The following is a 64,723-nucleotide window of genomic DNA, read 5'->3' as shown; positions in this document are numbered from 1 at the left end:
TTTACCTGATTCATCTTGGTCTAATTTGCATGATGAGCTCATGGGGGTGCTGATTGACTTGTTTCCCTCCATATCAAACTTTTTAAGCATCTCCTTGATATATTTGGCTTGATTGATGAAGATGCCTCCTTCAGACTGTTTGATTTGAAGCCCGAGGAAGTAGTTCAGCTCTCCCATCATGCTCATCTCAAATTCACTCTGCATCAAATCAGCAAATTCTTCGCAGAGGCGATTGTTAGTAGCACCGAAAATAATATCATCAACGTAAATCTGCACTAATAACATATCTTTGTTTTGCTTTTTCAGAAATAGTGTTGTATCTACATTACCCCTAGAGAACTCATGTTCTAATAGAAATTTGCTAAGCCTCTCATACCATGCTCTAGGTGCTTGTTTCAAACCATAAAGTGCTTTGTTCAATTTATATACATGATTAGGGTATTGATGATTTTCAAAACCAGAAGGTTGTTCTACATATACCTCCTCATTAATATACCCATTTAAAAATGCACTTTTTACATCCATTTGAAATAGTTTGAAGTCCTTAGAGCATGCATATGCTAATAATAATCTAATAGCCTCAGGTCTAGCTACAGGAGCAAAGGTTTCATCAAAATCTATACCTTTTTCTTGATTATAGCCCTTTGCTACTAGTCTAGCCTTATTCCTTATGACAATTCCATTTTCATCAAGTTTATTTTTATAAATCCATTTGGTACCTATAATTGGATATTCAGAAGGTCTTTCAACTAGATTCCATACTTTGTTTCTAGTAAATTGGTTTAATTCTTCTTGCCTTGCATTTATCCAATTTACATCTTTTTCAGCTTCTTCTATGCGTTTAGGCTCAAAATGTGAAACGAAAGCTAGATGATTGTTTAAGTTCCTAAGGGATGCTCTAGTCCTAATAGGTTGAGACGGATCATCTAGAATTAATTTCTTAGGATGCCCGTGAGCATACCTCCAAGCTTTAGTTAGCCCATGATCTACTATAGTCTCTTGGCTTGATGATGCATCTTCAATTAATTTTTGACTGTTATCTTGTAATGTCATCTCGTCAATCTTTTCTTCAAGAATTTCCGTATCATCATCAAAATTAACTCTCTTACTAGAAGAGATATCACTAGAATCATCGAAGACAACATGTATGGATTCTTCTATAACTAGGGTTCTTTTATTAAAGACTCTATATGCTTTTCTAGTTGTAGAGTACCCTAAGAATATGCCCTCATCAGATTTAGAATCAAATTTTTCTAGATTATCTTTCCCATTATTATGAACAAAACACCTACATCCAAAGATATGAAAATAGTTTACCTTTGGTTTTCTATTTTTCCAAAGTTCATAAGGTGTTTTCTTTATAATAGATCTCAATAAAACTCTATTTAATATATGACAAGAAGTATTAATGGCTTCTCCCCAAAAGTACTTAGGGAGGTTACTTTCACATAACATAGTTCTAGCCATTTCCTCTAGAGTTCTGTTTTTCCTCTCCACAACTCCATTTTGTTGTGGTGTCCTAGGTGCAGAAAAATTGTGTGTTATCCCCTTTTTACTACAAAACTCATCAAATAAATGATTTTCGAATTCGGTACCATGGTCACTTCTAATAGCTATTACTGAAGTATCTCTAGCATTGGTTACTTCTTTATGAAATTTCTTGAAAACTGAAAAAGCTTGATCCTTATGAGCTAAGAACATGACCCAAGTGTATCTAGAATAATCATCTACAATAACTAGACCATATTTATTTCCACCTAGGCTTGTGGTTCTAGTTGGTCCGAATAGGTCCATGTGTAGTAGTTCTAGAGGTCTAGAGGTTGAGACACAATTTATAGATTTAAAGGAGTTCTTTGATTGTTTGCCAAATTGACATGCTTCACATATTTTATTCTTTTCAAACTTTAATTTTGGCAAACCTATCACCGAATCTCTTTTAACTAGTTTAGATATTGTGTCCATGCTTGCATGACCTAACTTACGGTGCCATAACCAACTAGCATCATTGTCCTTAGTTTCATTAACAACTAAGCGTGGGTTGTGTTTGGCAAGATCCTCAAGGTCTACAACATACACATTTCCACGTCTTATTCCTTTAAAAACTAAACTATTGTCATTTGGATTTGTTACGATGCATAGTGATGGTTTAAACATAACATCATAACCTTTATCACATAATTGACTAATGCTTAATAAATTATACTTAAGACCGTCAACATATCTAACATTATCAATAAAAGTAGAAGGGGTAATTTGTACTTTACCTATACCAATGATGTGACCTTGGTTGTTGTCTCCAAAAGTCACAGCACCTCCCTTCTTAGCTTCAAGGGTGAAGAATTGATCCTTGTAACCCGTCATGCGTCTTGAACAGCCACTATCCATGTACCAGCAATTTTTGTTGACCTTGGCTGCAAGACACTCCTACACAAGCAGATCATATAATTTTAGGTACCCAAGTTTTCTTGGGTCCTTCATGGTTAGTCATGTTGGTTCCTTTTGGAACCCATATCCTTTTGATTTTTCTTTTAGTTTTCCCTTTCCTATAGTTACATACATTTGCTTTATGTCCTACAGTTCCACAACAAAAACAGGTTATTTTCTTAATTTTACTTTCTCCTGCTTTAACAAAGAAGTTACTAAGAAGTTTTTGCTTGTTTTTAGGTTTGTATCCTAGACCTGCTCTATTGAATACAGCTCGTTGACTATTAAGTATCATATTTAATTTTTCAGAACTATATGTAAATTTTTCAACCAAGGGTTTGTATTTCTCAAGTTCTTTAGTTAGTGTCTATTTTTCTGCTTTTAGATCATTTAGTTCTTTTGTGATACTCTCATTTATATGTTTATAGTTTTTGGGTTCTAATGTTTCTTTGTTCAGCCTTTCATTTTCTTTAGTTAAGGTATTATTCTTTTGTATCAAGATTTGGTTGCTTGTTTTAAGTTCTGCATTTTCTTTGGTGATACAATCCTTATCCTTAACTAACTTATCGTATTTATGTAGGTAAGATTGATTAGCTATTTTTAGTTCTTTATTCTTAAGATTTATAGCCTTATATTCAATCATTAATTCATTAAATGCATCATACAATTCATCAAAGGTAAAATCGAGATGCGTGTTGGATGTTACCTCATTTTCATTGGCCATGAAACAGAAATTGGCCTTTTCTTCTTGTTCCTCATCCGATGATGAAGATGATGCGTCGGAGTCCGATAAGGTGGTGACAAGGGCTTTCTTCTTCTTGTACTTGCTGCCCTTCTTTATTAAGGGACACTCAGCTCTGATGTGCCCCGGCTTCTTGCACTCATAACACCCAATCCCCTCATTTTCCCTTTCCTTACCTTTATCCTTGCGATAGGAATTTGAGGGGCCTCTCCTTTGATGATAGGACTTCTTGTGGTTGATGAATTTTCTGAACTTGCGCACAAGAAGAGCCTCATCATCATCTCCCTCATGATCTTCTTCTTCACTGCTGCTACTGCAAGACAAATCTTTGTTAGATGATGTAGATTGGAGAGCTATTACCTTTTTCTTATAGGAGGACTCTTCTTCGCTGTGCTGCTTCATTGTTAGCTCGTGAGTCATTAGGGATCCAAGGAGCTCTTCAAGTGGAAGCTTGTTCAAGTCCTTAGCTTCTTGGATTGCCGTCACCTTGGCTTTTCATGACCTTGGTAGACAGCGAAGAATTTTCCTGACAAGATCACTATTAGTATAGTTTTTGCCAAGGCTTTTTAGGCCATTGACAATGTCAGTAAACCTAGTGAACATGCTAGTGATTGTCTCATTAGAATCCATCTTAAATAGTTCATACTTATGAACTAATATATTTATTTTAGATTCTTTGACTTGATTCGTGCCCTCATGGGTCACTTCAAGTCTGTCCCAAATCTCTTTTGCAGAATTGCAAGTAGAGACTCTATTGAATTCATTCCTATCTAATGCACAGTAAAGCACATTCATTGCTTTAGAATTGAGTTGTGCCTTTCTCATGTCATGTTCATCCCAATCCTTTTCTAGTTTAGGTACAGTGACACCCTCTACATAGATGGATGGGATGTATGGTCCATTTACTACAATGGTCCACATCTCATAGTCTTGGGCTTGGATGAATATTCTCATCCTAGCCTTCCAATATGAGTAGTCGGATCCATTAAAGAATGGGGGTCTTTTGGTGGACTGACCCTCAATGTGGGAAGATCCAAATGGGGTTGTCATTTTGATCTTTTACTCTTAGGGTAGAAGAGTTTAGGCTCTGATACCACTTGTTGCCCAGATAGACAACCCAAGAGGGGGGGGGTGAATTGGGTTTTAAAATAATTTTGCAATTAAAACGTTGTGGATGACTAATTAATGCTTTACCAAGATGATTAATTAATTGCTATGTGCTGTGAATGAAATGAGAGTAAAAGAAAGAGACACACAATCACAAACACAAGGCTTTTATAGTGGTTCGGAGCTAACCCTTGCTCCTACGTCCACTCCCCAAGTCTCACTTGGGAATTCACTATAACCCCTCGGATTACAGCCGGTTGTTTTACAAGCTCACAACCAAACTTGTTGTTTTACGAGCTCACAACGAACTTGGTCGGTTTTCCCTGGCTCACCGACTAGAACCACCCCGATTGTTTTTCCGGGATCACAATCGAACCCTTACACGTTGGTTTTACACTCGGCTCACCAACCAACCTCTACACCCTTGATTCAATCCCCCGATTGAACCAAGCAAAGACAATATGAAAAGAATAAGAAACAAACAGAAAAACTGAGCTTCTTAAAAAGCAGATTTGCTACAATATAAACTAGAGAGAAGTTAAGAGCCCTCAAACACTTTTGAGTTGGAGTAGAGTAGGGCTTCTTGAACTTTGAGTCTCCTCTGGAATGTCTGGTCGACTTGAATGCAGGAGGAGGCTTCCTTAAAATGCTAGGAAGAGGAAGTTGGATGGAGTTAATGGCGCTCTTCCTTCTTTTCGTTGAAGACAAGTATGCAGAGAATGAATGCTTGATTTCTCTGAATGGAATGGTGCTTCCCTGCCTTGCTACAGTCCTCTGTGGCTATTTAAGCCATCCCCCACGGAAACTAGCCGTTAGACACCTTTTTCTGCCCGTTCTGCACACTCTGCACAACCTGACAATATGTCCGTTGGGGGTCGGAGTCGACTCGCGCGATCAGGAGTCGACTCGGCTGTAGCGGGAGTCGACTCATGCTTTTCTGGAGTCGACTCGGCAACTGTTCCGGATTTGAATTAAAGTGGCCTCTTCGACTGGGAGTCGACTCGACTTGACCCGGAGTCGACTCGCCAACTTCTGGAGCTGACTTGGCATTTTCGGAGTCGGCTCATCCCATGAAGTCCACGGAGCCAATTTTCAACCTGGCCCACTCGAGTCGACTCGACAATCCTGGGAGTCGACTCGGCGCTCAGAGCCCGAACTTCCGATCTTCTGTCTTTTGGCTCGTCCAGTCTTGGAGTCGACTCGGACTGTTCTGGAGTCGACTCGGCTCTCAGTTTCCGAAACGTGGCCTTCTGCCTTTTTGGTGTAGCGCTGCCTTGGGGTCGACTCGAGCTGTCTGGGAGTCGACTCGGCTCTCAGAGACAATAATTCGGTCTTCTGTCTTTTTTTGGGATCGCGCTGTCTCGGAGTCGACTCGCGCATTGCGGGAGTCGACTCGAATCTCAGAGTCCGAAAACTGCTCTCTGACTTTTGCCTTGTGAACCATTGAGAGTCGACTCTCGCTTTCTTTGGAGTCGACCTACCAACCATCGGAGTCGACTCGCGTTCCACAAGAGTCGACTCGAATCTCAGGGTCGAATTCGCTCTCTGACTTTTCTGTCTGTAACTCCTTGGAGTCGACTCATACTACTCCGGAGTCGACTCGGTAAACATCGGAGTCGACTCGCGCACTTCAGGAGTCGACTCGCTGACAGGTTTTGAGTTGATGCTTTCTGCTCGTCTGTCTGTTCTCAGTCGGAGTCGACTCGTAATGATCCGGAGTCGATTCGAGCCCGTGCCAGTGATTCTGATACGCTTGGAGTCGACTCGTAATACTCTGGAGTCGACTCGAGTCTCAGACTTTAGTTCAAACTGACTTCTTAACTTATCCAAAATATTATGAACCAAGTCTAGAAACACTTTAGACAAGATTTTCACTGAAACACTCAATTGAATTCATTAGTAAACAAGACATATACTCAGATGCTTTGAGCTCATCAAAATCAATTAGGGTTATGATCAATCACTCCACAATATTGATCCATACTCATGCACTTATTCAAGATGTAGTATGACTGAGGGATTGAATTGCACGGTAACTTGCCACTGAAGGATATGTTTGGATTTGTCCAATATATTCCTCATCTTTTGGGAAGACATGATATGTTGCTAGACGTCAATCTTGTCTTGTTGGTTGATCGGATCAAAGAGTTTGATTAGATCAAAACATCAGAAAGGTTCTGATTGCTAAGTCAGATTTAGCACTAAATTGAACCTAAATTGGATTAGAGGTATTCTAATCAGGTTAGGTCAACTTGCACCTGCACCTACTGCTGGCTAAGATAAGGAACCCAATGGATCACATACAAGGGAATTGATCAAGGGTCTAATTGGATTAGATCATGTTTGCAAGATGAACATGCTAACACGTGTTGCAAACCCTAGCTCCTGATTCAAATTAAATTCGAATCTGATTCTTAGATTAGGTTGATCTAATATGATTAGATCATGACCTAATATGGGTTAGCCAAGAGTTGGAACCCATTTGGCTTTAATTAGACATGATTTGATTAGGTTTAATATTTCCTTTAAGTTGGTTAAACCCAATTGGATTGGGTTTGATAGGGCCTTCACTTCTGGACCATTGGATCGCTCCCTGGATGAAGGATCTGGTCCAGTGGTTGGCGCCTTCATCTGGACCATTGGATGGCTTCCTAGATGAAGGATCTGGTCCACTGGTTGGCGCCTTATTCTGGACCACTGGATGGCTCCCTAGATGAAAGATCTGGACCATTGGTCAGCGCCTGAATTTAGACCACTGAACGGCTTTCTAGATGAAAGATCTGGACCATTGGTCAGCACCTGAATTTGGACCATTAGATGGCTCTCTGGATACAAGATCTGGACCGTTGCTCAGCGCCTGAATCTGGACCATCAGTGATGGCATCTTGCTTCTGGACCATTGGATGGCACCCTGGATGATGATGCCTTGATCTGAACCATTAGATGGTGCCTAGATCTGGACCATTGGCTTTGGTTCACTGCATTTGGGCCCTTGGATCATCAGGATTTAAGAGGGAGACGTGAGAAAGAAGTTGATACACCCTTCTCCTTAGCACCCCATCATGATGGGATGCCCCTCTTGGCACATGCCTCATCATGATGAGGTGTGTGGATGGGATGCATCCCTTTATGATGCATCCCTCCATCTCTTATAAATAAGGAGGTGCCCTGGGGTTCTAAAGATCATCCAAGAAAAAACCTCTCCTTCTCTCCCTTATCCCTTCTTTCTTACAAGCCTCTCTCTTTTGTCCTAACCCAAGACAAGGGGGTCTTCTTTAGGACAAAAAGGCTAGTGAATGTTTTAGAGGTAGAAAGGAAGAAGAAAGTGAAGGAAAATCAGCCAATTAAATCCTTTGGAAGGCTTGAATAACTAGAATCAAGTTTTGGTGGAGCTAGAGTCTTGAATCCATTCCTTTGTGAATCAACATTGGAGGGTGAACATTTGGGCACCTTAGGACATCTTCAGACATATTGGATATAGCGTGATAGGTATTCTTCTATACCAAAATTATATTTTCTACATTATTTGGTTATACTATTAAGGTGATTTTGGCTTATTAGGGTTCCATATAATGGATTTTATAAGAAAATTTTATAATCCCGTATCTTCCGCTGCGCCCTAGGGCACTGGAAAACCCAACAGTGGTATCAGAGCCACCCTTAATCAGTTTAACCAAATGATAATACATACTACTATCCTGATGCTATGAGATAACTAGATTGTTTGTATGCATGATTAGTTTATGCTATGAGATAGTATTATATTCATGTTGTAGCATAGTATAATTGCTAGTGCTAAATTATAGAATGTGCAATGAGACCAATATAGTGGTATGAAAACTTTGGGCTGATCCATTCTGGAACAATCGACTCAGTTGGTGTCTAGGAAGGAAGCCACAGGTGGTTACTTAATTAGGACCTCACTCTTTGAGTGAGGGGTGCCTCCCACCTGCTTTTCTGGCCAATTATTTGATTGTCCTTTATGGTTGAGCTTAATGTTAGTAAGATACTACTATTTGAAAGCCCTCACTAAATTCATAATTAAGTCGTAGTGTTAAATGCTTTAAGCTGAGCCATTCTGAATCAATTGACTGAGTTGGTGTCTAGAAAAGAGGCTACAGGTGGTTATTTAATTAGGACCTTACTAAGTAAGGAGAGCCTCCCATCTGCTTACCTGGCCAACTATTTGATTGACCTCCATGGAAAAGCTAATTGCTGATGTAACACTATAAAGGTCCTTCCTTCATGCTTAGATATTATTATGTCAATATTTACGCTAGCTTTTGTGATTCCCACAATGCTAGTATTAGGGATTGATATTGTAATATCTTGGTGCATATGATGCATATGGCATGTTTTAATATGTTGCCTTGTTGTGATTCCCACAAGGGCAGCATTATTCAAATATGACTGTATAAAAATGAAGGGTTTGACTTAACTAGACACAATAGTTTGTTGTGATTCCTACAAGACTATATGTTTGCTAGAGGACAGGATAAAGTTGGGAATTGCATGAGATGCAATTGGAAAGAGTTTCCTACCTTTGAACTTATAAGGGCTTGTTATGATTCCCACAAGGTCTTTTTTAAGAAATTTGGATCTCAACCCCACTAAGAAAATTAGTATTTTCTCGTTCATCATACTTGAGGGTTATGATATTCGATAAAAATAGTGGGAGTAACAATTAGATAAAAGTCCTTGTCTGATTGAATACATGTCATCATGATTGGTCTGCTTATATTAGTGTTCTTTGTAATTATAGATTAATTCTGCATAAATGGCATCTTCACTCTCACTTAGAGGTATCTTAGATACAAACAAATTGACTGGTCCCAACTATGTGGACTAGTTGAGGAATTTAAAGATTGTTCTCACACAAGAAAAACTTTCCTACATTCTTGAAACTCCTGACCTAGGATCAACAGGGGAAGATGCAACTGAGGAGGAATTAGCCACATATCGTATGTGGAAAAATGACAGTTTGACTGTCAAATGTATCATGCTTGCTTCTATGAATAATGAATTGCAGAGGCAGCATGATAGCATGGATGCTCACTCCATACTCCTTAACTTGAAGGAGTTATATGGTGAGCAGAGCAGAACTGCTAGATATGAGATATCTAAGCAGTTGTTCCGTGCTAGAATGATCGAGGGATCGTCTGTGCAAGACCACTATTTAAAGGTTATAGACTTGATCACTCGATTAAGTCAACTTGGCTTTGCTATGGACAGTGAGCTCAGTCAGGATTTGATCTTGCAATCACTACCCGACTCATTCTCGTAGTTTGTCGTGAATTATCACATGAACAAACTGAATTCCTCCCTGCTTGAGCTTCTAAATATGCTAAAAACAGCAGAGTCTCACATCAAGAAGGACAAGGGTCCGATCCTTCTTGTTGGTGAGAGCTCAAAGAAGAAGTCGGGCAACAAGGGTTCAAAGAAAAAACTAAACCCTAAGAGTCGCATCAAAAAGAAGAAGGGAAAGAAAATCTCTGGACCCGGTACTTGTTTCCACTGCGGCAAGATGGGGCATTGGAAAAGGAACTGCAAGAGCTTTCTTGCAAGTGTGAAGTCTGATGCAAGTGTTGCATCAAAAGGTATGTTTTTATTACATGCCAATATGACATTAAGTTCTTCTGATTCTAATTTATGGGTATTGGATACCGGTTGTGGTTCTCATATATGCAAATCTTTGCATGGACTGCAGAAAATTAGAAGTCTGAAAAAAGGTGACTTCGAGCTATATGGCGCTGGAGGAGAATCCATCCAGGCTGAAGCTGTTGGCACCTACATACTGGAGCTACTCTCCGGAAAGTTCTTGAAGCTAGAAGACTGTTACTTTATGCCAAAAATTATTAGAAATATAATTTCAATTCCTTTGTTGCTTAAGAAAGGATTCGAAATAAATGGAAAGAGCAATGGTTGCTCTATTTCTTTATCTAATGAGTATTATTGTCATGGCACTATGGAAAATGGTCTTTTAGTATTATGTCTTAATAATGTAATGTTTCATATTGGCAAAGATAATAAAAGAAAAGGAGAGAATATTAATAATACCCTCCTCTGGCATTACCTATTAGGTCATATTAGTGAGACAAGGTTACACAAGTTGTATAAAGATAAATTCTTTGACCCTTATGATTTTGAATTATTAGGAACTTGTGAATCTTGTCTTATGGGATATCAGATAAATGTATTTTTGTAGGTTATCCTAAAGATAGTATAGGATACATCTTCTATCATCCTACCGAACAAAAGATCTTTGTAGGTAGGCATGCCACTTTCTTAGAGAAAGAGTTTATCTTAGAAAAAAGCAAGGGTAGAAGAATTGAACTTGATGAAGTTCAAGACCTGCAAGGTGAGACACATAATAATCCTCAACCAGATGTACCCATGGAAGAGGTACAACCACAACACACATCTCCATTCCGAAGGTCAGATAGAGTGCGAAATGCACCTGAGAGGAATGGGTTTATCATTGAGAATGATGAAGCCCACATCATTGATAATGATGACCCTCTGACCTATTCGGAAGCTGTCAAGAGTAGGGACTCTGACAAATGGCTAGAGGCCATGAAATCCGAAATAGACTCTATTTATACCAACCAAGTATGGACTTTGGTTGATGCACCAGAGGGTGTAAACCCTATAGGTTGCAAATGGGTCTATAAGAAAAAGATTGGAGTAGATGGCCAAGTAGAAACTTACAAGGCTAGAATGATGGCAAAAGGTTTCAGGCAAAAGCAAGAAATTGATTATGATGAAATTTTTTCACTAGTTGCCATGCTTAAATCTATTCGGATTTTGCTTGCAATAGCTGCATACTATGATTATGAAATCTGGCAGATGGATGTCAAAACCGCCTTCCTTAATAGTCATCTTGAGGAAGAATTTTACATGACACAGCCAGAACGATTTGTCTTAAGTAAGAGAGCAAATCAAATATGCAAGCTTAAGAGATCTATTTATGGATTAAAGCAAGCATCGAGGAGTTGGAACATCCGTTTTGATACAATAGTCAAAGAATTTGGTTTTATCAAAAATGTGGATGAACCATGTGTGTACAAGAGACTAGTGGGAGTGCCATTGTCTTCTTAATATTGTATGTAGATGACATACTAATCATTGGAAATGATATTCCAATGTTACAATCGGTCAAGACTTGGCTATCAAAAAGTTTTTCCATGAAAGACTTGGGAGAAGCATCCTATATACTTGGTATAAAGATCTATAGGGATAGATCTAAAAGGATGCTAGGCTTGTCCCAGTCTAGGTACATAGATCATGTGCTGAAAAGATTCAGCATGGAAGGAAATAAAAGAGGTTACTTGCCTATGAGTCATGGCATACGTCTATCTAAGAAGATGTCTCCTAAGACATCTGAAGAAAGGAATAGAATGAATTCTATTCCCTATGCTTCGACAGTAGGATCGATTATGTATGCTATGCTATGTACCAGGCCTGATGTTGCTTATGCCTTAGGCATAACAAGCAGATTCCAGGCTGATCCAGGAGAGGATCATTGGATAGCTGTGAAAAATATTCTTAAGTACTTGAGAAGGACTAAAGATATTTTTCTAGTTTATGGAGGATCTGAATTGAAACTAGAAGAATTTTCTGATTCTAGTTTTCAGTCAGATCCAGATGATAGCAAGTCCACTTCAGGGTATGTCTTTATCCTAAATGGTGGTGCTGTGAGTTGGAGGAGTTCCAAACAGCAAACTGTAGCTGACTCAACTACTGAGGCAGAATACATAGCTGTTAGTGAAGCTGCTAAAGAAGCAGTCTGGATGAAGAAGTTCATCACAGAGCTGGGTGTAGTTCCTGAGATTGCCGGACCAATCCCAGTTTATTGCGATAACACTGGAGCTGCTGCACAGGCTATGGAACCAAGGTCTCATCATAGATCCAAGCACATTTTGAGATGCTTTCACCTTGTTCGAGAGATAATCGAAAGACAAGGCATCAAGATTGAACGAGTAGACACAAAGAACAATATAGCAGACCCATTTACTAAAGCTCTACCATAGCAGCAATTCAATCGTCACCTCAATTGTATGGGGTTAAAATATAAGGGCGATTGGCTTTAGTGCAAGTGGAAGATTGAAAGAGTAGATGCCCTATAAGCCAATCATTTGATAGGTTTCTCTTTGTAATCCTCCAAATGATGTACTTTGACACTTGATATATATCAATAAAGGCATTGTGTTTCATCATTTGCTGCTTATCTGTTTTACTATTGGATGATGAACCTCATAAATAAGGACATTGGTTTTAGGATTATGATGAGATCATACTAGTGAGACTTAAAATCCTAAAATCCTAATTTAGAATATTCTCAGTCAAATTGGTATATTGAGTCGGGGATCAATATTACTGGAAAGACTGGCACATCTTATGTATGCTCGATGTAGAGGATGATTGATCTCACAAGCACTTGTGTGAGACACTAATATAAAGATGTGGGTGCTCATTAGATGAATGAATTCACTGAAATGACCAGCCATGAGAACATCTTATGGATTCTTACTTAATTGTCAAAAGATGGTTCTCATAATGGGAGTTGTGTGTTCGTCCGATTTCTGTCTACCTAAAAATATGCTAGACAGATCGTTGTTAGAACCGATGAATAAAAGTTAAACTTAAATTTTACTCTTACCTTCTCTACTCGAAGAATAGTGGTTGTAAGAGGTCGAGCCACAGGGAGGCGATTGAAGTTGCATAAAAAATTAGAACATTTACTCGGATTCAAAATCAACTTTTGAATGATGGAAGAAAAAACATTATTTTGAGGATGTGGAATGATTCTCTAGTCTTTTAGAGAATTATTTTTAATTGAAATTAACAAAAAGACAGGTATTTAAATTCGAAATGTATTTATATATTGAACTAATCAAAGAAAAGCTTTGGCATAAAATGGATAAAAAAAAATGCTAGAAAAATTGGAGACTGGAATATAGTTTGCATGAAAGAAGATTTAATTTGCAGAACAGAAATTAAAATTGCAGAATAAATATAACTTTCTACCTAAATAAACTCTCAAAAATTAAAACTCAAAGAAAAACCTAAATTAAAACTAAAAATAAGAACAACATGCTCTGAAACTCAAAACATAACTTCTTAATTAAAACTTTCAATTAGACTAAAAAAAATACATTGCTCTCATAAACTCAAACTAAAGAAAAACATTGCTCTTAATTAAAATAAAACTAAAAATAAAACATTGCTCTTAATTAAAATAAAACTAAATAGAAAAAGAAGAACTAAAAAAAACAAAACAACGTGCTCTGTTTTTTTTCAAAAACAGAGCTTCTTCATCTTCTTCCCCGGACCAGCCGACCACCCTCTTCTCCCCTGTTCTTTGGCCCAACCGAGCACCACCCCAGAGCTTCCCTCCTCCTCTCGTTCTCCCCTTCTTATAGATTGCCACGGCATGGAATGGAAGGCAGCGATAGATCCCGGGAGAGGAGGAGGGCGCGGTCTGCGGCCGTGTGCGGGATCACCTCACAGACGCGGGATCTCGGCTGCATCACGGCGGAAGCAGAGGCGGAGGAGGCTGCATCGGCTCCAGAAGAGATGCGGACGGTTGGAAGGAGCCGACTTGGGAGGCTTGGATCACGGGAGACGGGCTGGCCACGGAACGGTTGCTGGAGGAGGAGGCGATCATCCGGGATCGCACATGGAATGGAAGGCGATCCGGGATCGATGGGAGGACGTCGTGGACGCTGGGATTTGGGCGTTGAATGCCGATGGCTGGAATGGAGGAGATGGTGCTGCATCACGGGCGCTGATGTGGGATGCTTCGATCACGGAGAAGGGGGTCGTCCGGGATGCGGAAGGAGGGAGGAGCTTTCTTTGGAGGCTAGATCACGGGAACGTTGGAGGCCACCGCGGGATTGACGGGTGGAAGCTGGAAATCGCTTGGAGGCCGCCACGGGACCACTGGAGATGCGGATGGTGTGGGCGGACGCTGGGAGGTTGATCCGGAAGAGCTGGCACGGGAGCTCTCTATGCGGAGGAGACCAGACGGGGTGATGGCGTGATCTTTGGCCCTCCTGATATGGGAGCTGGGAGACACCAAGTTCAGTCATATAGATGAAAAAAAACAGATAGTGTGATGTGAAATTTGGTTTGTAAACGGACGGACTCAGTTTGCCACGGATCATTTGTTCTGACTGGAGGTCTATTGCAAGTCTTTCAAGTCATGGGTTACCCAGCACCTCATAGTTATGATATGGCCAAATGAAATTTGCCCAAAATTCTTTCTCAATAAGCCTAAAAAAATTGGACCCGACTTGGACCCAAACCCGACTCGGACCCGACTCGATCTTCAACCGGGTCGGATCTGGGAAGGGATCCTTCTTTAGTCAAATTTGTACTCAATGTGCATTTTATCTCTAATTTATGAAAATCTGTGTCAAACCCAAATATAATATTAATCCAGTGAATTTATCATTATCGGTTAGCAATAATACTAATTTAGGTGACATGTAGGTCGCACTTTTGTGCTCTCATCACACCCCCTAACTAGCTTATTGCTAGTCTCTAGCAATTAACAAGCAAACGATAAAATGAGGGCACAAAAAGATGTAGTCTAACTTATGATTTTTTTTTTCTTTTTTTTTTTATTGAAGCTAAATACACAAACTAAGATATGTATCCATTTTCGTAGGGAGTCACGATTGCACTTAGCACGTGCAACAAGCCTTTAAACCCCTAGGTTATCCTAGTGGACGAGTGTTGTCTCGTGAGGGTTTGCAGTGAAGTTACCTACAAACTTCATTAGTCAGGAATTTCTAATATTTAACTCAAAATTTGAGCAAGTATTATTGTATGAACTTAGAATTGCAAGGACAATAAAGACTTATTGCTATCATATTTAAGCAGACTCTAACTCAAGTTCCATTACTCCCCATCTATCTGCTAACAAGTCAAGAATGTAGTGAGGTGCAAGATAGTATCATATAAATGAGTGGCTTTTACTTACATCCAACATGATTACTCCATTTTTCAAGACTTTCTAGAGTTAAATGGTAATGAACACCCCGAATTTATTTATTCTCTTTTTTTTTCAGACTAAATGCTAAGAAGAATGACTTGTGCAATATCTAGCCTTATTAAGCTTTCTAGCTAACCCATATAGCGAGTGTTAGGCCAATGACTCCCAATCCAGATGGCTCAGGGCACTAGGTGTAGAGACACCCTAACAGGCTTAATAACTCAAGTTAACTAGGCTTCAAGGCCAAATTAGTCACTCAGAGTTTAATCTCAATCATCCTCACCTTTTTACGTGAACACTCGCTGCTTGCCAGGCAAGAGGCCCGGTTACTCAGTGAGAAGACTTAAAATAAACTCATTATTTTATTTTATTTTATTTCTCTTTTTTTTTTGATTAGGGTGTTCATCACACATGTAACTTTAAATTATCCCGAAGATTAAAAGTATTCATATTAGTTGCAAGTATACATACCCCACTATTCATGTGCTTACGTGTTGGTGCTAAATCATCTTGTATCATGTTAGCAGAAAATAGGTGGGACGAAAACTCAAGCTAGACCTGCTATCATATTCCTTAACTCAAAGCTATTGTTAAAGCAATTCCTAGTTTGTACAGCCAAAAAGATTAGATCTTGAGTTAAAAATTTGAAATCCCTTCTCTTTTTTTTTAAAAAAAATCTTTTTTTAAAAAAAAAATCAAAAATATTCTCAATTTTAAATCTTTTTTTTATTTTTATTTTAGGTAGAAAAATCAAAAATATTCTCATCACCCCCCAACCTAAATCTAACATTGTCCTCAATGTTAAAAAAAAAAAAAATTTAAAGCAATAATAGGACAGAGGAGAAGTTACCTGATATAGGTGGGTAAAGTGACAATTGGGGCCAAAAAAAACTCCAAACCTGCATGTTAGTTATTTTTTTATTTATTTAATTATTTTATTTTGTTTATTTTTATTTATTTTTTTATAATATTTACATGTTGGGTTGCCTTCCAAGAGCGCTAAGTTTTATGTCTTCAGTCGGACAAAATGTAAATCCTCCTTTTTTTTCAACCATTATCTAAGAATAGTTTTGGAAGAGTCCGATGAAGAACAGTCGGCTGATGACGATCTATGCTCATAAGGGGAACAGAACTAAGGGGCGTATGCTTGACCCCTTCCTCGGAATGGGCAAGGTAAGCTTCTAAAGGGTCCTTATTATAAGTTTGTAAGAAGTCTCCTGAACCAGACTTTCAATCATGTCAACTTCATTGATTTCTTTGTCGTCTGGTGGTTGTTTACTTATGTTGAAGACATTAAGCTCGACTTTCATGTTGCCAAAAGATAACTTCAGCATCCCATTTCGACAGTTGATCACAGCATTTGCTGTGGCTAAGAAAGGTCTACCTAAAATTATAAGTGTGTGACTGTCTGGATGTATTGCAGGTTCAGTCTCAAGGATAACAAAGTCCACAGGATAGTAAAACTCATTTACTTTCACTATTACATCCTCTACAATCCCCTTGGGGTACTTCACTGTCCTATCTGCTAAGGAAAGGGTAATATTTGTAGGCTTTAATTCCCCCAAACCTAATTTTTGGTACACATGTAGGGAAGTAGGTTTACACTGGCTCCTAAATCTAATAGAGCTCTTTGGATGATCGTCTCCCCTATTTTTATTTCAATAGTTGGGCAACCAGGGTCTTTGAATTTCGGGGCAATCTGTTGTTGAATGAGAGATGAGGCTTGTGCAGCCATAACAGCTTGCCTAGGAATACTTGTTTTTCTTTTGACCGTGGTGAGGTCTTTCAAGAATTTTGTATAGGAGAAAATTTGTCTTATGGCATCGAGAAAAGGTATATTTATTTGAACAGTTTTAAAGACTTCCATGATTTCATCAAAGTTAGATTGTTTCTTGGAGTCCTGAAGTCTACTGGGAAAGGGAACCTTGGGTTTGTATGTTTCTATGGGTTCTTCCCTTTTTTCCGGTTTGTCCTGTTCTTGACCCCTCTTCTGAATAGGGTTCTTATCGGATTCAGTTTTATTTTCTTTTTCATTTTTAGGAAGTTGGACTTTATTATCCACTTGCTTGCCAGACCTTAAAGTGGTAATTGCCTGGACTTCATAGGTCGGATTTTCATTAGAATTGATTTGATACTGACCTATCTGACCTTGATTTTGTTGTCTACTAGGGTTAGGCACTGGTTGACTAGGTAGTTCACCTTTCTTCCTATCCCCTAGAGAGTTAGCTATTTGGCTCAGACTAACCTCAAGTTTTGCAATTGCTTGCGCATGAAATTGGTTAGTCTGGGCTTGGGTTGTATTGGTCTGTTGTTGTTGCTTGATAAAATCTTGTTGTTGTTTCATCATATTAGCCATCATGGTTTCTAATTGTGAAGGTTGCTGTGGGATAGGGGCATTATAAGGCAGTACAGATGGAACCAAAGGTTGGTTCATTTGTGGTGGACCTATCTTGGGAAAGTTGTTATGAAAACCTGGTGGACCACCTTGATGCTGAATAGGTTCATTTTGCTTGTATGAGAAATTTGGGTGGAACCTATTATCAGGGTGGTAAACTGGGCTGAACGAGTTGGGAGTGGGCTTCTTAAAGGCACTATATGAATTTAGAGCATTTGCTTGCTTGGCCTTTATGTTAGGCAGACTAGGGCAGCACTCCATTAGATGCTCAGGACTGTTACACAAAACACACAAACTATATGACTCGTGATCCACTTTCATGACGGAATTTGACTCTTTGTATGAACTCGAACTAGTGGAAACAGTGAAAGCATCAAACTTTTTACTCAAGTTGTTCATTCCAGCCACCAGATTGGACATGACATTTTTGAGTTCTGGGTCTGTTTTCATTTCATAATTACCTGGTTTTCTAGACCCAAACTCATCTCTAATTACTTCCTCACCATAGCTACTCCAATTTTGGGCATTTTCAGCTAAGTCAACAAGAAATTCATAGGCTTGATCCGGGGTTTGGTTCATGAACCTACCCTTGTGCATGGACTCAATCATGTTTCTATGTGCTGGAGGTAGTCCTTTATAAAAGAAGTGGACCAGATCAGCCTTATCAAGCCCATGGTGTGGGCATTTGACCAACAAGTCATGGAATCTTTCCCAAAGTTGGGAAAATTCCTCCTCAGATTTTTCTCTAAAAGTCTTATGGCATCCTTAATTTTTTCAGTCTTTACCATAGGATAGAACTTAGCCATGAACTTCTTAGATAGTTGTTCCCATGATGTGATGGAATTTGAAGCAAGGAAAAACAGCCATGCAGCAGCATGATCCTCTAAAGTCATGGGAAACAACCTTAATTTAATACCCTCTTCATCTAAGTTTTGATTTCTAAATGTTTGACAGATTGTCAAAAATTTGTTTAGATGAATATAGGGTTGTTCGCTCTCGAACCCATGAAACTTGGGTAACATGTTTATTGTTGCAGCCCGAATTTCAAATTGGGCTGCATTATTTATTGGCAATACTATACATGTAGGTGGACTAGCGGATGCAGGAGCGAATAATTCATTCAGGGTTCTAATATGTTCACCCATTGTAGAGATCGATGGTTGGTTTACAGTTCCCAGGTTATGATGAAATGTTCTGTCAATCTCAGGATCAAATGGGGTTAACTTATCCCTTAATGACCTTCTACCATGCATACATTTTCCACAACTTAATTAGACTCAATTTTTTAAACGAAATCCTAAAAGATAAGAAGAAGGGCTAGACCAAGATGACCACAATCAACACCACACAACAATTTGACCCTATTAGTCTTAGAGCTAAGTGAGGTTTAGTAGCTTCTTAAATCTAGTTGCACAGAGACTTATCAGGTTAAAAAAGTTTCTGAAATTCTCTCTAGATTAGACAGCTACTAATCTCCCTTTCAGATTAAGCTTGAGCTTACCAGTTAAGTGATCCAGTAACCAGTGACCAGAAAAGTCCCGGGGTGTGCAGTGGTGCCAGAAGGGATACACCGATACCACAATACCCGTAACAGTTCTCACTGTTGTAAAACTTTCCTAGACATCACCAATTACTAAATCCTCACTGGAGTGGCTTTCAGCCGCTTCTTTCCAAGAGCCTAATTGAGCTCGAAAATCCTAAGGCCAACGTCTAATTTGATTTTAATTTAATTTGGCTTAGGATAAGTATGCAAGGTGGTGATTTTTGGGCTAAGAACAGGTAATGACTTTCCGACTTTGTCTTTTTAATGGGTTTTGCCCTTAATTACTTTATGCAAATGCTTAATACTAAATGCAGCAAATAATCAATATTTTTTTAAAGTTTATGCAATGTCATTAGGTTGTATTGATTAAATGAGCAAGCAATTTTTTTTACTTTTAATTTTTTTATAAAAAAAATTTTTTTTAAATTTTTTTTTTTAGCAATAACTTGAATGTAAACTAAACACAATCCTTATGCATCAGTCAATCTCCGAATGCCCGTTGAATAAGCTCTGGAGATTACTCCGTGAGGAGCCCCAATAAAGGTGTGATAACCTCGGGGGATTGCACCTTATCAATTACTAGCAAAAATAATATAGATTTTTTTTTTAATTTTTTTTTGAAAATTTTTTTTATTTTATTTTTTTTAAATTTAAATTTTAAATTTTGAATTTCAGAATTCAAATTTTGAATTTAAATTTTTGAATTTTTTGAATTTTGAAAAAAAAATTCCCATTTTTTTTCATTTTTTTTTTGAATTTCAAATTTCAGAATTTAATAACTACAAAATTATTAACTGAAAATAATAAAAATAAAAACTTACTACCGGAGTGCATTCACTCCGGGCATCCAAAATTCGATTTGATCTTCATGATCGTTCTTGCTTTTCGATTTGCCTCCCCGGCAACGGTGCCAAAATTTTGTTCGTCCGATTCCTGTCTACCTAAAAATATGCTAGATAGATCGTTGTTAGAACCGACGAACAAAAGTTAAACTTAAATTTTACTCTTACCTTCTCTACTCGAAGAATAGTGGTTGTAAGAGGTCGATCCACAGGGAGGCGATTGAAGTTGCATAAAAAATTAGAACATTCACTCGGATTCAAAATCGACTTTTGAATGATGGAAGAAAAAACATTATTTTGAGGATGTGGAATGATTCTCTAGTCTATTAGAGAATTATTTTTAATTGAAATTAACAAAAAGACAGGTATTTAAATTCGAAATGCATTTATATATTGAACTAATCAAAGAAAAGCTTTGGCATAAAATGGATAAAAAAAATGCTAGAAAAATTGGAGACTGGAATATAGATTGCATGAAAGAAGATTTAATTTGCAGAACAGAAATTAAAATTGCAGAATAAATATAACTTTCTACCTAAATAAACTCTCAAAAATTAAAACTCAAAGAAAAACCTAAATTAAAACTAAAAATAAGAACAACATGCTCTGAAACTCAAAATATAACTTCTTAATTAAAACTTTCAATTAGACTAAAAAAAATAAATTGCTCTCATAAACTCAAACTAAAGAAAAACATTGCTCTTAATTAAAATAAAACTAAAAATAAAACATTGCTCTTAATTAAAATAAAACTAAATAGAAAAAGAAGAACTAAAAAAAAACAAAACAACGTGCTATGTTTTTTTTCAAAAACAGAGCTTCTTCATCTTCTTCCCCGGACCAGCCGACCACCCTCTTCTCCCCTGTTCTTTGGCCCAACCGAGCACCACCCCAGAGCTTCCCTCCTCCTCTCATTCTCCCCTTCTTATAGATCGCCACGGCATGGAATGGAAGGCAGCGATAGATCCCGGGAGAGGAGGAGGGCGCGGTCTGCGGCCGTGTGCGGGATCACCTCACAGACACGGGATCTCGGCTGCATCACGGCGGAAGCAGAGGCAGAGGAGGCTACATCGGCTCCGGAAGAGATGCGGACGGCTGGAAGGAGCCGACTTGGGAGGCTTGGTGTTGCCCAGATAGACAACCCAAGAGGGGGGGGGGTGAATTGGGTTTTAAAATAATTTGGGTATTTAAAACGATGTGGATAAGTAATTAAAACTAGTGTAAGTTATTTAATTAATTACTATGTGCTGTGAGTGATATGAAAGGAAGAAGAATAGAGACACGCAATCACAAACACCAAGTTTTATAGTGGTTCGGAGCTAACCCTTGCTCCTACGTCCACTCCCCAAGTCTCACTTGGGAATTCACTATAACCCCCTTGGATTACAGCCGGTTGTTTTCCAAGCTCACAACCAAACTTGTTGTTTTACGAGCTCACAACGAACTCGGTCGGTTTTCCCAGGCTCACCGACTAGAACCACCCCGATTGTTTTCTCGGGATCACAATCGAACCCTTACACACGTTGGTTTTACACTCGGCTCACCAACCAACCTCAATCCCCTTGATTCAATCCCCCGATTGAACCAAGCAAATACAATGTGTAAATAAAAAGAAGAAACAGAAAAATACAGCTTCTCAAAAGCAGATAAAAGACAATATGAACAATAAATGAAGTTAAGAAGCCTCAAACGCTTTTAGGTTGGAGAAGAGGAATGGCTTCTTAAACTTCTGGTCTCCTCTTGAGTGAGTAGTCGACTTGAATGCAGGAGGAGAAGGCTTTAATTGCTGGAAAGATGTAGGTGGATGCAGTAAATGCAGATCTTCCTCTTTTTCGTTGAAGAACACGTTGCAGAGCTTGAATGCTTGATTAGTTGGAGTGGAATGGTTCTTCTCTGCCTTGCTACAGTCTTCTGTGGCTATTTAAACCAACCCCCACGGAAACTAGCCGTTAGAGAGCTTTTTCTGCCCGTTCTGCACACTCTGCGCAGCCTGACAATGTGTCCGTTGGTGGGTTAGAGTCGACTCGCGCGATCAGGAGTCGACTCGGCTGTAGCGGGAGTCGACTCAAGCTTTTTCGGAGTCGACTCGGCAACTGTTCCAAATTTGAATTAAAGTTGCCTTCACGACTGGGAGTCGACTCGTCTTGACCTGGAGTCGACTCGCCAACTTCTGGAGCTGACTTGGCAATTTCGGAGTCGGCTCATCCACTGAAGTCCGTGGATCCAATTTTGAATTTGATCCACTCGAGTCGACTCGACTGTCCTGGGAGTCGACTCGAATCTCAGAGCCCGAACTCCCGATTCTCTGTCTTTTGGCTCGTCCAGTCTTGGAGTCGACTCGAACTTCCTCGGAGTCGACTCGACTCTCAGTTTCCGAAACTTGGTCTTCTGCCTTTTTGATGTGAAGCTGTCTTGGAGTCGACTCGAGCTGTCTGGGAGTCGACTCGAATCTCAGAGGCAGTAACTTGGTCTTCTGTCTGTTGATGGTCGCGGAGCCTTGGAGTCGACTCGCATATTGCGGGAGTCGACTCGAATCTCAGAGTCCGAAAATTGCTCTCTGACTTTTTCTTGTGTTCCTCTGAGAGTCGACTCTTACTATCCTGGAGTCGACTCGGTGAACATCGGAGTCGACTCGCGCACTTTGGGAGTCGACTCGTTGACAGGTTCTGAGTTGAAGCTTTCTGTTCTTCTGTCTGTTCTCAGTCGGAGTCGACTCGTACTGATCTGGAGTCGACTCGAGCCCGTGCCAGTGAACTTGATACGCTTGGAGTCGACTCGTGATACTCAGGAGTCGACTCGAGTCTCAGACTTTGGTTCAGGCTGACTTCTTAACTTATCCAAAATACTATGAACCAAGTCTAGAGACACGTAGACAGGATTTTCACTGAAACACTTAATTGAATTCATTAGTAAACAAGAATTATACTCAAATGCTTTGAGCTCATCAAAATCAAATGGGGTTTTAATCAATCACTCCACAATCTCCCCCTTTTTGATGATGACAAAACATTGAGTATATGTAAAGTGAATTGCACAATAAACAATGAAATAAAATCCATAAATGAATTCAAATGTCTGGTAATTCAATTTATCCAAGCTTGAAAGGAGTGAAACAATAAATTTCGGAGTTAAAGCTCTCCCTTTCATTTGGAATTATATAAGCCTTCATATCATGCAATCAATTGTTTGGCTTATATATATTTAATAATTTAGCTTGCTTAAAATTCAGATTCTCCCCCTCAACATATGCATTCTACTATGTTTTGATTCTCTGAATTTTCTTTTAATGCTTTGAAGTTTATGAACTGAAATTTTTAGTTTTTAGAGGGAAAATCTGTCAATTTGTTCTTGAGTAGGATTCAGCTAATCTCCGAATATCCCTTGAATAGATTCTGGAGATTACTCCATTAGGAGCCCCAAAAGAGAGATAATGAGCCTCGAAGTACCGAATCCACTAAGAACAAATTTGTGTGTTTTAAGAGTTTATCTTTTTATTGATTTCCATTGATTCCTTTTACATATTTTATGCATATTTCTCCCCCTTTTACATATTTTATACATATTTCTCCCCCTTTTTGTCATCATATCAAAAAGGAGGTAATCAAAACACACAATCAAACATAAATCAAAAGGCACAGTATTGAAGAAAAATGCAGCTACTCATTGTATTAATTTGTATGTAAGTACATTTCAGAATACAATAAGTAACATAAAACAATACATGTCAAAGCAAAATACAAAAAGTAGCTACGGTCTCCTCGAGGATGTAGCTCCTCCTCTCGAGGATGTATCTCCTCCTCTCGAGGATGTGGCTCCTTGATGACCCAAAGATTGATTCATAGATTGATTTTGATGATCACAAAACCTTGAAGTATAGATACTAATGTTTATGTTGCAAGGAGAAAGATATTTATTTTGCAAGGAACATAGCAAGTTGGAAGAACACAAGAAGGCCTCCAAAGCTCTCAAGTTGGAAGAAAGCTACAATTTATTGGCCCAAGCTTAAAGTTCAAAGGATTCAAATTGGAGGAGTAAAATCAAAAGAAAAATTCAAAAGAACAGTCTTCGAGTCGACTCCAGTGGAATTCGAGTCGACTCCAGAGAAGTATGAGTCGACTCCGGAGAAGTATGAGTCGACTCCTAGGAGTCACAGGCAGAAAAGTCAGAGAGCAGTTTTCGGGTCTGAGATTCGAGTCGACTCCAGTGGAACGCGAGTCGACTCCGATGGTTGGTAGGTCGACTCCAAAGAAAGCAAGAGTCGACTCTCAGCGGAACACAAGAAAAAAGTCAGAGAGCATTTTTGGGACTCTGAGATTCGAGTCGACTCCCGCATTGCACGAGTCGACTCCGAGACTCCGCGACCATCAACAGACAGAAAACCAAGTTACTGCCTCTGAGATTCGAGTCGACTCCCAGACAGCTCAAGTCGACTCCAAGGCAGCGCTACACCAAGATGGCAGAAGGTTGTGTTTCACAAACTGAGAGCCGAGTCGACTCCAAGGAAGTTCGAGTCGACTCCAAGACTGGACGAGCCAAAAGACAGAGGATCGGGAGTTCGGGGTCTGAGATTCGAGTCGACTCCCAGGACAGTCGAGTCGACTCGAGAGGACAAAATTCAAAATTGGATCCACGGACTTCAGTGGATGAGCCGACACCGAAATTGCCAAGTCAGCTCCAGAAGTTGGCGAGTCGACTCCGGGTTAAGACGAGTCGACTCCCAGTCGAGGATGCACCATAATTCAAATTTGGAACAGTGGCCGAGTCGTCTCCAGTAAAGCACGAGTCGACTCCTGCAACAGGCGAGTCGACTCCTGATCGCGCGAGTCGACTCCGATCCCAACGGTAATATTGTCAGGAAGTGCAGACTGTGTCCAACGGCTCTATTTTTGTCTCTAACGGCTAGATTCTTGTTTCCACGCCATCTAGAGCTATAAAAACAAGAGGAGAGCTAGGGGAGAAGGCATGGAAGTGGGAGAGATCATCTAGGAAAGAGATCTCAAAGAGATTACAAAGGAAATCTCCCACAAGCACAAAAGGGCCATCCAAAACGAAATAGAGAGAAGAAGAGCATCCAAGTGAATCCGAAAGCTTCCTCTCCATCCGCGTGCTGCCTCGGGGATCCTCTACTTCATGCCAAATCAGAGGAGGATCAAGTAAAGAAGAAGCCGAGCTCCTCCATCTTCAAAACTCGTTTGAGGGCTTCTCTTTACTCTATTTGTTTATATTGTCATATCTGCTTGTTTAAGAAGCTTTGATTTGTTTTTATTCTTTGTTTTAATATCTTGTAACTTGATTCAATCAAGGGATTGAATCAAGGGGTTAAAGGTTTGTTGGTGAGCCAAAGGGAAAACCAACGGTGTAAGGTTTGTTGGTGAGCCAAAGGGAAAACCAACGGAGATAGGTTTGTTGGTGAGCCAAAGGGGAAAACCAACGGAGATAGGTTTGTTGGTGAGCCGAGGGTAAAACCAACGTGTAAGGGTTTGATTGTGAGCCCGGGAAAACAATCGGGGTTGGTTCTAGTCGGTGAGCCTGGGAAAACCGACCGAGTTCGTTGTGCGCTCGTAAAAACAACAAGTTGGGTTGTGAGCTTGTAAAACAACCGGCTGTAATCGGTAGGATTATAGTGAAATTCCCAAGAGGTCTTGGGGAGTGGATGTAGGTGCTGGGGTGCACCGAACCACTATATGTCCTTTGTGTTTGTAATGCCTCTAGTTATTGTCTAACTAACACACTTACTTACTTAGATAAATTGCTTGCTTAATTCTTATCCGCACATCCTTTAGTTGCAAGCATATTTAATCAAGTCGAAGTCTATACATCAAACCCTTGCTAAGTTTAACTTTCACTGTGCATCTATACAACTTAGCATAGTTACTCATAAAGTTTTAGAAGTAGCATAAAAGTTTTAAAAGACCCAATTCACCCCCCCTCTTGGGTTGTATCTACTGGGCAACATGTGGTATCAGAGCAGGTGCTCAAATATTATTTGTAGTCTTAACCGACTAGAGCCAAAGATCATGACAACTCAAATAGATAGTTTTCTAGGAGAAGGACAAGCAATTGACACACCTCCACTATTTAATGGCATAAACTATGCACATTGGAAAATACGCATGCGCATCTTTATTCAATCACAAAACTATTACTATTGGAAAATCATAATAAATGACCCTCACACACTCTCTCAAACTTTTAATGAAAAAGACTTAGCACAATTAAATGCTAAAGCTATGAACATATTATATTGTGCGATTCAAGAAACAATGTTTAATGAAATTTCTGCATGCTTATCTGCAAAGGAGATCTGGGATACTTTAGAAAATATTTATGAGAAATCTCAGAGTAGCTCACATGTACTTCAATTGCATACTAACAATGAGACTGCAGAAAAAGGTGTTGAAACTTCCATCTCAGTCGAGTCGACCCCAAGTATTTCAGAGTCGACCCTCAAGTTAACCGAGTCGACTCCAATAAGGTCCGAGTCGACTCCAAGGCAAATCAGCTTCCTAAAGACAAAGAAGAAGAGGAAGCAAGAAGAAAGGAAGAAAGAGGTAAAACGCAAGAAAGCCTTGACCAAGAGAAATTCAGACAAGGAATTGAAAGTTAGGAGCAACAGTGAACTACAAAAGGTAACTAATTTATGTTTTATGGCATTAGAAGAAAAAGTAAAATCTGAATCTAATTTTAAACCAAACGAATCTCATGAAGAATTTTCTTATGATGAACTTTTAAATGCTTTTCATGAGTTGTATAGTGATTGTAGAAAATTATCTGTAAAGAATAAAAATCTTAAGAAACTAAATTCTGAAAATGAAAGCTTAAGGTCATTTTCAGAAGAATTGATTCAGAAAAATCATAGCTTAATTAAAGAAAATCAAAACTTAAGTAAAGAAATTAACCAATTAAAATGTTTTATTAACAAATTCACTGTAAGTTCAGAAAGATTAAAAATGATGTTTGAAAGCCAATATGCTGATTTTGATAAATCAAAATTTAGCTTGACTCCTTCACTTAGCCATAAATCTCTAGAGAAAAAGGTTATCAATTTACCAAGCAAACCATTAAATAAGATAACTTATTTCAAAAATGAAAAGGATGGGAATAACAACTTTACCTATCGTTCTAGTATAATTAAATCAAATGGTAAAGTTATTATTATTAAACAGATATGGATTCCAAAAGGAACCATATGTCCTAACTCTCAAGGACTCAAGCAAGCTTGGGTACCCAAAATGAGAAAATGAGGATGTACACATAGGTGTACCAAGGTACCTATGGAACATAAAGAAACTTAAAAAGTTATTAACAAAAAAAATAATGAAATCAGTAATTCTTGCATCTCATCATTATTTGTGCTTTAGTATTTGATATGATTTGCTAGTAGTGATCAATTTTGTGATATAGAAAATACTTTTGGAAATATAATCAAATCTCTTCATTTTTTAGTATACTTTACTCACTATTGGATAAGTTGCTAAATGATTAATCAATTTATTAAGAATAACTCTATGAATTCTCTATATGCTTGATTGAGAGTTATTATCCATGGCATTATTGTTTATTGATCATAGATATGATAATGTGTACTTGGTATGCTTTTGAATATATGCACTATGAATACCAAGAAACCATCCTTGGCATATAAAATCAACTCATGCTAGTATGTACTTAATCTCAAAAGACCTTGCCATAGGCTTACTTAGATTATCTACTTAAAGGTCAAAGTTTTGCTATGCATGCTAACTAAGGAAACAAACAAAAATCATTTCTAAATCTTAAGATGTTGTTTCCATCTCCAAGTTTTTCAAAAGCTTACATTGAATTTATTCTTGAAAAATAAAACTGAAGTATTTTTCTGTATTTACTAAATCTTGTAAAAGTGGTTCAAATGATAAAGGTTTCCAAACTGTGAAGATAAAGAGTATCATGGCACAGTGTTGAAAACCAAAATCCTGATAAAGGTTATACAGAAAATAATATTAAATCCAATGATTTCAGCACCAAGGACACCATAAGCAAAATAGGATTAATAGAATTCTTGAAGAAATGAAAAAGACAATTATGTATGATAGTCATCTACTTAAATAAATTTTTAAAAGACTATCATCACTGCTTGTCATACATATGATTTCTATTTTTGATGAAAATTTTGATCTTCTGAAAAATGGAAAATGAACCATTGCATATCTTTCATATTTTTCAGTCGTACATGTTATTATGAAAATAATGCCAAATCTGATAAAGATACTTCTATCCTTGGATATCATTCATCAAGCAATGCATATAGAACATTCATGAAAAATTCTAGTTGTAGAAGTATCAATTCATTTTATTCTTTATGAGACTAATGATTTATTATCAAAATACTAAAATCAAATTATATGGTTAATCTTTTACATATGCACTTAATGAAGAAAAATTGATGACTACTAAAAGACTAAATCAAGAAAAGAGGAAATAGATCTTGATAAAGATTCTTGCATGATTAGAAGTAAAGATCATCATTATCATGTGCTTGCTTCATGAGCTTTATATTCTGTCAAATGAATGTGTAGAAGTCACTCCTATGTGGTTACTTCATTAAAAAGGAGATCTATGAAAAATAACCACCATATTTAAAAATACACATTACATATATGATAAAGCAATATGTGATTTAGAACAAGCATCAAAAGCATGATATATAAAAGCTTAAGCAACCTTTTTGATAGAAAGTAATAGTGATAAATCTATGCATCAAAAAGATGAATTTGTGATATCTTATTTGCTCAAAGTATGCATTGATGACATCATTTTTGGTTCTACTAATGAAGAGTTATATTGCAAAGTGAGTTTGAAATATGATGAATGAATTAACATCTTCTCTCAAACTCCAAATTAAGACAAACAGGAAAGGGGATCTTCATTGACCAACGTTAGTCCACAAGAAAACTCTTATAGAAGATTGGCATGAAGAAGGTATATCTATGACCCCATCTTGTAGAATTTGAAAAGGATGAGCAAAGTAGATCTATTGTGTTAAAGCTGTATTGAAGCATGATAGAATAATTATTTTACAGCTAGTAGACCAGATTGTATGCTCATTATGTGACCTTGTGCAAGACTTCAATCTAACTTTAATTAATCATATTTTATTGATAACAAATAAATCATAATCTGAATTTTGATAGAAACAAATGTTTAAGATAAATTGATTAAAACATAGTTAACATATCTTATTGATAATTATCTTAAGCAAATAGAATCTAAACTAAATTGACTTAAACTATCTTGGTTAATGAATCTATCTCTTTAGTTCAAATGATATGTGCTTGCTTATATTTAGGCAATCTCTTGAGTAAAGTGACTCAACATGCAACTATTGTCATATCTTATATTGAGTCATCTAGTTAAAAAATATATATGTTGGATGAATGCTTTGTATCTTAAAGAAACTAATGACCTTCCTTCAAGAAAGAAAAATGAGAGATTTCAACTTGAAGGATATCTTCATGTAAGATACACTAAACATTTACATGCAAACAAGAGAGAGGATCTTCTTCAGCCAAAAGTTCACACATAAGAAATCTAGTTTGGCTTGAAGAACATATAATGAATAGGTAATTTAGATACCTTTCTCACAAATTAGTTGAGCAAAGTCAGTAACTTAAATCTTATTATGGCATGATTAAATTCTTTAATTATTAATTTTTGATATCATGTCTATATGTGTATTGACTGACTTATACTTTTAGAAATTATTTCATGGTTTGCCCAAACTAAAATATATCTTTGCCTATGTCATAACCATGAAATACACAAGTATATGCTTAAAATGTTGATGTAAAATAACTTGTGAGAAGTTATGAAACCTTGAGCATAATGAAAATATTGTTTGCATGATATACATATATATGATACGTAAGATTAATTCTCTATTCTGCTCTCTCATGAAAATTACTTGAGAATAACAAAAAGAGAGAGAGATAAAGAAAAGAAAATGGATATTATTCAAGAGAAGTAAAATCCAAGTAGAGGCAAACACTTCAACCTTAAGGAAAAGCAAAACAAACTTAATATATTCGACACATTTGTGAGACTTGTGTGAGCATTCTTTTGGAAGGGATAAAATCCATAATTAATTACACTTAAATAGGGAGGTTTTGAAGTAAACATTTTAACCTTTCTATATTGCTCATCATAGGGATGGTGCCAATGGGGAGGCTAGTGGTAGTACCCGGCACTATTTGACCCAACTATTCGGTGTAGGGCATATTAGGGACGGCACAAGAGGGAGGCTAGTGGTAGTACCTCGTGCCCCTTCCCAACTCCACCGGATAGGGAGCAAATAGAGTATAGAGCATAAGAAAGTTATAAATGAAAAACAAAGTAAATGAAAGTAGAATTAAGTCAAATTTTTAATCACTTGAAAACACACTTTAAGGATGAAATTATTGCAAGATTATATTTAAATAGGGGGAGTTTATTTGAAAAGAATTGATTTTGATCCTTGACATTCTTGTACTTAGTATTTTAATGCATGACTTAACACATGGTATATTTTGCATATGGTATGATGTCTTGATTTATGGATTCTCAATATTTTGTAATGTTTCATACTTGGACAATTTGATTGAATGTTTGAATTGCTACATAACATCTTTTGTCTAGTTTTATTGAAAAGAAATTTCAGATTTGTCATTCACAATCATTGTTAAAATCTGAAAGCTAAATAAAATTGTAGAAAGGAGAAGAGAAGAACATCTCTATTTAGGGAAAATAAATTGATTTTGTTTTATCCTTCAACTTGCCTAAATTTGGTATATAATGTTCAAATTCGTACCAAAACTCAACATTTAATACAAAGATTCTGAATATGCTCTTATATGTTTGAAATATGTATTTTCAATCGTAATCATTTAAGATGAGCTATAATGTGGAAGATACATATCTCAAAGTATGATTGAAAATCCTATGTAATTCCGAATCTGATTTTGTATAAAAGCTTAAACTAAATGTGATTTTTAAAATAAAGTCTTACTTTAAGAAAAACAGAATTAATTTTGATGCCTTTGATGATTGCTCCGATACGCATCCGAAACATATCATTTCTTATCTTCAAAGTATACTAATATTGGTTCAAATGATGTGTCTTTCGATGATCTTGATTGCAAACAAAAATTTCTAAATATATGATTCTATTTTGATATAAAAAAAAAAATATATTTATTGTGCTTCATGTATACATTGCTGAAAAACTATGATTAAGAAATTGAGTTCTATAAATATATATACCTCAATGATCATCTATATATTTTTCTCTTCTACATTATTGAAGACTTCCATCAATAGAGTGAATGATCTTAAAGCTAGAAACATTTCACCTCACTCAAATGACTCTAAAAGAAAGAAAATGTAAATGCGTTTGAAAGAAACTGAGCTTCAATTGAATCATTTTATGATTAATACTTTTATACATTTTCTCTAAGATTAGGAGAAAGCATAACTTGTTCTTAAAGGATTAGAAAGAGTGATTACTATAAATTCTGAATAATTCTAGATCACTCTACATTCTCGATATTACAGAATTTCAGTGTTATTCACGTTTATTACTAAAATCTGAAATTCAACAATTTAAAATGATTAAAGAAGAATGCATCTTTTGAGGGGGAGCTTTAGATATTCAGTATCCTATCCCAAAGACACTTTATTTTGATACATACTTTGAATTTTATGGATTGATTTTGATGAACCTCCTTATATTGCAAGACATGTTTTAATTTCCTTGAGATGAGTTCTATAAAGGTTGTCTTATCTCAAACCTTGAGTCTTATGAAAATAAGCTGAAATATATTTTTGAGATTGACAATCTTATTGAACATTATCTTAGGATTCTAAACTCTTAAATGGAATGATCATTTGAGGGGGAGAAAGAAAATTTCAGAAGGAAAGATCTTATGGAACTTAATCGCATAAATCTATAACTAAAGGAGAGAGAAAGAACACTAAATGAAAAGTGATTCTAATACTCTCCAATATGTATCATCTGAAATTTAAATCTGAAAATCTGTATGATACACCTTGAGGCGTGTTATTTGGTTAGTATATCTCATGCATCACTCTTGAACCAAACTGCAAATCTTAAGAGCCTCTAATTTAATGAAAAAGGGGGAGAATAATGTGTTAAATATTCTTGAGTATCTCTTAGAAAATCTATTTTTGGAACTTCACTAATGAGCTCAAATTGGCTTGCTTTTTGGAACTTCAATTTTGTGCAAATTCATTATTTTATGTATCAAATTGTGCTTATTTTCTAAAGAAATAAAAGAAAGTCTTTAAAAGAGCTCTAAGATGTATCAAAAATTGCATGAATGTATATTTTGATATTTGTGCCACAATGCTCCTATTATCATAAAAGAACTTTGAAGTCATTAAGAAAATTAATTAAATTGCTCTCATGGTTGATAAAATACTTAATAGATTGGGCAAAAGGTCTTAAATGAACAAGCTTTCATACTTAGTGAAGAGAGGTTAGATCTCCACTCATGTTTTTCCTTGAATATCATTAACCTAAGGAAGATTCCACCTACACTTGTTTAGAAAACTATCAAATTAAAAAAACCTCTTGAATTCACACTCGATGTGTTCTGCTCTGATCTTTGTACTTAATGTTTCACTATCTTTTTGATGTTGTCAAAAAGGGGGAGAAATATCTAAGTATATGCTATATACCTCAGAATGCTTTATTACTTTGAATTGAATACAAATCAGCTTAAAATTTAAATATGTTGATTGTGTTAAGCTGATTAAATCTAAAAGCATTATCATGAAGTATGTTTTTAAATATATATGTTTTCCACTTCATGCAACTTAGCTATGTATTACTTCTAGAAATCAATATCTTTTATATTGCATATACTCCAAGTTTTGTCATCATCAAAAAGGGGGAGATTGATGACCCAAAGATTGATTCATAGATTGATTTTGATGATCACAAAACCTTGAAGTATAGATACTAATGTTTATGTTGCAAGGAGAAAGATATTTATTTTGCAAGGAACATAGCAAGTTGGAAGAACACAAGAAGGCCTCCAAAGCTCTCAAGTTGGAAGAAAGCTACAATTTATTGGCCCAAGCTTAAAGTTCAAAGGATTCAAATTGGAGGAGTAAAATCAAAAGAAAAATTCAAAAGAACAGTCTTCGAGTCGACTCCAGTGGAATTCGAGTCGACTCCAGAGAAGTATGAGTCGACTCCGGAGAAGTATGAGTCGACTCCTAGGAGTCACAGGCAGAAAAGTCAGAGAGCAGTTTTCGGGTCTGAGATTCGAGTCGACTCCAGTGGAACGCGAGTCGACTCCGATGGTTGGTAGGTCGACTCCGAAGAAAGCAAGAGTCGACTCTCAGCGGAACACAAGGAAAAAGTCAGAGAGCATTTTTGGGACTCTGAGATTCGAGTCGACTCCCGCATTGCACGAGTCGACTCCGAGACTCCGCGACCATCAACAGACAGAAAACCAAGTTACTGCCTCTGAGATTCGAGTCGACTCCCAGACAGCTCGAGTCGACTCCAAGGCAGCGCTACACCAAGATGGCAGAAGGTTGTGTTTCACAAACTGAGAGCCGAGTCGACTCCAAGGAAGTTCGAGTCGACTCCAAGACTGGACGAGCCAAAAGACAGAGGATCGGGAGTTCGGGGTCTGAGATTCGAGTCGACTCCCAGGACAGTCGAGTCGACTCGAGAGGACAAAATTCAAAATTGGATCCACGGACTTCAGTGGATGAGCCGACTCCGAAATTGCCAAGTCAGCTCCAGAAGTTGGCGAGTCGACTCCGGGTTAAGACGAGTCGACTCCCAGTCGAGGATGCACCATAATTCAAATTTGGAACAGTGGCCGAGTCGTCTCCAGTAAAGCACGAGTCGACTCCTGCAACAGGCGAGTCGACTCCTGATCGCGCGAGTCGACTCCGATCCCAACGGTAATATTGTCAGGAAGTGCAGACTGTGTCCAACGGCTCTATTTTTGTCTCTAACGGCTAGATTCTTGTTTCCACGCCATCTAAAGCTATAAAAACAAGAGGAGAGCTAGGGGAGAAGGCATGGAAGTGGGAGAGATCATCTAGGAAAGAGATCTCAAAGAGATTACAAAGGAAATCTCCCACAAGCACAAAAGGGCCATCCAAAACGAAATAGAGAGAAGAAGAGCATCCAAGTGAATCCGAAAGCTTCCTCTCCATCCGCGTGCTGCCTCGGGGATCCTCTACTTCATGCCAAATCAGAGGAGGATCAAGTAAAGAAGAAGCCGAGCTCCTCCATCTTCAAAACTCGTTTGAGGGCTTCTCTTTACTCTATTTGTTTATATTGTCATATCTGCTTGTTTAAGAAGCTTTGATTTGTTTTTATTCTTTGTTTTAATATCTTGTAACTTGATTCAATCAAGGGATTGAATCAAGGGGTTAAAGGTTTGTTGGTGAGCCAAAGGGAAAACCAACGGTGTAAGGTTTGTTGGTGAGCCAAAGGGAAAACCAACGGAGATAGGTTTGTTGGTGAGCCAAAGGGGAAAACCAACGGAGATAGGTTTGTTGGTGAGCCGAGGGTAAAACCAACGTGTAAGGGTTTGATTGTGAGCCCGGGAAAACAATCGGGGTTGGTTCTAGTCGGTGAGCCTGGGAAAACCGACCGAGTTCGTTGTGCGCTCGTAAAAACAACAAGTTGGGTTGTGAGCTTGTAAAACAACCGGCTGTAATCGGTAGGATTATAGTGAAATTTCCAAGAGGTCTTGGGGAGTGGATGTAGGTGCTGGGGTGCACCGAACCACTATATGTCCTTTGTGTTTGTAATGCCTCTAGTTATTGTCTAACTAACACACTTACTTACTTAGATAAATTGCTTGCTTAATTCTTATCCGCACATCCTTTAGTTGCAAGCATATTTAATCAAGTCGAAGTCTATACATCAAACCCTTGCTAAGTTTAACTTTCACTGTGCATCTATACAACTTAGCATAGTTACTCATAAAGTTTTAGAAGTAGCATAAAAGTTTTAAAAGACCCAATTCACCCCCCCCTCTTGGGTTGTATCTACTGGGCAACACTCCTCCTCTCGAGGATGTGGCTCCTCCTCTCGAGGATGTGGCTCCGCCTCTCGAGGATGTGGCTCCTCCTCTCAATCTGTTCTCCTCCATGAGGAGGGTGACCGCATCTGTAAGATGCCCGAGCTGAGTGATGATGGATGAGGTGGCCCTGCTGTGTGTAGTGGAGAGCTCAGTCACCGACGTCTGAAGTGTATCCAGCTTGTCGATGAGCACATTCGACAAGCGCTCGGCCCCCTGGGTGGTGGTGCTCATGTCCTTCCGGATGTCATCGCGCATCTTCCGAGTGATGCCCGTGACCTCACTCATACTGGAGGACTGACCCTGGACCAAACTCCGGACATTGTAGATTTCTTCCCGTACATGAGCCGTCATGTCAGTCACGGCTGTCAAGGAAGGGACCAACTGAGAAGATACGGGTGCAGGAGTGGGAGCAGGCACCGAACCTCGGAGCTCCTGGAGCAGATCTCGGACTATCTCCTGCCGCAGCTCCCGGAGCTGCTCAGACGAGATTCGGACCTCCATAGGCTGAGTGGGTGGAGCTGAGGAGGAGGGTCCGGCGGAGGTGGTAGGAGCAGGAGGAGTGGATGGAAGGTCTGGATGGTCTGGAAGGTCTGGGTAGTCTGAATCGGGTTCAGGACTGGGGGAAGGTCTGGTGGTCTGTGAGGTGAGGGACGACTTCCTAACCCAGATCCCCTCTCTCTTCCGAAACCCCATCCTGTGTAGAGTCCCTGCACGCGTGCGATCAGTCCATCGCAATGCGCGAAAGGGCTCCCCCTCAGGAATGGGAATCTCGTACTCCCTAAACAGAAGGGTGAATATCATGCCGTATGGGAGGGTGAGCCTAGGTCTATCTAGGGGCTCACACATATACCTATAGATGAGTTTGGAAAAGTTGATCGGGGTGTCCTGAAGAATATAAAACATAAGAGCTAGGTCTCTCTCATTTACAAAATCAAATCTCCCTGTCTTAGGGAAGATGGACCTAGACAGTATACTCAAAAGGATTCTCACCTCAATCGGAAGTGAGCTAGCAGAAACCTCGTCTAGAGGTGACTGGGGTGGATGCCCTAGAACGGCCGTAAGGGCCTCAACCCTGTCCTCAGGGTGTGTGGGAGCCACCCCTACTAATGGAAGGTGGAGGATGTGGGCAATAAGATCCTCCGTAACAAACAGAGGGACACCGGCTACTGTGCCCTCGATACCCCCATCTCCCCGATGGACGGTACCATAGAACTCTCTAACAAGGCCAGGGTAAGTGGGGAGATCTAAAGTGAGGAAGTACTCTAATCCCTGTGTCCTAAGCCTATCACCTATGGTGAACCCTTCCCGGGAGAGATAGTCGAAGTCGACATATCTTCCGGTGGTGACGGCCTTCCCGGCCAATGGCCTCGCGGGAACCGCCCTAGGCGGGGAACGAGCCGGAGGTGGTTGCCTCGCGGGATCGTGCCGCGCCTTGGAGCGCCGCTCGGGACCGGCCTCGGGTCGGGACCTCTTCCGGACAACGGTCTTACGCGGCATTATGACCTAGACGGAATGAAAAACCTAAAGGATGGAGAAAGGTCGACGGAGGAGGCTTGGGACCGACCGGGGGCGACCTAGGAAGGGATGAAAAACCGAAGAACCGGTGAAAGATCGACGGAAAAGGGGTTGGAGACGATCGGGGACGACCTAGGAGTCGGCTCTAGGGCTTTTGAACAGTGGCGGCTTGAGAGAAAAGTGTTTTCGAAACGACAAATCTAGGGTTAAAAAGTCGGATCCCGACTGCGAGTCGACTCCACTGAGTCGCGAGTCGACTCGACCTCGAGTCGACTCCAGAATATGCGCGAGTCGACTCTCCTTATGCGCCTGTAGACTTCGAGTCGACTCCCGACTATATGCGAGTCGACTCCCCCTCTGCTGCCATCTTTACGAGTCGACTCCCGCAAATGCGCGAGTCGACTCCCCCTTAGGAGCCGACTCTGAAACTTACTCGAGTCGTCTCTAACCTTGGCACGCACCTAAAAATCATGCTATAATCGTGCCAAATGAGGGAAAAACACTAAAGTATGATCTGATTTGATGATTATTGAAAAGAAACTCTATTTTAACCACAATCTAGTCATCAAAATCAATGAATCTAGTGGAAACCACCACTAGGATGGATCAATCACTCCTAATCCCCTCCTAAGCACACTAAACCTCTCTTCACTTAGGGGTTTTGTAAAAATGTCTGCTAATTGATTATCAGTACAAACAAATTGGAGTGTCACATCACCATTCAATACATGATCTCTTATGAAGTGATGTCTTATCTCAATGTGTTTAGTTCTTGAATGTTGAATTAGATTTTTAGTTAGATTAATGGCACTTGTATTATCACAATTAATGGGAATTTTATCTTGTTTAATGCCATAATCTTCTAATTGTTGTTTAATCCACAAGATTTGAGCACAACAACTCCCGGCTGCAACATATTCAGCTTCAGCAGTAGATAATGCAACCGAGTTTTGTTTCTTGCTAAACCATGAGATAAGATTTTCTCCTAGAAATTGACACGACCCACTGGTACTTTTTCTATCAAGCTTACATCCAGCGAAGTCTGAATCTGTGTATCCTATTAAGTTTAGGCTAGATTCTTTAGAGTACCATAGCCCTATGTTCTTAGTTCCTATTAAGTATTTAAAAATTCTCTTAACTGCAGCTAGATGTGATTCTTTAGGATTAGCCTGATATCTAGCACACATGCAAACACTAAACATAATATCAGGTCTACTTGCAGTAAGATACAATAAGGATCCTATCATACCTCTATAAAGTTTTTGATCTACAGATTTACCTGATTCATCTTGATCTAATTTGCATGATGAGCTCATGGGGGTGCTGATTGACTTGTTTCCCTCCATATCAAACTTCTTGAGCATCTCCTTGATATACTTGGCTTGATTGATGAAGATGCCTCCTTCAGACTGTTTGATTTGAAGCCCGAGGAAGTAGTTCAGCTCTCCCATCATGCTCATCTCAAACTCACTCTGCATCAAATCAGCAAATTCTTCGCAGAGGCGATTGTTAGTAGCACCGAAAATGATATCATCAACATAAATCTGTACTAATAACATATCTTTGTTTTGCTTTTTCAGAAATAGGGTTGTATCTACATTTCCCCTAGAGAATTCATGTTCTAATAGAAATTTGCTAAGTCTCTCATACCATGCTCTAGGTGCTTGTTTTAAACCATAAAGTGCTTTGTTCAGTTTATATACATGATTAGGGTATTGATGATTTTCAAAACCAGGAGGTTGTTCTACATATACCTCCTCATTAATATACCCATTTAAAAATGCACTTTTTACATCCATTTGAAAAAGTTTGAAGTCCTTAGAGCATGCATATGCTAATAATAGTCTAATAGCCTCAAGTCTAGCTACAGGAGCAAAGGTTTCATCAAAATCTATACCTTCTTCTTGGTTATAACCCTTTGCTACTAGTCTAGCCTTATTCCTTATAACAATTCCATTTTCATCAAGTTTATTTTTATAAATCCATTTCGTGCCTATAATAGGATATTCAGAAGGTCTCTCTATTAGATTCCATACCTTGTTTCTAGTAAATTGGTTTAATTCTTCTTGCATTGCATTTATCCAATTTACATCATTTTCGGCCTCTTCTATGTGTTTGGGCTCAAAGTGTGAGACAAAAGCTAGATGGTTATTTAAATTTCTAAGGGATGCTCTAGTCCTAACCGGTTGAGATGGATCATCTAGAATTAGTTCCTTAGGATGCCCGTGAGCATACCTCCAAGCTTTAGTTAGCCCATGATCCACAATAGCCTCTTGGCTTGATGGTGCTCCTTCACTCAACTTTTGATTATCATCTTGTAATGCCATCTCATCTATCTTTTCTTCAAGAATTTCAACATCATCATCAAAATTAACTTTCTTACTAGAGGAGATGTCACTAGAGTCATCAAATATAACATGTATAGATTCTTCTATAACTAAGGTTCTTTTATTAAAGACTCTATAGGCTTTACTAGTTGTAGAGTAACCTAAGAATATTCCTTCATCCGATTTAGAGTCAAATTTACTTAGATTATCTTTCCCATTATTATGAACAAAACACCTACATCCAAAAACATGAAAGTAATTAACTTTTGGTTTTCTGTTTTTCCACAGTTCATAAGGTGTTTTCTTTATGATGGGTCTTAATAAAACTCTATTTAATATATGGCAAGAAGTATTAATGGCTTCTCCCCAAAAGTACTTAGGGAGGTTACTTTCACATAACATAGTTCTAGCCATTTCCTCTAGAGTCCTATTTTTCCTTTCCACAACTCCATTTTGTTGTGGTGTCCTAGGTGCAGAAAAATTATGGGTTATCCCCTTTTTACTACAAAATTCCTCAAATGACTGATTTTCGAATTCAGTTCCATGGTCACTTCTAATGGCTATGACTGAAGACTCTCTAGCATTTGTTACTTCCTTATGGAACTTCTTAAAAACAGAAAATGCTTGATCCTTATGTGCTAGGAACATGACCCATGTGTACCTAGAGTAATCATCTACAATAACTAGACCATATTTATTTCCACCTAGGCTTGTTGTTCTAGTTGGTCCGAATAGGTCCATGTGTAATAATTCTAGAGGCCTAGAGGTAGAGACACATTTTATGGATTTAAATGAGTTCCTAGATTGTTTGCCAAATTGACATGCTTCACATATTTTGTTCTTTTCAAATTTTAATTTTGGCAAACCTATCACGGAATCTCTTTTAACTAGTTTAGTTATTGTGTCCATGCTTGCATGACCTAACTTACGGTGCCATAACCAACTAGCATCATTATCTTTAGTTTCATTAACAACTAAACATTGGTTATGTTTTGCAAGATCTTCTAGGTCAACAACATATACATTTCCACGTCTAATCCCTTTAAAAACTAAACTATTGTCATTAGGGTTTGTTATAATGCATAGTGATGGTTTAAACATAACATCATATCCTTTATCACATAATTGACTAATGCTTAACAAGTTATGCTTAAGACCATCAACATATCTAACATTATCTATAAAAGTTGAAGGGGTGATTTGAACTTTACCAATACCAATGATGTGACCTTGGTTGTTGTCTCCAAAAGTCACAGCACCTCCCTTCTTAGCTTCAAGGGTGAAAAATTGATCCTTATCACCCGTCATGTGCCTTGAGCAGCCACTATCCAAATACCAGCAGTTTTTGTTGACCTTGGCTGCAAGACACACCTACACAAGCAAATCATGTCAACTTAGGTACCCAAGTTTTCTTGGGTCCTTCATGGTTAGTCAAGTTGGTTCCTTTTGGAATCCATACCCTTTTAATTTTCCTTCTTGATTTACCTTTCCTAAAATTACACACATTTGCTTTATGACCTATAGTTCCACAACAAAAGCAGGTTATTTTCTTAGTTTTAGTTTCCCCAGCTTTAACAAAGAAGTTACTAAGAAGTTTTTGTTTATTTCTTGGTTTATATCCTAAACCCGCTTTATTAAATACTGCTCGTTGACTATTGAGTATCATATTTAACTTTTCAGAACTATATGTAAATTTTTCAACTAAGGGTTTGTATTTGTTAAGTTCTTTAGTTAGTGTTTGATTTTCTGTTTTTAGATCATTTAGTTTGTTTGTTAGATCCTTGTTTAAGATTTGTTTATGGTTTTTAAATTCTGAAAATTCCTTAGTTAGTTTTTCATTATCTTTAGTTAAGGTATTAGTCTTTTGAGTTAAAAGTTGGTTGCTTGTCTTAAGTTCTATATTTTCTTTGGTGATTAAATTCTTATCCTTAACTAATTTATCGTATTTATGTAGGTATGATTGATTAGTTATTTTTAGTTCTTTATTCTTAAGATTTATTGTCTTATATTCTATCATTAATTCATTAAAAGCATCATAAAGTTCATCAAATGTAAAATCAAGCTGTGTTTCGGAAGTTACCTCATTTTCATTGGCCATGAAGCAGAAATTGGCCTTCTCTTCTTGTTTTTCATCCGATGATGAAGATGATGTGTCGGAGTCCGATAGGGTGGTGACAAGGGCTTTCTTCTTCTTGTACTTGCTGCCCTTCTTTAGTAAGGGACACTCAGCTCTGATGTGTCCCGGCTTTTTGCACTCATAGCACCCAGATAGACAACCCAAGAGGGGGGGGTGAATTGGGTTTTAAAATAATTTGGGTATTTAAAACGATGTGGATAAGTAATTAAAACTAGTGTAAGTTATTTAATTAATTACTATGTGCTGTGAGTGATATGAAAGGAAGAAGAATAGAGACACGCAATCACAAACACCAAGTTTTATAGTGGTTCGGAGCTAACCCTTGCTCCTACGTCCACTCCCCAAGTCTCACTTGGGAATTCACTATAACCCCCTTGGATTACAGCCGGTTGTTTTCCAAGCTCACAACCAAACTTGTTGTTTTACGAGCTCACAACGAACTCGGTCGGTTTTCCGAGGCTCACCGACTAGAACCACCCCGATTGTTTTCTCGGGATCACAATCGAACCCTTACACACGTTGGTTTTACACTCGGCTCACCAACCAACCTCAATCCCCTTGATTCAATCCCCCGATTGAACCAAGCAAATACAATGTGTAAATAAAAAGAAGAAACAGAAAAATACAGCTTCTCAAAAGCAGATAAAAGACAATATGAACAATAAATGAAGTTAAGAAGCCTCAAACGCTTTTAGGTTGGAGAAGAGGAATGGCTTCTTAAACTTCTGGTCTCCTCTTGAGTGAGTAGTCGACTTGAATGCAGGAGGAGAAGGCTTTAATTGCTGGGAAGATGTAGGTGGATGCAGTAAATGCAGATCTTCCTCTTTTTCGTTGAAGAACACGTTGCAGAGCTTGAATGCTTGATTAGTTGGAGTGGAATGGTTCTTCTCTGCCTTGCTACAGTCTTCTGTGGCTATTTAAACCAACCCCCACGGAAACTAGCCGTTAGAGAGCTTTTTCTGCCCGTTCTGCACACTCTGCGCAGCCTGACAATGTGTCCGTTGGTAGGTTAGAGTCGACTCGCGCGATCAGGAGTCGACTCGGCTGTAGCGGGAGTCGACTCAAGCTTTTCCGGAGTCGACTCGGCAACTGTTCCAAATTTGAATTAAAGTTGCCTTCACGACTGGGAGTCGACTCGTCTTGACCTGGAGTCGACTCGCCAACTTCTGGAGCTGACTTGGCAATTTCGGAGTCGGCTCATCCACTGAAGTCCGTGGATCCAATTTTGAATTTGATCCACTCGAGTCGACTCGACTGTCCTGGGAGTCGACTCGAATCTCAGAGCCCGAACTCCCGATTCTCTGTCTTTTGGCTCGTCCAGTCTTGGAGTCGACTCGAACTTCCTCGGAGTCGACTCGGCTCTCAGTTTCCGAAACTTGGTCTTCTGCCTTTTTGATGTGAAGCTGTCTTGGAGTCGACTCGAGCTGTCTGGGAGTCGACTCGAATCTCAGAGGCAGTAACTTGGTCTTCTGTCTGTTGATGGTCGCGGAGTCTTGGAGTCGACTCGCATATTGCGGGAGTCGACTCGAATCTCAGAGTCCGAAAATTGCTCTCTGACTTTTTCTTGTGTTCCTCTGAGAGTCGACTCTTACTATCCTGGAGTCGACTCGGTGAACATCGGAGTCGACTCGCGCACTTTGGGAGTCGACTCGTTGACAGGTTCTGAGTTGAAGCTTTCTGTTCTTCTGTCTGTTCTCAGTCGGAGTCGACTCGTACTGATCTGGAGTCGACTCGAGCCCGTGCCAGTGAACTTGATACGCTTGGAGTCGACTCGTGATACTCAGGAGTCGACTCGAGTCTCAGACTTTGGTTCAGGCTGACTTCTTAACTTATCCAAAATACTATGAACCAAGTCTAGAGACACGTAGACAGGATTTTCACTGAAACACTTAATTGAATTCATTAGTAAACAAGAATTATACTCAAATGCTTTGAGCTCATCAAAATCAAATGGGGTTTTAATCAATCACTCCACACTTGGATCACGGGAGATGGGCTGGCCACGGAACGGTTGCTGGAGGAGGAGGCGATCATCCGGGATCGCACATGGAATGGAAGGCGATCCGGGATCGATGGGAGGACGCCGTGGACGCTGGGATTTGGGCGTTGAATGCCGATGGCTGGAATGGAGGAGATGGTGCTGCATCACGGGCGCTGATGTGGGATGCTTTGATCACGGAGAAGGGGGTCGTCCGGGATGCGGAAGGAGGGAGGAGCTTTCTTTGGAGGCTAGATCACGGGAACGTTGGAGGCCACCGCGGGATTGACGGGAGGAAGCTGGAAATCGCTTGGAGGCCGCCGCGGGACCACTGGAGATGCGGACGGTGTGGGCGGATGCTGGGAGGTTGATCCGGAAGAGCTGGCACGGGAGCTCTCTATGCGGAGGAGACCAGACGGGGTGATGGCGTGATCTTTGGCCCTCCTGATATGGGAGCTGGGAGACACCAAGTTCAGTCATATAGATGAAAAAAAACAAATAGTGTGATGTGAAATTTGGTTTGTAAACGGACGGACTCAGTTCGTCACGGATCATTTGTTCTGACTGGAGGTCTATTGCAAGTCTTTCAAGTCATGGGTTACCCAGCACCTCATAGTTATGATATGGCCAAATTAAATTTGCCCAAAATTCTTTCTCAATAAGCCTAAAAAAATTGGACCCGATTTGGACCCGAACCCGACTCGGACCCGACCCGATCTTCAACCGGGTCGGATCTGGGAAGGGATCCTTCTTTAGTCAAATTTGTACTCAATGTGCATTTTATCTCTAATTTATGAAAATCTGTGTCAAACCCAAATATAATATTAATCCAGTGAATTTATCATTATCGGTTAGCAATAATACTAATTTAGGTGACATGTAGGTCGCACTTTTGTGCTCTCATCATTGTGCAAGTGATCCTTAGACTTGAGATCACCATGGTACCTTGTGCACTTGAACCTATATTTTGGTTTACCCTCATTCACGACATTGCGTTGTGTACGGAGTATTCTGGATATGGTGGATTTTGTACGAAGGTTGTGAGTAGGTCAACAAGAAATCAGTCACTTCTAGTAAGAGAAGGTAACATCCTACTTACTCTAATCTTATGATGATTCAAGAAGCTTTTGATCAAAGCAAAATAAAAATTAGAAAGAGTTTCTAATGTTTCATTGTTTGAATTATCATATAAAAGATCGAGAGAGACATGAATAAGTGATTGAGTTTGATATTGATCCATGCTCATGCACTTATTCAAGATGTAGTATGACTGAGGGATTGAATTGCACGGTAACTTGCCACTGAAGGGTATGTTTGGATTTGTCCAATACATTCCTCATCTTCCGAGTAGACATGATACGTTGCTAGACGTCAATCTTGTCTTGTGGGTTGATCGGATCAAAGAGTTTGATTAGATCAAAGCATCAGAAAGGTTTTAATTGCTAAGTCAGGTTTAGCACTAAATTGAACCTAAATCGGATTAGAGGTATTCTAATCAGGTTAGGTCAACTTGCACCTGCACCTGCACCTACTGCTGGCTAAGATAAGGAACCCAATGGGTCACACACAAGCGAATTGATCAAGGGTCTAATTGGATTAGATCATGTTTGCAAGATGAATATGCTAGCACGTGTTGCAAACCCTAGCTCCTGATTCAAATTAAATTCGAATCTGATTCTTAGATTAGGTTGATCTAATATGATTAGATCATGACCTAATATGGGTTAGCCAAGAGTTGGAACCCATTTAGCTTTAATTAGACATGATTTGATTAGGTTTAATGTTTCCTTTAAGTTGGTTAAACCAATTGGATTGGGTTTGATAGGGCCTTCACTTCTGGACCATTGGATCGCTCCCTGGATGAAGGATCTGGTCCACTGGTTGGCACCTTCATCTGGACCATTGGATGGCTTCCTGAATGAAGGATCTGGTCCACTGGTTGGCACCTTATTCTGGACCACTGGATGGCTTCCTAGATGAAAGATCTGGACCATTGGTCAGCGCCTGAATCTGGACTACTGGACGGCTTTCTGGATGAAAGATCTGGACCATTGGTTAGCGCCTGAATCTGGACCACTGGATGGCTCTCTGGATGAAAGATCTGGACCGTTGCTCAGCACCTGAATCTGGACCATCGGATGGCATCTTGCTTCTGGACCATTGGATGGCACCCTGTATGATGATGCCTTGATCTGGACCATTAGATGGCGCCTAGATCTGGACCATTGGCTTTGGTTCACTGCATTTGGGCCCTTGGATCATCAGGATTTAAGAGGGAGACGTGAGAAAGAAGTTGATACACCCTTCTCCTTAGCACCCCATCATGATGGGATGCCCCTCTTGGCACATGCCTCATCATGATGAGGTGTGTGGATGGGATGCATCCCTTTATGATGCATCCCTCCATCTCTTATAAATAAGGAGGTGTCCTGGGGTTCTAAAGATCATCCAAAAAAAAGCCTCTCCTTCTCTCTCCCTTATCCCTTCTTTCTTACAAGCCTCTCTCTTTTGTCCTAACCCAAGACAAGAGGGTCTTCTTTAGGACAAAAAGGCTAGTGAATGTTTTAGACGTAGAAAGGAAGAAGGAAGTGAAGGAAAATCAGCCAATTAATTTCTTTGAAAGGCTTGAACAACTAGAATCAAGTTTTGGTGGAGCTAGAGTCTTGAACCCATTCCTGTGTGGATCAACATTGGAGGGTGAACATTTAGGCACCTTAGGACATCTTCAGACATATTGGATATAGCGTGATAGGTATTTTTCTATACCAAGATTATACTTTCTACATTATTTGGTTATACTATTAAGGTGATCTTGGCTTATTAGGGTTTCATATAATGGGTTTTATAAGAAAATTTTATAATCCCGTATCTTCCGCTGCGCCCTAGGGCACTGGAAAACCCAACACTAGGTTCACAACCAATCTAGTTGATTTTTTAGGCAATCAATCAAAACCTGCCCCCCCCCCCTTCCTCCGAAGCTATCTAGGCTCAAGACAATTCAATTCCAGATTTGGATGGACCTTTTTCCTAAGTTTCAATGCCTAAAACAATTGTTCATGCAAAGGATAGAAAGAAATAAATGTTGTTACAATGAATACAACTCCAAAATAGTAAATACAAAATAATAAATGAGGCAACACTCTATTGGTTGACTTTATTGCTCTTTGAAGGCGCTTCACCAATTCTCTGATGTTGAAGATTTGATGTTTTAGCTCACAATAAAAGCTCTTAAATGATTTGCTCTTTGAAGCTCTCTCCTTTTGCTCTCTTTTTTTGGCTCTATTGAATTTATCATTGTAGTGCTTGAGCTCTTTTTTTTCCTTAGTGTTCCTATATATTTATACTCTTTGGAGAAGATTGGAACACTTTTCTAGCCATTAGATAGTTAATAAAGTCATTGTGAGATAAAAACAGTTGTTTAGACTCTTTAGAAAAACCAGCCATTATAGTTGTCAGGTGCAGAGGGGTCGACTTACCATTTTTTGGGGTTGATTTAAGATTTTCAAGAGTCGAACACGCAAAGACAAGAACACGCATGAAGGAGGGGTCGTCATCAGGACGCCGACAGCGGAGCATCGCCAAGCACGAGATACCGCAAAGACCAAGAGACTGATTTGGGAAAGTTACGGGCCTTGGAGGCTAGCCCACACACCTAACCGAACCAAGATCAGCACCATTGGGTGCGGCCCCAATGCGCCAATCCACACCGACAGGGCAGACCGTACCCATGCCCGAGCACCAGACTTCGAGAGCGCGGTCGAGCATCGGCCCAAGCGCAGTCTAGCTTCGGCCCATGGCCGGTCAAGCCCAGGCAGGGGCGCCTGGCCGCGCGCGCAATCGGTTGCGCGTAGGCCCAGAGACCCGACCGCTCACGCACGCTCGAGCGCTTGAAGGCGCGCAGGTGATAGTCAACTTTAAAGACCACGCAATAGCATGTATCTGGTAGAATAGTGATTACGGGTATCGATCCACAGGGAATGGGGTAGAGTTGTTTTCTTAAAAATATTTAAAAAAGAGAATTTGTGAAGACTATTAAACTAAGCAATTTAATGAAAATGCAATTAAAATGATATCAGTTTGGGGGAACCTAGGGCAAGGAATTCACCACTAACATCGGAACAAGGATTATTTGTATTTTAATTTATTCTTGGATTAACATGCAAATTGGCTACAAGCCTAATAAGCATTTGAATAAAATCTCACAAAAATAATTTAGGCATAATCCATCTTTAGTTAGCATGAAATGTCTACCCTAATCTAAGGTGGCAGCACATCGCATCTTTCTTAAACATGGACTATCTTATTTTTACTTCAATGATCATGAAGAACAGTTGTATAAACTTCATATTTAAAATCACAGAAATTAAACATGAAATAAAAGAAGATATTCATTAAAAACAATAAGTTCATACAACTCCAAGAATATAAAATTAAAAATATAAAACCCGTGTCCCTTTGTTAGGGCTGCATCCAGCCCTAGTGAAGAGCTTAGGCTTCCATGCAGTGGTGGACGGCAGCAGCAGCACAGCAGCGGGACTTTACGGTGATCGGCTCCTTTGAAATATTCCCAAAATACCCAAACTCTTCTCTCTCCTTTTATTTTTTTCTTCTTCCCGTGGGAGCTTTGTGGGATTCCGCCTCTGAGAAGATCTTGATGGGGATCAGTCCCCGGTGGGGAAGAGGGAATGCCCCCCCGGTGGGGAAGGAGGAATGCATCGACTCCCTTTTATAGCCTGCCCGCACCCCTTTCTTCCCCTCTTTCGAATCAAAGATAAAGATGCAGAAGATTCGAGTGAATGCTCACGGCTGAGAGAAGATGAGGATGAACCACGCAGAAGGTTGCTGGGATTTTGTGGAAGGATGGAACGGCTGGGAGGAAGTGATCCAAATGATTTCGAATCCGTGGATGGGGGAAATCTGGAAGAAGGAGATCATGGAGAGGTGGAAACGAATCGAATCGCGTGCGAAATGGCCTGTGGACGCTTGGATTTGCTAGGAAAATCCGGGCTCTGTTCCGAAACAGGGGGAAACCGTGGTTGTTGAGAGATGATATGTGAACGGCTGATGCTAGGAAGAAATCTGGGAAGAAGGTGATATGGTTTCAACGTGGAGGGAGATGGAAGAGATTAACGTGGGATGGAGTGTGGGACTGGCTTTGGGATAAGTGGAATCACGAACGGGATGTACGTGAAACAGGAGAGAGATCACGGCATATATGAACGCGAACAGGAGATGGGATCTTGATGCTTGGTTTCGAACGGGAGGAAGAAGAGGATCTGCTTGGATAGTGAATGGGAATTCGGCTGAAAAAAATCCAGAAGAGGTTGTTTGGGAGAAACGGACGCGAGAGAAGATAAGGATGCTAGGAGGATGAAGTCGAAGAATACTTGAGAGATGCTTTGGATGCGGAAGAGATTGGCTTGGACGCTGGGATTAATCCAGGAGTTTGGTTGATCCGTGGGATAAGGATTTAAGGAGGAAGAGGATCACGAAGAAGATGGGATTGAGCTTTTTATTCAGCTGGAAACAGGCCAACGGCTCTGTTCCTTGGACGTGGAGGTTCGGTTTTGTTCATGGGATATACGAGATCTTTGGAACGGTGAGAGTGATGCTCTGCTGGAATTAATCCCGAAACAGAGGAATGTTTGTTGGATGTGGAAGATAACATGAAGTTGGATGTAGATGCTGGATAAGAAAATGAGCCGGGATGCATAGGTTGTATCACGGAGAAGTGGAAATGCTGGATCATGATTGGATGCATATTTGTTTGCAAAGTAATCCTGCCATCCAGGCGTTCATAATTCTTCTTACTTTTGAAATCCCATGTACTTTGGCATGTGTCATTCAGGATGGCTACCATGTGTGCTCTAGCGTGATCAGGCTTCATGGTTATGAGTCAGATGATGGGTTTGACCCGACCTGCATACGTTGAATTCGACCCAAAATAATTAAATCAAACTCGAATTATCGAATAATTTATTAAAATGCAATGATGAAGGGAAACACATTTTTTTATGTTTACATTTAAAATATGTGCATAAAAATAATAATAAGTGCTATGTAAAATAGATAAATTTATTCATTATTTAGCACTTATCACACCCCCCAACCTACATTTTGCTAGTCCTCGAGCAAAATAAAAACTAACTCACTTTCGCAGGAATCGCGATTGCATTTACCGTATGCAATAAGGCTTTAAACCCCTAGGTGGCCCTAGTGGACGAGTTTTGTCTCGTGAGGGTTTTCGGCTCAGATACCCACAAACTGTTGTCTCTACCCAAAGAGTTTATTATTTTATAAAATCTAATTTCAAATGCATAAGTACCAAGAATTTCAAAAGCACACAAAGTTTTAATTACTAAGTCAGCCCAAATCCTAGGTCAGTATGCAACTTAAGTTGAAGTTATTAAGTTTCCGTTAGAGAGTTGTAAGGCTTATTTATACTTGGGTGCTCGGTGATATATAGACCATACACAAGCTAAGGCTTTATATTCCCCAAAATACTGCTAAAGCTAGTAGGTTCCAAGAATTGGTCAGATAAGACCTATTCACTGATTCAAAATCACCCTATCTTGCAGGATTTCGAGAGTTATGGATGTTTACTTTAATACCTCATGGGCTTTATCTGTAATTTTCCAGTTTACTCGAATTTTTACAACGACGGCTTTCACACTATCATCTTTTTTCAAGGTCAATATTATTTTCTCTTTTTTTTTCTTTTTTTTTAAATTTATAAATAAATTACGCACTTTTACTCTTGTAATGATTCCTCCGTGTAGCGAGCATTCAGTCAATACTCCCACACCAGATGGCATAAGGTGTTGGGCATCAAGACTCCCCTACGAACCTATGCTCGGGTTCATCATTGCAAGCCCGCTGACCTTTGACAATAGTTAGCCCTTTTTGATGTACCTGACTGAATTCACTTTTTTTTTTCTTTTTTTTAAAAAAATAAATATGGGATAATAGTGAATTAGATAGGTATGATTCATCAGGACTCAAGGTTGCTACCAGACTTAACAACATAATGTTGAACCTAACCCTTAAAAGTGCAGGTCATGTGTGTTATGAAATTCCAAAGTAAAAAAATGATCTTACAACTTGCTTAAAGAACCTTTAATAAAAAGAACTTAAATTGTCTTACTCCTAACTAATCATTGGGCTTTTAGATTTTATATACTTCGTGTGTTTATCATTTCAGTACTAAGGCATAGAAATTAGGTTTTTTTTAATCAAAAATTCGAAAAACTTATTCGAAAATGCGAAAAATTTCTTCAAAAATTCGAATCCTATACCCCCCAACCTAGATCAGACATTGTTCTCAATTTTTTTTTGTTTTTTTTTGAATATTATATTATTATTTTTATTTTTTTATATTTTTTTATATATTTTTTTATTTTTGTTTGGACGAAAATATGATGCAAATGGAGGATAGAAGCATTGTACCTTAGTTGCATCAGTAATATGAGGACATCTGAAAAAAATGCGACAAGAAAATGTGCAAAAATAACTTATGAAAATTGGGTTGCCTCCCAACAAGCGCTAAGTTTAACGTCTTCAGCCAGACGCAGTGCATCCTTATCAAATCATACTGGGTATAGTTGATTCTAATGTTCTGATCTCAGCTCGAATATTCCTAAGAGTCCGTTCTATTTCAGGGTCAACAGGTAATAGTTTAGGAGATCTGGAACGACACCCTAACATGCACCAATACTTTTCTGATCAATCAAGTGCAGTCAAGCATGCATTAAAATAAAAACACATCAAATCCTTGTATTTGCCCTAAAATCACTAGACAGCTCCTAACTGGTTTGAAGAGGGCACCTAAGCCTCCAATCCGGTCTAATGAACTGAGTTGACCAGGTAAGCTCCCGGGTAAGTGGGGGGGTCACGATGCGTTGCAAAGGTCCCACTTAAAAACCACTTGCCTTGAACAGATGAACTGTCTCCCTTGGGACAAAGCTTGCCTAGACATCAACTGAGCCACAGAGCGAAATTGGTGCAACTTTCGGTGATCTTCGTCCTATTGAGCTCGAATGTCCCTAGGAGCCAACGTCTAATTGATTTTAATTAACGTGATAGCTATGTGAGAATTGATTCACCTAATTTGGGCAAGAATCTGGTGATGAAATCCAGTTCTTATCTTGTTGGGGTGATTGCCCTTACTATGTGCGGATTAATTGGTGTGTGTATCAAACATGCATTCACACTTTTGCTGAAATTAAAATCAAACAATCACTACAAAATTTTAAGCAAACTAGGAATCAATTTAAATAAAAAAGGTTTAGAGGTTACCAAAGAAAATTTTTTCAGCAATTTTTTTTATTTTTTTTTATTTTAGGCAAACCTCTAGAGCATTCCTTTTCCAGCAGTTCTCTTTTTCATCGTCCCAGATTTTCTCTTTGATTTCTGATCAAGAAAAATCAAAATTTAGTAAGAGAGAAAAAGGAGATAAGTAAAGTAACAAAAATAGAAAATATTTTTATTTTATTTTAGATATGTATATTTTTTTTTTGAAAGTTTTTTTTTATAAAAAAAACAACTATGCTAGCAATCCCCGGCAACGGCGCCAAAAATTGATAGTCAACTTTAAAGACCACGCAATAGCACGTATCTGGTAGAATAGTGATTACGGGTATCGATCCACAGGGATTGGGGTAGAGTTGTTTTCTTAAAAATATTTAAAAAAGAGAATTTGTGAAGACTATTAAACTAAGCAATTTAATGAAAATGCAATTAAAATGATATCAGTTTGGGAAAACCTAGGGCAAAGAATTCACCACTAACATCGGAACAATGATTATTTGTATTTTAATTCATTCTTGGATTAAAATGCAAATTGGCTACAAGCCTAATAAGCATTTGAATAAAATCTCACAAAAGTAATTTAGGCATAATCCATCTTTAGTTAGCATGAAATGTCTACCCTAATCTAAGGTGGCAGCACATCGCATCTTTCTTAAGCATGGATTATCTTATTTTTACTTTAATGATCATGAACAACAGTTGTATAAACTTCATATTTAAAATCACAGAAATTAAACATGAAATAAAAGAAGATATTCATTAAAAATAATAAGTTCATACAACTCCAAGAATATAAAATTAAAAATATAAAACCCGTGTCCCTTTGTTAAGGCTGCATCCAGCCCTAGTGAAGAGCTTAGGCTTCCATGCAGTGGTGGACGGCAGCAGCAGCACAGCAGCGGGACTTCACGGTGATTGGCTCCTTCGAAATATTCCCAAAATACCCAAACTCTTCTCTTTCTTTTTATTTTTTTCTTCTTCCCGTGGGAGCTTGTGGGATTCCGCCTCTGAGAAGATCTTGATGGGGATCAGTCCCCGGTGGGGAAGAGGGAATGCCCCTCCGGTGGGGAAGGATGAATGCATCGACTCCCTTTTATAGCCTGCCCGCACCCCTTTCTTCCCCTCTTTCGAATCAAAGATAAAGATGCAGAAGATTCGAGTGAATGCTCACGGCTGAGAGAAGATGAGGATGAACCACGCAGAAGGTTGCTGGGATTTTGTGGAAGGATGGAACGGCTGGGAGGAAGTGATCCAAATGACTTCGAATCCGTGGATGGGGGAAATCTGGAAGAAGGAGATCATGGAGAGGTGGAAACGAATCGAATCGCGTGCGAAATGGCCTGTGGACGCTTGGATTTGCTAGGAAAATCCGGGCTCTGTTCCGAAACAGGGGGAAACCGTGGTTGTTGAGAGATGATATGTGAACGGCTGATGCTAGGAAGAAATCTGGGAAGAAGGTGATATGGTTTCAACGTGGAGGGAGATGGAAGAGATTAACGTGGGATGGAGTGTGGGACTGGCTTTGGGATAAGTGGAATCACGAATGGGATGTACGTGAAACAGGGGAGAGATCACGGCATACATGAACGCGAACAGGAGATGGGATCTTGATACTTGGTTTCGAACGGGAGGAAGAAGAGGATCTGCTTGGACAGTGAATGGGAATTTGGCTGAAAAAAATCCAGAAGAGGTTGTTTGGGAGAAACGGACGCGAGAGAAGATAAGGATGCTGGGAGGATGAAGTTGAAGAATACTTGGGAGATGCTTTGGATGCGGAAGAGATTGGCTTGGACGCTGGGATTAATCCGGGAGTTTGGTTGATCCGTGGGATAAGGATTTAAGGAGGAAGAGGATCACGAAGAAGATGGGATTGAGCTTTTTATTCAGCTGGAAACAGGCCAACGGCTCTGTTCCTTGGACGTGGAGGTTCGGTTTTGTTCATGGGATATACGAGATCTTTGGAACGGTGAGAGTGATGCTCTGCTGGAATTAATCCCGAAAGAGAGGAATGTTTGTTGGATGTGGAAGATAACATGAAGTTGGATGTAGATGCTGGATAAGAAAATGAGCTGGGATGCATGGGTTGTATCACGGAGAAGTGGAAATGCTGGATCATGATTGGATGCATATTTGTTTGCAAAGTAATCCTGCCATCCAGGCGTTCATAATTCTTCTTACTTTTGAAATCCCATGTACTTTGGCATGTGTCATTCGGGATGGCTACCATGTGTGCTCTAGCGTGATCAGGCTTCATGGTTATGAGTCAGATGATGGGTTTGACCCGACCTGCATACGTTGAATTCGACCCAAAATAATTAAATCAAACTCGAATTATCGAATAATTTATTAAAATGCAATGATGAAGGGAAACACATTTTTTTATGTTTATATTTAAAATATGTGCATAAAAATAATAATAAGTGCTATGTAAAATAGATAAATTTATTCATTATTTAGCACTTATCACACCCCCCAACCTACATTTTGCTAGTCCTCGAGCAAAATAAAAACTAACTCACTTTCGCAGGAATCACGATTGCATTTACTGTATGCAATAAGGCTTTAAACCTCTAGGTGGCCCTAGTGGACGAGTTTTGTCTCGTGAGGGTTTCCGGCTCAGATACCCACAAACTGTTGTCTCTACCCAAAGAGTTTATTGTTTTATAAAATCTAATTTCAAATGCATAAGTACCAAGAATTTCAAAAGCACACAAAGTTTTAGTTACTAAGTCAGCCCAAATCCTAGGTCAGTATGCAACTTAAGTTGAAGTTATTAAGTTTCCGTTAGAGAGTTGTAAGGCTTATTTATACTTGGGTGCTCGGTGATATATGGACCATACACAAGCTAAGGCTTTATATTCCCCAAAATACTGCTAAAGCTAGTAGGTTCCAAGAATTGGTCAGATAAGACCTATTCACTGATTCAAAATCACCCTATCTTGCAGGATTTCGAGAGTTGTGGATGTTTACTTTAATACCTTATGGGCTTTATCTGTAATTTTCCAGTTTACTCGAATTTTTACAACGACGGCTTTCACACTATCGTCTTTTTTCAAGGTCAATATTATTTTCTCTTTTTTTTTCTTTTTTTTTAAATTTATAAATAAATTACGCACTTTTACTCTTGTAATGATTCCTCCGTGTAGCGAGCATTCAGTCAATACTCCCACACCAGATGGCATAAGGTGTTGGGCATCAAGACTCCCCTACGAACCTATGCTCGGGTTCATCATTGCAAGCCCGCTGACCTTTGACAATAGTTAGCCCTTTTCGATGTACCTGACTGAATTCACTTTTTTTTTTCTTTTTTTTAAAAAAATAAATATGGGATAATAGTGAATTAGATAGGTATGATTCATCAGGACTCAAGATTGCTACCAGACTTAACAACATAATGTTGAACCTAACCCTTAGAAGTGCAGGCCATGTGTGTTGTGAAACGGACGCGAGAGAAGATAAGGATGCTGGGAGGATGAAGTTGAAGAATACTTGGGAGATGCTTTGGATGCGGAAGAGATTGGCTTGGACGCTGGGATTAATCCGGGAGTTTGGTTGATCCGTGGGATAAGGATTTAAGGAGGAAGAGGATCACGAAGAAGATGGGATTGAGCTTTTTATTCAGCTGGAAACAGGCCAACGACTCTGTTCCTTGGACGTGGAGGTTCGGTTTTGTTCATGGGATATACGAGATCTTTGGAACGGTGAGAGTGATGCTCTGCTAGAATTAACCCCGAAACAGAGGAATGTTGGTTGGATGTGGAAGATAACATGAAGTTGGATGTAGATGCTGGATAAGAAAATGAGCTGGGATGCATGGGTTGTATCACGGAGAAGTGGAAATGCTGGATCATGATTGGATGCATATTTGTTTGCAAAGTAATCCTGCCATCCAGGCGTTCATAATTCTTCTTACTTTTGAAATCCCATGTACTTTGGCATGTGTCATTCGGGATGGCTACCATGTGTGCTCTAGCATGATCAGGCTTCATGGTTATGAGTCAGATGATGGGTTTGACCCGACCTACATACGTTGAATTCGACCCAAAATAATTAAATCAAACTCGAATTATCGAATAATTTATTAAAATGCAATGATGAAGGGAAACACATTTTTTTATGTTTACATTTAAAATATGTGCATAAAAATAATAATAAGTGCTATGTAAAATAGATAAATTTATTCATTATTTAGCACTTATCAGCAGGCCCGGTGATGAGAACCCCCGCCCGCCAAACCAAATTCCAGAGAAATTGGCCGAGGCCAACCTCAGCCAAGGCCAACCAACGGACAAAATCTACTGCTTGGAGGCTTGCCCAAGCAATGGCCAACCTCGCCGACAACTGGCTCAGAGCCAGCAGCAGTAGCGCGCGGCCAACCGTGCGGCCACTCGGTCACTACCGCGTGCGGAGCCCCGCGCGCATCCACAGCAGCGCACAGACCTCCGTGCGCCCATCTAGCCTCAGGCATACGCGGCCAACTGCGCGAACCCGCCTTAGGCGCCCGTGGCCAACCGCACGCCTACACCGCAGACGCGCGGACCCCTGTGGGCACATCAGCTCACTCGCGGCCGACCGCACACGCACCCCAGCTTGCGCGCGGCCCTCTGCGGGCACCCCAGCCTGCGCATAGCCCTTTGTGGGTCCCTCAGCAGTGCGTGGCCCTCCGCGCGCTTGATAGCCAGCGCGCGGCCCTTCGCGCGCACAGCCAGTAGCATGTGGGCCTCCGCGCGCACCAGACTCAACGCACGGCTCACCGTCCATATTATCAGTAGCCGGGCTGGCCAACGCCCATGTGCCAGGCCGACCCAATACCACGCGCACCAGCGCGCGCTCGGCGCTCTGCACCCACGCCCTCATGGCGCACCCGAACCTCGCCACGGCCAGAAGGGGCCGGTATACAACCAGGCCACCAGCCCATGCCGAGCCAACACCTGGCACACGGGCAACAGGCACAAGGAGAGGGTCCGAGCGCACGATATGGCACAGCAAGCACAAGGCTCGGCCAACACTTTATTCAATCGAGCGCAATCAAGCCAATCGGGTCAAAGGCAAGCGCACAGGTTGAGACAAAACCAGCACAATCAGTCCAAGCCCGCACGCATTCAACCATGACCAGCCAGCACATGCATGCCCAAAGGCCAAGCAAGGAAAGCCACAACCAGCCAAGCTGAAGACTTGGTCAAGGGCCAAGAGGTAACCACCATGCGCAGCAACAAACAAGGAAAGATCCCTTAAGGCAGCGCTCGACCAAAGACAGCAGGCTGAGCCACATGGCAGAAATCCCAGCACAAGCGCGGGGCCAAACAAGGAAGGAGCGCGTGCAGAATCAAAGGAGGAGTCTATGGACTCTTCTATAGAGATTTGGCGGGCAAAGGCATGGGCAGCCGAGATGCATCAGGCCCCGAGATGAGAGGAGCACAAGCTACCAAGTCATGGATTCGCGAGAAGAAGCAGCTGCTGGATCCGCTCCCCAACCAAACTGAAGGTGCGTTCTAACCAACCCAAGGGAAGCACAAGGCCAACCAAGAAGATCGCAAATCAGGCCAACCGTGGACACATGGCAGCGCACGCATGGGACGCGCGTCCTGCTCAACCGGGCAGCACATCTCGGGCGTCTATCGAATCCATCAATTTCAGCACGTGGCCGTAAGGGGGTCAGCCTCAATTTGAATTCCCATGCGGCTGAATAGGAATAGTTTTGAATTTCAAAAGCATGCCGCCAATAAGCTATTCAGCGCATGGGCATTTGGCCTATACAAAGGAGCCATTAGGGCCCTTCCAAGGCATCTATCAAATATCATATTTCTTCATTGTAAAGGGTTGTCCTTTAGGTCCCCTAGGTGAAAATTTCGGCCGCAAGGCTTGGGCTAGGGTGGGGTAAATCAACTCCCCTTAGATTGTTCTAGGCAAAGCATGATCCCTTTTCAATCTTGTTAAGAGTCCTTTTCATTTCATTGTCTATTGGAATAGAATCATCTTTCTTTTATATTCAGCCCCATACTTGATTCTTTCCCATCGCCGAGCACCTATATTGGAGTAGCATAGGCGTGGTTCCAATGGCAGCAAGAAGAGAGCGCATTACCCACATCAAAGATAGTACCCTCATCATCTTCATCCTTAGAACCTTGGCGCGGGGTTTGGGACTGCAAAGCCCTGCTGGCCAACATTGGTACTTTCATTGAGATACTTCATTAAGGAGATCGTCGGACAATCGACTGTAGTTCAAATCTACGGAAGGACGATCTCAAGTGGTAACGCTCTAACTTTTAGATCTATAGCTTCATTGCTTATTATATGAGATCTGAAAATTAGATCTGAGTTTTCTTACTTTTGTTTGCGAGATCTGATTGTAAAGGGTGTAGGGAGAGGGACAGAATCTCCGATCCCAACTGTGGGGAGATGAACCATCTCAAACCACAGCATCTGGGATGTTTCCTTACTGCTAGAGGCATGGATCACTGGTTCTTTGATGGTGGAGGAGAACAAGAGCCAAGCGGAAATAGGCTCTTCTTTCTTTGATGGCTACATACCCTAGTGTTCTTAGAGATGGCGGCTTACGTGCATGAGAGGAAGAGAAGAGAGGAATAGGGTTTTTAGGGAGAATGAAGTATCATTTGATTTCATTCTACCCATATACAAAATATATAAGTGTATATATACATGGTCAATCATGACGCAAACCCAAAAACTCCCCTAGGCTAAACCATATGAGAAAGCACTCAACCCAAGCCCATGTACACCCATGACTTGCATGCTCTCTCTCTCTATGAGCCTAAACCTAGCCCAATGATGGTTAGCCCCCTCAAGATCCAAATTACTTGAGTCTCAAGTAGGTAGAAGACCAAATCTCATATCTACCTAAAACTGAAACAGGCCTGGAGTCGACCCTTTAACAGCATGAGCCGGCCCCAGCTCTTTTAGGGGTCGACCCCCAATCTGCATGAGCCGACTCCAGCTCTTTTAGGGGGCTTCACTCGATCTGCATGAGCCAACCCCAGCTCTTTCAGGGGTCGACCCCCAATCTGCATGAGTCGGCCCCTGCACTATTTCCACTATAGTTTCTTGCATTTCTTGATTTGGATGTGCCACACTTGTGCTCACAATCTCCACCTTGGTGCTCCAAAGTCTCTGCAAGCTCCACCTGGTCCATTAACCCCATCAGCCCCACACATAAGAGAAAACTATCCCGCAGAAGAATCTTCGTAAGTGCATCCGACTGGTTCTTCTTCGTATGAACTTTAACTAGCTCCACCTCACCTTCTTCCACCAACTCTCTGATCCTGTGGTACCTCACGTCTATATGCTTTGTGCGAGCATGATAGACTGGATTCTGAACCAACTGCAAAGCACTCGACTGTCACTGTGCAACACCACTGTACCTTGCTTCACGCCCATCTCCTGAATGAATCTCTTCAACCAAAGAGCCTCTTTGGCAGCCTCTGTAATTCCTATATATTCAGCCTCTGTAGTGGACAAGGCCGTGATAGATTGAAGAGTTGATCTCCAAGAAATAGGTCCACCATACATGCAGAAAACATAAGCTGTAGTAGACCTTCTTATATCCAGATCACCTGCAAAGTTTGCATCAACAAACCCTTCTAAGGGACCTGAAAACTCACTTGAGATATTTGAGTTCCCCCCAAGTCCATCTTGCTACCCAAAAGTTAAACCAAGCCTCCGAGTTCCTTGAAGATACCCAAAAATCCACTTTAGTGCCTTCCAGTGCTCTTTTCCAGAATTTGCCATGTACCTGCTCACCTGACTCACTGTATGTGCTATGTCAGGCCTACAACACACTATAGCATACATCATGCTGCCCACGGCACTGGCATATGGAACTCTCTCTATGTACTCTTTCTCTTCATCTGTCTGAGGACATTGCAGCTTGGAAAGAGTCATGTGGCTTGCAAGAGGTGTTCCAACCGGTTTGGCTTCATTCATCCCAAACCTCTCCAACACATTCTGAATGTATCCTCCCAATGACAATTGGAGAATATCCTTGTTTCTATCTCTACAAATTTTCATTCTATGTATCTTTCTGGATGGACCCAAGTCCTTCATCTCAAATTCTGGAGACAATGCAATTTTCAGCTCATTCACTGCATCGGCACTCCTGCTGGCAATAAGCATATCATCCATATACAAAAGTAGATATAGTGCATCATCCTCATCCACATCCTTCAAATATACACAACTATCATGTTCACATCTGAAAAAACCAAGGCTCAAACCTTTTATACCATTGTCGGGGTGACTGCTTCAAACCGTAGAGAGATCTTTTGAGTAGATAGACTTTTTTCTCCAACCCAGACTGCCTAAAACCAGTTGGTTGCTTCATGTAGATCCTCTCCTCTAGGCTCCCATGTAAGAATGCCATCTTCACATCCATCTGCTCCAATTTCATATCATATTATGCTACCAAAGACAATAACACCCGAATTGAAGCATGTCGAGAGAATACTTCTGTGTAGTCAACTCCCTCTCTTTGTGAGTACCCCTTTACAACAAGCCTTGCTTTGTATTTGACTCCACCTTACTTTGAAGGTACCTCCTTTGTGAACATCCATTTTGAACCAATGGCCCGAGCAATTCTAGGTAGATCCACTAGCTGCCATGTCCTGTTCTTTTCCAATGACTCTATCTCTTCCATCATGGCCTGCATCCATGACTCCCTTTCTGAGCTTTCCATGGCTTCCTCAAAGGTCTTTGGATCTCCATTAGCAGTGATGAGAGCATAGGAGATGGTCTCATCAATGCCATATCTGACAGGCTTGTGTATGATGCGCTTCTGCCTGTATAGTGCCACTCTCCTGACAAGGTCCTTCTAACCTGAACTTTGTGGCTCTACTTGCACTTCCTCCTAGACAAATGGCCCTCCTATCTAGTCCTCCACATGTATGGGAACATGCCTACCAAATTTTATCTCAAAAGAAATACATTTGGAGGTAGAATTTGAAGGTACATCACCTACTAGTGAATGATGTTCACTGCCATCCTGTCTAGCCTTTTTCGCATCATCTGCACTCTCTGGCTTCTTCAGAATGCTCTCCTCATCAAAAATCACATTTCTACTGATGGTACACATCTGGGAATGAGGATCCCATAGCAAGTAGCCTTTGAACCCATGTGGATATCCGATGAAGATCATTGATAAGTGCTAAATAATGCATAAATTAATATCTTATTCATAGCACTTATCATTATTTTAATTCACATATTTTGTAAATTCAACTAAAAAAATGTGTTACCTTCATCATTGCATTTTAATAAATTATTAAAGATAATTCGAGTTTTACTTATTTATTTACTGATTAAGCTTAATGTATGCAGGTCGAGTCAAGCTTAATTAGGTAAAGCCTAAACTGACACTGCATCATTTCACAATTTTACATCCTCCAGAGTCGATTCCAAGAACTCTTCTCCAAAACCCAGTGCTTCCCATTAATTCCTGACTCTTCACAAGTTCACTTAAATTTCTTTCCACTCGTTCCAACTCTTTATTTGTCTCTCAAATCTCAAAGCATACCATCTATAGTCGCACGAATCCTAAAGCCTTATCCCATCTCAATAACCAACTCCCCTATTCACACCTTGCTGAGTCCATTACACGCCTAGCCAATCCCCTGCTCCCTTCCCGCAACCGTCCGCATGCGATGCTCCACGTCACACCCGTATTCTCTTTCCTTCTCCGAACATCAGCATCATGCACGTCGCTAGCTCATCACATCTCCACGGAATGCGTCTCAACCAAATCCCAGATTTCTTCCCAACGTCTGCTATCATCCCGATTAACCCCAGCTCCTACATTCTGTTTTCTTCCCAGTGTCTACATCTCCACGGGATAAAATCCATCCCAAGCTCATCTCCTTTCAGCCGAATTCCCATTATCCCACGACCGCATTAGATCCATCCTTATCCAAGCAACCGTACGCGTCTTCCCCGCGTTCACTTCCCCTGCTTCACGTCCGCAGCATCCACATGTGATTCTCTCAACGTCTCAGAGTCTTCCCGCAACCAATGCTCCACATCACAGCCGTAACCTCCTTCCAAGCCAAATCCAGAGCCCGTCCCAGCCTCCCTCCAGATCATGTTCGTTACCAAACTTCATCCCAACTCCTCTTCTTCATCCAAACCGAATTCCCTGTTTCTCCGTTACTCCCTCCACGTCCACGAACAAGAGCCCTTCCGCATCTAAAGAACAAGCTCACCGATCTGGATTCGTTCCAGATTTTCTACCATTCGTGATAGCCATCAACCACCCACGAAAACAGAACCCTCTCCCCAAGCATCACGAAGGAGCTCTCTTCCAAGATCTTCCTTATCTGAATCCCCTATTCCCATCAGGATCCGTTTGTGTTTGTTCCCAGCAACTTCATCTCTAGCATTTCCATCTCCACGGATTGCGTCCCAGCTCCCCTGTTCTGACTTCATACTTATTCCGTATCCCTTGTTCCGGATCAACCTCATCCAGCTTCCTCCTAGCTTCATCTCAGCCAACGGCAGCATCCACCGAATCTCCCAATGTCCCTCGGAATCACATCCACGTTGATCATCTTCCAATTCTTCCGCTAGATCCCACGTTTATCCCGTTCGGATTGGTTCCATCTTCACGGGATAAACTCAAATCCCATCTTCCTGCGTGATCTCATGGAACATCCCGAGTCTGCCACGTCCTGCATCTTCCCCTGTTTCGGAATAACATCCTCTCAGCCGAGATCCCAACTTCTTTCCCCTGTTTCACGTTCAAACCCGTTCGCAAATCAAGCCAAACTCCCGAGCTTCACGGCATCCAAACAAAGCCTTCCTCCCAGCGTCCGAAATCTTCTCAGCCTCCATCCTTATCCCGCAGCCATTGATCCTGGAACAGGGAGATGGGAAGTCTATTTAAAGGAGTCGGACGTGAAGACCAAGGCATTCCTCCTTCCCCACCGGGGGGGCATCCCTCTTCCCCCACTGGGGGGGAGGCTTCTCCCAAATCTCCTCACAGGCCAAGTTCCCACCGGGAGAAGAAGAGCTCGGGTTCACAGGTGAAGTTCCCACGGAAGAAGATGAAATAGGTTGAGAGAGAAGAGTTTGGGTCTTTTTGGGAATGTCTTCTCAAAAGAAAGAAAAAAAATGAAGTGCTGAGGCAGAGGAAGCCAATCGTGATAGAAATGGGAGCCTGCTGCTGTGCTGCTGCTGCCGTCTACCGCTCCACGGAAGGCTGATCTTCTCTCTAGGGCTGGATGTAGCCCTAGCAAAGGGCTAAGGGTTTTGTATTTTTGATTTCTATTCTTGGAGTTGTATGAACTTATTATTTTCAATGAATATCTTCTTTTATTTCATGTTTAATTTCTGTGATTTTAAATGTGAAGTTTATACAACTGTTCTTCATGATCACTAAGTAAATATAAGATAGTCCATGCTTAGGGAAGATGCGATGTGCTGCCACCTTAGATTAGGGTAGACATTTCATGCCTACTGAAGATGGATTATGCCCAAATTACTTTTGTGAATTTTTATTTAAATGCTTATTAGGCTTGTAGCCAATTTGCATGTTAATCCAAGAACGAAATAAAATATAAATAACCCTTGTTCCGATGTTAGTGGTGAATTTCTTGCCCTAGATTCTCTTAAACTGATATCCCTTTAATTGCATTTTTTTTTTATTAAATTGCTTAGTTTAATAGTCTTCACAAATTCATCCTTTTAAATATTTTTTTTAAGAAAACAACTATACCCCAATCCCTGTGGATCGATACCCGTAATCACTATCCTACTAGATACGTGCTATTGCGTGGTCTTTAAAGTTGACTATCAATTTTTGGCGCCGTTGCCGGGGATTGCTAGCATAGTTGTTTTTCTTTTCATTAAAAAAAAACTTTCAAAAAAAAAATATCTAAAATAAAATAAAAATATTTTCTATTTTTTGTTACTTTTCTTATCTCCTTTTTCTCTCTTACTAATTTTTTGGTATTATTTAATCAGGAATCGAAGAAGACATCTGGGACGATCAAAAAGAATGAGGATGATAGTGTTATTTTGATGATTAACAAGCAATTATCTAGAGTATGTTATAAGTTAAATCAATACTTCATTTATAAGTCCATTACTCTCAGTATATTTGTATGAATTGACATAGATATATTTCATTGTTCATTTGAATGAATCTAACTTTGAGATGCAGCAAAGAGTGGATTAAGTCGACCCAAAGATTGATTGGGTCGACCCCGGCACATCAAGAAGTCATTTGGCACACTTCTGCAAAATTGGCACAGATGAACAGTGAGTTGGGTCGACCCAAGGAAAGCATGAGTCGACCCAAACACCAAGATTCTTGAAACAAAACAGAAAAATGGCTCTCTGGATTTACTGAGAGGGTCGACCCAAACAGTGGTTGAGTCGACCCAAACCCTGAGAGGGTCGACCCAAAGGCAAGACAGAAAAGAAGACAGAAAATGGTTCTCTGGAATTACTGAGAGGGTCGACCCAAGAAGAAGTTGAGTCGACCCAAGTGAACTTTGAGTCGACCCAAAGAATGGTTGGGTCGACCCAAGGGAAGGAAGGCTGAATTTCAAGTTTCTGTGTTTTCTGAGAGAGTCGACTCAAGGAATGTTTGAGTCGACCCAAGTGAAAGTTGGGTCGACCCAAGGACAGGTTGAGCTGACCCAAGCACGGGCAGAAGCATAACGGCTAGTTGTGCAGAAGTGCTTTTTGGACTCCCAACGGCTATAAACGGCTAGTTTCTTCAATCCAACGGTCAGGAAGGACTATTTGGAGGTTGGAGAAGTATTTAAGAGGGAGTATTCATCAGAGGAAGTAAGCTTTGAAAAATACATCAAGTGCATTCAAGAGAGAACCCTAGCAAGGCAAGCTTCATCCAAGTGCTTCATTCAAGAATCAAAAGAAAGTGGTTGAGCAGATTCAAAGAGTCATCAAGAGCTCCATCCACCCTTGAAGAGTGAAGCATCCTTGACAAAGAAGAGAGAAGTCACATCAAGCGATAAATATTCTCTAAACTCTTCTTTGTAGATTATATTGTTATATTTGCTCATCTAGGAGTTTAAATCTTCTTTCTTTGTTTATTAAACTACTTGTAAAGGTTGGTTGGTTAGCCCGCAAAACCAACGGAATAGGTTGATTGGTGAACCCGGAAAACCAATTGTAAAGGTTCATTGGTGAGCCCATAAAACCAACATAGGTTGTTGGTAAGCCCGTAAAACCAACGTAGGTTGTTGGTGAACCCGTAAAACCAATTGTATAGGTTCGTTGGTGAGCCCGTAAAACCAACATAGATTTTTGGTGAATCCGGAAAACCAAAGTGTAAAGGTTTTTG

General features: G+C 40.1%; 1 long non-coding RNA gene across 1 annotated transcript; it reads left to right on the top strand.

Annotated features, from left to right (window-relative positions):
* Positions 1-24,729: 24,729 nt before the first annotated feature.
* On the top strand, positions 24,730-31,930 carry LOC149752675 (uncharacterized). The gene is made up of 2 exons (XR_016396738.1): positions 24,730-26,681; positions 28,935-31,930. It is a non-coding gene; the product is annotated as an uncharacterized LOC149752675 (long non-coding RNA).
* The last annotated feature ends 32,793 nt before the right edge of the window (positions 31,931-64,723 follow it).

The sequence above is a fragment of the Phoenix dactylifera genome, chromosome 10, assembly GCF_051530095.1.
Source record: "Phoenix dactylifera cultivar Ajwa chromosome 10, Ajwa_hap1_PhDact_Kaust_v1.1, whole genome shotgun sequence".
Lineage (NCBI taxonomy): Eukaryota > Viridiplantae > Streptophyta > Magnoliopsida > Arecales > Arecaceae > Phoenix > Phoenix dactylifera.
This window is presented reverse-complemented; position numbering and strand designations above follow the sequence as displayed.